Source organism: Clarias gariepinus, chromosome 4, assembly GCF_024256425.1.
Source record: "Clarias gariepinus isolate MV-2021 ecotype Netherlands chromosome 4, CGAR_prim_01v2, whole genome shotgun sequence".
Classification (NCBI taxonomy): Eukaryota; Metazoa; Chordata; class Actinopteri; order Siluriformes; family Clariidae; genus Clarias; species Clarias gariepinus.
In genome coordinates this window covers 25,407,285-25,479,143 of record NC_071103.1, presented here as the reverse complement: position 1 = coordinate 25,479,143, position 71,859 = coordinate 25,407,285, and the positions used below count along the sequence as shown (strand labels likewise).

The following is a 71,859-nucleotide window of genomic DNA, read 5'->3' as shown; positions in this document are numbered from 1 at the left end:
TTACACCAGTCCGTTAGCCTCTGCGCTTCCTCTCTGTACGCTGACTCGTCATTCTTGCTAATGAGACCCACCACAGTCGTGTCATCAGCGAACTTAATGATGTGGTTCGAACTGTGTGTTGCTACACAGTCGTGAGTCAGCAGTGTGAACAGCAGGGGACTGAGCACACAGCCTTGTGGGTCCCCAGTGCTCAGTGTGGTGGTGCTAGAGGTGCAGTCCCAATCCGTACTGACTGAGGCCTACCGGTCAGAAAGTCCAGGATCCAGTTGCAGAGGGAGGTGTTCAGGCCCAACAGGTTCAGCTTCCCAATCAGTTGTTGGGGGATGACAGTGTTGAATGCTGAGCTGAAATCTATGTACAGCATTCGAACATATGTGTCCTTCTGTGCCCCCATATGTGTGAGGGCAAGATGTAGTGTAGTTGAGATGGCGTCGTCTGTTGAGCGGTTAGGACGGTACGCAAATTGCAGTGGGTCCAGTGAGGAGGGCAGCAGGGTCTTAATGTGTCTCATGACGAGCCGCTCAAAGCACTTCATGATGGTGGGTGTGAGTGCAACGGGACGGTAGTCATTGAGACAGGACACAGTAGACTTCTTGGGCACGGGAACGATGGTGGTGGCCTTAAAGCACGTGGGAACGACGGCGCTGCAAGATGTTGAAGATGTCCGTGAGAACATCTGCCAGCTGTTCAGCACATTCTCTGAGCACTCTGCCTGGGATGTTGTCTGGTCCAGCAGCTTTACGTGGGTTGACTCTGCGTAGAGTTTTCCTCACCTCAGCTGTAGTGAGACACAGCACCTGGTCATTCGGAGGAGGGGTGGTCTTTCTCGCCGCCACGTCATTCTGCCTGTCAAACCGAGCGTAGAAGTTGTTTAGCGCATCTGGGAGGGAGCCGTCACTGTCACAGGCAGGTGATGTCATCCTGTAGTTTGTGATGGCTTGTAAGCCCTGCCACATGCGCTGTGTGTCTCCGCTGTCCCTGAAGTGATTGTGGATTCTCTGGACGTGTGCGTGCGTCGCCTCTCTGATGGCCCGAGAAAGTTTGGCCCTTGCTGTTCTGAGGGTCACTTTGTCTCTCGCTTTGAAGGCAGAGTCTCTGGTCCTCAGAAGTGCACGCACTTCCGCAGTAATCCACGGTTTCTGGTTGGGTCGTGAGATGATGCTCTTGGAGACAGTGACGTCATTGGTGCACTTGTTAATGTAGCTGGTCACTGATGACGTCTACTCCTCCAAGTCAGTGAAGTCGCCGTAAGTTGCAGCCTCCCTAAACATGTTCCAGTCAGTGCTCTCGAAACAGTCTTGAAGAGCCATGTCTCTGTGAAAACAAAGACACAGCAGTCTCTAACCTCTCGCTGTGTAGCCTGCTCGAGTCAGACGTAGTCCAGTTTATTGTCCAGGGAGCAGACGTTAGATAAGATGATGGACGGGAGAGCCGGCCGGCTAGGGTTTGTTTTTAGCCTAGCATAAACTCCCGCTTCCGATGACCCTTCCTCCGGCCTCCAGCATCAGGCAACGCCGAGGCTTCGAGGCCTGGTTCACAAAGCAAGCCGAGGTCGCATAGCTTTTCCCGCAGCTCACCGTGGATATCATTGACCGGGTTATTTAGGTTGAAAAGTGTCTGGCTGTTGTATGTACGGACACCAGTTGCGACGATATCCATACACATAATAAAATAAACGCGCTACACACAAAATGTAAAAAACATAGCACCATTTTGGCTCCGGAGCGACCGCTGCGTGCTACTGCCGCGCCGCCATCTTGGATCCAACTTGGATTGACTTATCAGAGAGAAAAAGACCCGATAGACACAACCCTCACTGGCTGAGGAGCAACATTATTTTAAGGTGGCACAAAGAGCCTCAGTGTAAAAGTAGAACACATAAACCATCACTATATGTCCTCTCTCATATGACCTCCCTATGATCTTCCTCTTAACCTCCTACCTGGCAGTTCCAACCTCAGCATCCTTCTATATTCAGAATCTCTCCTCTAAACATGTTCAAACCACCTCAATCTGGCCTCTTTGACTTTATCTCCAAAACATCTAATGTAGGTTGTCCCTCTGATGGACCCATTGACTCTATTCTTCCTGTCTTTTCTTCAGTGCCACTGCAACACTATATACTATATAATGAGCAACAGACAAAAAAAAAAACAGTTGCCCAACTCATAGTACCTAACGTTATTTGTAAGAGCCTTGTCATAATACCAAATTCACTACTATGCTAGTCCGAGTAAAGCTTAAAATCAAGCTACAGTAAAAATGAGAAGTGAAACATTCTACACTGCATTTATTTATTCTAAAATGCTCAGGAGTTATGTGTTTAAACAGCTATGTTACGTTGTTTTAAGACTTTATTCTAGGCTTGTCTCATTCATTGTATAACCAATGTTTGTTGTTGTTGTTTTAAAAAATGCAGTATTTCCTTTAAGCAGTTATAGATGGCACTTTGATAAATAAAGAAGGCAAAGACATCCATAAGGTGCATTTAAGACTTTTGTTAAAGCAAAATCCCCTTCCCAAAATGGTGATATTGTTTTTTCCCTATTTTTATTATTTTTTCCAATCTTAAAAAATATTTGCAATTAAACAGTTTGGTGTGCGAAACAAATATAAATGAAAATTTTTTCCTTGTTCCAAAAACTTAACGATTATATGATTACAAAAAAATTCATCAATACATAAATTTCCATCCATTTTAATTAAACTTTACCCAACATGTTAATATTATTTGTTTATTTATATTTCCAAAAACATAACTACATGCTCCTATATTAATTTTGAAAAACTGTGGGAGGTACATATAGAGCATTTTGCAAATTGCTATAAAAATCACACTGATCTAACCCAAATAATATTTTGGCATTTGTGACTCACCCTTAAGTATATCAACCTTAAATCCCATCATATAGGTCAGCGCTGAAATGGTAAGATCAAAAAGAGACAGTGAGATTACCTCATCAAGTAAGAGGTCAAATCCAAGTATGCTGCATGTCTTGTATAAATAGTATGGTTATCGAACAGTGTTATCTCCTGAGGAAAAAAGTTAGTGTACTGTGTGGCCTTTTTTGATCTTAACTGAGGGCCCTCTGGAGCAGTGGGCTGACGCTATGGTCTGTAGTCTAGATATCAAAAGCAAAAACGGGCTGCTCTGTTGTCCCTATCTAAGTAAAAGGGCAACTGATAAACCATGGAACTGGAGCACCCTCCTCATTTAAACATTCAATTTTATTTGGGGGTTCTTGCATAAGGACTGTATTGGAAACTTTGATAGAATTCAAAATCAGACCTATTTAGAAAACAAAACAGGCCATTTTATATGCTACTCTCTCAGGCTTAAAGACTTAATACATGTGTTTTTAAATAGACAGTATTTTGGTAAATAAAAGGCAACTGTTTATCAAAAATGTTTACCTAATGACTGCAGTTGCATATAAATTTATATATTAAATATCTTTAAAAGCTAATAACTATATTTCTGTTTTAGGTGGCTTGCCACCTACACAGAGTTTCTCTGTCACAAACATCCAATGTCAGTTATGCTTCTTATGCCATTTACCAAATAAACAGACCAAGTGCAGAGACATCCAAACCTTATGACAGCCCATTGTCTGTCTTTAAAAGGATAGAAGTTGTTTGTTTTGGCCATCGCACAGACAGACCTATGTCTGCCAGCTTCTCTAAGCAAGCGTTTTGGAAAAGCTCAGGAAATCACAACTGCGGGTGAGGAATCATTTTTGTGTTCCATTCTAGATTAGTACTGGGTTTCCAAGAAACCCTCACCGCACAGATTTTTCTTATCAAAAGGTAATTATTTTATTATAACTTTAAACACAACTGAATAGTTTGCATACTTGCCTTCTATGATTCGTTTTATTTGACATGCCAGGGCGTAAGAAACAGATGGGTACATTTAGTACTGGGAAACCTTTGAATTGATGCCCTGTAACTGTAGTGACCTTCAAAATTGTCTCTCTTTGTTGGTTCGGCAAATAGTTTCTTTTTGAATTGTTTTGTTCCATATTTTATTTAGCCAAAAGGCCAAGAAGAGACAACATAGCTAGATATACTATATTATATACCATGTGCACTATATACTATAAACTACATAACTTTATCTACATTTACGTAGTTTGTTTAAATTGCAAACAAATTTTATAGTATATTATACAGTACAAAGATAGTCTAAATAAAAACAAAATGTTTTGTTTTCATAAAGGAAAAAGCTATCCAAACCTACATGACCCTGTGTAAACAAGAGATTGCCCTAAACTAAATAACTTGTGCCAGCCTTGGCGCAATCAAGCGTTTGCTATAATTGGCAATGAGTCTTTCACATCGCTGTGGAGGAATTTTGGCCTCTTCTGTTTTAATTCAGCCATATTGGAGGGTTTTCAGGCATGAATGCCTGTTTAAAGTCATCTCAATCGAATTTTACTTTTTTTTTTGTATTTTGGACCATCCACATTCCATCCGGCGCATCACTGCCCACCCTGGAAATATATATCTGATTTCTGTGGCAGTGATTTAAGGGGTTGAGTTGCCAGCTTGATGCCTAATTGTCATTCACACACTGCAGGCAAACTGGGAATGCCAATTGGCCTAACCTGCATGTCTTTGGGCTGTGGGAGTAAGTTTGAGGTCACAACATGCTGGACATTCTCTTTCAAGAGTTTCTGGTACAGCACAGAATTCATGGCTTCATCAATTATGGCAGGTCATTCAGATCCTTAAGCTGCAAAGCAGCCCCAGACCATCACTACCATGTTTGACTGTTGGTATGATGTTCTTTTGTTGAAATGCTGTTTTAATATTGCATCAGGTTTCCTAGGATGCGCATATTCCAAAAAGTTCAAGTTCAACTTGTCTTATTAGTCCAAAGAATATTTGCCCAAAAGTCTTGAGGATAATCGAGATGTTTTTTGGCAAATGTGAGACAGGCCTTTGTGTTCTTTTTGGTCAGTGGTGGCTTTCGCCTTGGAACTCCCTCATGGATTACATTTTTGCCCAAGCTCTTTGGTATTGTTGAATTATGAACACTGACCTTAACTGAGGCAAGTAAGGCCCGCAGTTCTTTATATTTCGTTTTGGGTTCTTTTATTAGCCTCTGGATGAGTCATCGTTTGTGCTCTTGAAATAATTTTGGTAAGACAACCACTGCTGGGAAGGGTTACAATTTTGCCAGACGGAGACATGTCAATTACTCTGTTCCTCATCTGTTCTTGAATTTATTTATTTTTTTTTTTTTTTTAAATCAGATATACATTTACTCTTGCACAGAATATTACAATTCACCCTTCAAAGAAATATAGTGTAAGTACCACAAGAAGCAAATCAATTATGAACAGTAAGAATCAAAAGTACAAACTGTAATTTTAAAAGAATTATCTAAGTGAACCCCAAAACTTCTGAAACCAAAATTAACCTGTACCAAAGTGTGGAAAAAGATAATCTGCTCTTGATGCAAGACATATAAGCTCATAGCGCTTATAAGCTCAAAATAGTTTCATGGGTTGAACTTGCATGATTACTTCTGAAACAGGCTCTTTATTCATGAACCCATGATGGTCGCAGGAAAAGGACATTTGAAGTCTATAGAAACATTCTATCTGCCAATTTAAAAGAGAAATACATCCAATCTAACTGGGAGGAACTTCATCATGCAGTAAGATAATGACCTAAAACACACTGCCAACACAATGTAGAACATGATCAGGGGAAAAAGCTGGTGAGATTAAAAACAAGTGACCAAGTCAATCTCCAGACCTTAGCACAACTGAGCATGAGTATTTGTCCCACTTGAGAAAAAACTGAAACAAGGCAGTCCTCTCAGCAAACAACTGAAAAAACCTGCAGTGCGTGCAGAACGCACGCGCGTGCACCCTGTCCCAGCAAAACGGCTGGTTCTTTCTCGTGAGCCCGTGCAGCGGGCTGGCGATCGTGGAAAAATCCTTCATGAACCCACAATGGTACGAGGCTAACCTAAGAAAGGTGCGTAGCTGTGACACATTTAATGGTTCAGGCCAATTCTGTACCGCAGCAATTTTGGCTGAATCGGTGGAAATCCCTTGAGCGCTAATTACGTGGCCCAGAAATACGGTCTCTTGCCGCAACAGCTGGCACTTTTTGGGATTGAGCCGCAAATTCACCCGCTGGATAGCTAGAAATACCTCCCGTAGGTTAGCTAGCGCGACCTTAAATTCTTTGCCGTGCACCAGTAAATCGTCTAAATAGACGACACAACGGTTGCGAGGAATATCTGCCAACACTTTCTCCATCAACCGTTCAAACATAGCTGCAGCCACGCCGAGCCCGCAACGTGTTCCAGCGCATCATCTATTCGCGGTAACGGATAAGAATTTTTGCGCGTCACCTCGTTTAACCGCCGGTAGTCAACACAAAACCGCCATGATTTGTCCTTTTTACGCACAAGCACAACCGGTGAAGACCACGGTGGCTCGGAGGCACGCCGCTCGCGGGTCGCTAGCTCTTCGCATGCGACCTCCTTGCGGTCCCCCGCGCCGAACCGGAAGTGGAGCGACTCCCGCAACTTCACCCAGTCCTTCCGCTCATCAGCCCGGAGGTCTTCCAACGCCCGGAGCGCGTCGCCCTACAGCGAGAGGGCCACCCGGATGGGGGTTTCCGCAGTGAACCAGCCCGCGAAGTCGGCAGCTGGCTCCACTTGGGCGAGGAACGCGTGGGGCTCGACGGCACCGTTGTAGGAAGGCAGGCGCAGCTGCAGGTCGCCTCGCCGGCTCATGACGCACGGAGCTGTAGCTTGCTCCGGTGCCTGCACTGCGTCACCGTAGGAATTCCCCCCGAGTTCCAGTGTCGGAATCTCAAACGCGCCGCTCCGCTCCGGTTGCGCTCTTTGCTCGCGCTGGCCCCGTCAGGGAGGTCAGGGAGCCTACTTGAATTTTTCGGATGTTCTTTCGGGGTGCGCTCTAACCCGTAACTCTCCATCCCACTTCTGACACCAAATGTAGCGTTTTTCACCACTAAGAAGGAACTTGGAGAGACGATTGAGCTACGTTGCTGCCCAATGCAAATGGCTGGGAGTAATTTATTCAGCAATGGTACGAAATAGCACAAACAGCACATTCCACAGTCAATAACACACCTCTAACACATACACACACAACCTGGCCGAAGCCACTAACCCAAACACCTTTCCCCAACAGGGTGAACACATAACAACCCCTCCCGCACAGCATGATGGTTGCTAATCAAACCCCGCCCACGCCACAATATATTAAGAAGCTATTAAGGTAATTATTAAAAAGGTAAACTTCTGTTCTATTGTGTCATATTCTTCATTGAATTTTCTAACCATAATGTCCTCAGAGTATTATTTTACTTAGTCATCCATATTTTACAGCACTTATCCTGTGTCAAGGGTCTGGACCCTATCCCAGGAGACTTAGGGCAAAGGGCAGGGTAGTCCCTAAACAGAGTGCTAATCTATTTCACCCTTGCTAAATACTTTTACTTTTAGCAATGTCTTTACACACACATATATGTATGTATGTATGTATCAAGGTGATTTTATACATTTACAATGTAAATTTGTGTGTGTGTGTGTGTGTGTGTGTGTGTGTGTGTGTGTGTATAAAATCACTTTGACAAGAACAATATCGATCACCAACTATATGATGACAGGTTCATGGACGCCAAAGACTCACTCATGCCATGAGGCCCAGCTTCCCCATCTTGTCTGATCCTACAAAAAAGGCAGTGCAAAACATTTGGCAAACTTCAATGGTGGTCACAACAGAAAGAAATCAAAATCACCCAGTCTACCACAGCTCACTGCACAAGGGGCCTGGCAGACAAAGAGTTCAAAGTTGTCGAACCATCTTCCAAATTCACCAGATCTCGGTTTATTTAAGCAACCAGGGAAAGTGCCAGGTAAACATTTCTGATCCATAGAGGTCTCGCAACCCACAACACCCAAAGAATCAGCTGCCAAAGTTTAATGTTGATCAGTGCACTTTCACTATTCTTGAACTTTTTAATATCTTGGAGTTGGAAATTCACTTAATTGGAATTGTCCATTTGATTTACACAATATGACTAACATCTGAATGTGCAAAATAGCTCACGACTTTTTTATAAACCTCTTTTCTTTTTTTTAGTGCTGCAGGGCTGTGGTTACAAGTAATTAGTTTTTCTTTTCTGAGCTGTGGCTCTCTCTAGATCTCTTGGTTGCCTCATTGACTAATACTCTCCTTATCTGGATATAGAAATATGCAACTACATTAATTTTTAGGATTTTACTGCTTAAACTCTGCACTGCTATGATGGATTTCTGCCATGTTACATCTAAATACAAAACAATGGTAAAGACTTTTTTTTTCTCTGTTTGTGTAATCTGTGCAGGTGCAATCTGTGGGTTTTTTCACACTTGCTGCATAAATCTAAATCTATAAATCAACTGTAAAAAATCAGCACAGCCTCACTTCATCCTTACTACAAGTCTGTGTTTATTTTGTATGGCTATCAGGCACTGTTTACTCTCATGATGGCTATTTATTAGATGACCAAGTTTATTGTAGTCCCAAACTTAGTTTTAGCCAAAAATAATAGTAATTTATGTGGTGAAATATATGGCTGCATTGATCACAGACACATGCAAGTCCAGAAAGAGTAGGTGGTTTGCTCAGACTTAAAAGAGTTCTATGAGAGTGTTATGCAAACTAATAGAAATGTTGCACTGGTGAAAATTAATTAGAGTGAAAAACGCTTATTCTTCTTTAGAGGCACAGGGATCACCCCAGTGGTATATAAGTTCTGTTATTGCCTTTTCAGTTTGTAGCGTCAACTGTCCTGGCTTTCCTTGGCTACATTATCAGAGAAAGTTCAAGCCATCAGCAATTTGTCTCCTTTTGTTTTGTCATACCAGTTAAAGCCTGCACTCTTTCACCATGTTGGCGATCCATGTCTGACTCAAAACAGAGCCACAACTAATGAGCGGAGCTGAAATATTATCCACAATCCCACACATGCAATTATTAAGCAAGGCACTTCCATTTGACGTGGTTGTACACTGCAATGGAATATCTAACACCAGGCCTGTTTTGATTATTCCCCAGGATGTGTGTCAATTGAAAAAAGGCACATACCTTCTCATCCTGAAGCAAACCCTGGATCTGGCATTTGTCTAAAAGGAGGGGGTATTTCACATGTTTTTAACAAAAAGAAAATGTTTATAATTTCTGCCAAAGCATATTAGGGCCATAAATAACAGTAAAAGAGTATTGGTCTAATTGCCCTGTTATGACAAATCAGTGATTTTGGATATTGTCGTTTAAAATTGAAGTCTAATTTTAATCAGTCATTTATCAGGATTACTTTCTTTCAATTTCAGTAGTTTTCAATATTTTCAAGTTTTTTATGTGGTCTATATTTATTAATGCAGAAAATTAACTTATTTGGCTTTTTTTTCTCCTTTTTTAGGATGACTGATATATTAAATGAAAAGTCTCCAGACCACCTACAATCAATACACATACTGTACAGTCAACAAAATACATACCTGTATTTATAAAGCGCATAACATTTCAAACTATGATTCATAAACAATGAAACTGATGTCTCACTTCCTATAACACATCTGGTTAATCTAATTCTCTTTAAATGAAAAATTTTCAAAACAGGTCTAGCATTTACAAAAAACATCCAGCAAAGCTTTTTGGTTGCCCCAACATTGGAACAATACTGTGGCAACAGTAAATAATTTAGCACACTATTGGTATTAGGTTGTAGGGAAGCGTTCACATGGTTTATGTTCTTTGTTCTTGGACACACTTGCGTATTTGCAAACGTTGCCTGAGACCATCTCTTCAAGTGGACTTGGGCACAGTTTCCAAGCTTGTAATAATTCTGACTGATAAAAATTAACTAGACTTGGGTTTAAGTGCCATAATGTGAAAACGCCCATACGTAAGTCAAAAGCAGAAGGAGAGGATAGTGATTACAGGGTGTGTTACGCCGCCCCCAACGGTGCATGAGCAAGCAGTTTGAAAAGATGAGGTCGGCTGGCATCACATAGTTTGGAGGAAACATGTGAGAGTCTTCGGCCCTCCCCACTGAGTGGTAGTAGTAGCTTTAATGTGGGAGCTAGTGACAAGTGGGAATTGGAATATTGCTTAATAAAACAATAAGCACCACAAAATAACAAAAACTAAAATAGAGTAATATTTATATTATAATATTATATATATTCAAGTTAAAGATCATGCTCTGCAGTGTGTGTGTGTGTGTGTGTGTGTGTGTGTGTTTATATATCTGTGTGTAGCAGATATTTTAGTTAAAAAGTTAAAAGCATTGTTACAGTTTATGCCTATTTGCATGGATTCATAATAGTTCCAGACACATGACAGATTCAGAGTTTGCTTTTCAAATTTTTTTCTGGAATTTCTTTTTCCAAATATTTTTGTTTCACAGTGGCTTGAGCCAACCCAATATGGCAGACAACTGTACAAGACAACTGCAATGTACCAAAGCAGTAAATCTGGAAGCAGTCAAAAGAAAAGAAAAAAAGAGGTTTGCAAAAGGAGGATGTGCATTTCAAGAATGTATTTAATTGAGAAATAAATAAATGTTGATATTAATCAAAACTTTAAAACAACCTAATACCATTGCTGATCTACAACATTACAACCTAAACCCAACTCTATGACAATTTCATACAACATTAGGGGGTCCACTGGGCACAGATTAAAAACTTGACCCTGATCATGTCTGCTGTCAAAATTTAGGCGAGATTATTGGAAAGGTTTGTGCTTTTTCATTTTTTACCACTTTTATTTCCAGGCAATGCAGAATCATGTACAGATCTTTACCACTAATGTTCTGTTTCCTTATGCAAAGCAGCTGTACTATGCTACACTAAGCTATAAACTACTGTCTTTCAATGCAGTAAAAGTGATTACTCATCTCTTTATAGGGGGCAAAGCAGTTGAACTTGCTGGCTGTTTCTGTTCCTGCTGTAATAACCCTGTAAAGGAGCTTATTTTCTTTATTCCTAACAAAAGTCTGAAGCTATGCTGCCTATTTCACCCCCTGCTGCAATAACACACACTGAGTTATATCCTGCAGTTAGGCCAATGCTGCACAGGAGCTTGTTAGTAACAAAAAGTTGATGCCATTCTGCCCCGAAATGCAACAGATTAATTCTTGAAAGTTTAGGGGAGGGGGAATGTAATAAGATAGAATCTCTTTCTCCATAAAGTAGCATTTAAAATCAATTTGTCAAAGAAGTTGCAGAACTCATGGTTTTCTTTTGTAGTTTTCTGGTGTTTTCAAGTGAATATGAAGTGAACTACAAAGAAAACTTTTGCTGTTGCTTTTCACGCTCTTTCGTGCTTCTATGCTTAGCATGGTCATTATTTTTTTCATCATTATTATAACTGTCTTCCAGTAAAATGAAAATACATGAAGCAGAACTTTTTTAGCAAAGTGATATTACTAGCCACATATAAACAAGATTGGTCTGAACATTTTTCAGCCATTGTTTGCAGTGGGTTTGTCCCCTTAAAATCATCAAAGATAAAATGTAAAAATGATGCACACTAATATTCCTACTACTAAAGGCATTCAGCATGAAAGTTTTGTCTTGCCTTTTTTTGCACTTCATGTTTCTTCCTTAATTTTATTGCATGTTGTAGATTGAAAAGACATTGTCTTATTTTTTAATAACTGGGGCGAGATTTATTTTAAGGTCTTTTATCTTAAATTGAAAAATTCTGTTCAATTTTCTTGGCAAAGCATGCAGTTGTCATGAATGTGATTTGTGTATTGGACAGCTGCAATTTTTTACTGAACCTGATGCTGTCAGTTTCATCACTGTCAATGTGAAATTGAACGAAAAGTATTCCATTGGTCTGAACTTCGGAAAACTCAACTAAAGATGCTAAAAGCTGAACACTGCCTGTTGTGTTCCAATTACAGGGATTACAGTCCTGTTACAGTCCTGAGTAGTTTACTTCTTTACCAAAGGGTTTGTAATATTAAAATACTAAAGCTCGGTCATTTAAGTCACCTGGTTCTGGCTGTTGTTGGGGAGTGTTGCAGATGTCTTATACTAGACCCCAGTGCAAAGAAGCCACAGTGGGTTTCCATGTGAGCAGGTAAAGTTTGTGTATAATTTGGACTGTTACTTTAAGGAAGGTGTTTCGTAAAAAGAATCACATTAGTGACAAGACATGGATTTATCACTACAAGCCTGAGAGTAAGAGTAATCACAGAGTATGGAACATAAACATCCTCAATCACCGACCAATCAAAAGGACAAAAGTCAATTATCAGCTGAAAAATTGATGCTTACAGTTTTCTGAGATTCTCAAGGGCCAGTACTGAAACATTATCAGAAAAAAAGGTTTTAAATTACACTAAACTAAAACAGATTTTATCCATGGGCGTTTTGATCTTATATGACAATACATGTCTGCACACTTCTGCCCTCACTGTCGCCACTCTCCAAAAACTACATTTTTACTACTACTTCTCTCTAGTCATGATCTCCCTCCATCAGACTGTTTACTTCTGTTTGCTCCTCTGAAAGCAGCACTAAGAGGATGAAGATTCACTTCTAATGATTCACTTCAGTGCATTCCAGGCTTGCAGCTCAGCCTAAAACATTTTTAATGAGGGAATATGAAAGCTTGATGATAGATGGACAAAAGCAAGAGGGTTATGCTGGAAAAAAATATATTATTGAAAAAATTATTATTATTGAAAAAATAATTATTATTTGTCTTTTCTAAAGGATAATTAAAATAAATTCTACAGAGAGAGGTTTTTTTAACTCACCCTTGTGTGCGCGCGTGTGTGAGTGTGTGTGCATGTGTGTAAATATGATTAACTAATTATGCAACAAAGAGAGAGAGAGAGTGCATGAGAGAGGGAGAGGGGTCACTAGTTACTAATTACCGATATTTAACTGGTAGTTTTATATATAATGTGGTATTATATGCACTATACACAGTATATACATACTCATCGGCCACTTCATTAATTACAACTTGCTAGTACTGGGTTTGATCCTGAATTCTTTATGGCATTGAGTCAGCAAGGTGTTACAAACATTCTTTAAAGATTTTGGTCCATATTAATGTGACAGGATCATACAGCTCCTGCAGATTTGTCAGCTGTACATCCCTGATAAAAATATTCTGTTCCACTACATCCCAAAGGTGCTTTGTCATGTTTCCTGTAGCACTATACTACACATTTACGCTCAATTTTTTTTTTTGCCGACGCACCGAATGGCGTAGAGCCGTGCAATTAATCCCTCCCTACTGAGAGAGCTCGGCCAATTTAGCTTTTTCGAGGCCTCCGGCTGTGAGAGGTTACAGCATCACCCGGGAACCGAACCAGCGATCTCCGGATGATAGGGCGAGCACTTTACCACTGCGCTCCTTGGATATATTTGATTTTCATGAAAAGTTAAATGGAAAATTGGTAATTAAATGGCAATTATTTTATTAATGTAGGCTGGCCCTTTCAGGATTTGCTTATCAGTACAACATTGACACGGTGCATGCTGCCCATGCTGCCCTCTGGTGGCATGGTATTGAATTGTCTATAACCTGTGTGAGACCCTGAGAGATTATTGTGGACACCGTATATGTTGGCACTCATTTGATATCCAGTGGTTCAGATCTAAAGATGTATTTATTTTTATGGCATTTGTTAGACACATTTATCCAGAGTAAATTACATTTATCTCATCTAAATCACTGAAGGGTCAACAATGGCAACTTGGTATTGCTAGGGTTTAAACCCATGACCTTCTAATCAGTAGTCCAAAATCTTAACCTTTGAGTTACCACTGCCTCTGGTTCTGGGTAACTAAAACAAATTGTTTTAACAGGAATACTTTAAACATGGACAAACTTTTAATCTACATGATGCTTGATTCTTTTGACATGATTTAAAAAAGAAAAAAAGGAAACTTAAGGTAGTTAAGGTAGTTTATGTCTTAAGTCCTTGTAGATAGCCGGCCTCTGTCTGCATGCTGTTTTTGTCCACAAATGTTTCTTTGTAGTTTCACATGTGCAGTTTACCAGGTTTGTTCACATTTCTTTCATTTATTGACAACATCAGAAGGTTCTCCAGACAAGAAGAAAGAGGAGGTAGGAGGATAACCAGAGAGGCACCAAAAGGGGTAAGATAACATGTGGAAGAGTAAAGTTTGGAGTTCTGCCTGTACAAATTCATCCACAGGAAGTATTGACTTCAGTTAAGGTGATTTGTTGCACAGTAGGTCAGATCTCCAGTTAAGACGAGTTGGACAATGGACCATGGTCTTTGTGGGATGGGCAGTGGCAGGAACCTGGGCACATATTTTTTTGGGACCAAGATCTACAGTATATCTCAATAACAACAACAACAAAAAGCACTTAAAGACCTAGATGACCATTGATAAAAAAAAATATATCATATTTTTAATAAAAAAATTTGATCAAAATTATTTTAAGATCCAATGATCTCTTGTCAGTGACTTTAGCCATATTGCTAGTTTTTCCAGTGCAGGTTAAAGGTAAGCAGTTTGTGCTTAGTTTCTTCAAAAAGAGGGTCTATTGATGCAAGTTGCCATGGTGTTAAGACATGATTAGCCCCACAACATATTTCAAATGTGTCAATCTCCAATATAAAAGGCAGCAAAGATGCTGGGTGATAAAGAATGGGAGCAGTAGTAAAAATTTCTTTTAGGTTCCAGCTATAGAAGTAATGCCAGAGGTTCTGCTACAAAGCTTAATCCCTGGAAAAGTTGAATATAGAAATATTTAAACACTAGGAATCTTTGAGGTTCATTGGTGGTTTATGATTCATCTTCACAACCCACTCACATCCAGGGTATTGCCCAGTAACCCGAGGGTTGCTAAATAAAAAAAAACGGTTTAAATGCTAATTTGGTCCTCCATGGCTCCATCCTGGTTGTATTTTCTGCACATGTCAGTTTAAACACAGAGTTCAATTCCTCTTGTACGTCATTAGAAACTTTTGACTTTTAAATGTTTCTGCATATGGATTTAGATGCTTTCTCATGGATCACTTATGATATGTGTTTTAATGTATGTCATCAAAATCCACACCCACTGTCATCATGACTGCCATCTTCAGCTGAGCAATGAGGCGGAGAGTTGTCTGGAGTGGACCAGAGAGATGAAGTGACATCCTCTGCTGAGAGAACGACAGAGCAACACCCTCAACAGGGCACGGTGGGGGGAGCAAAAATGTTCTTGCCACAGTCAGAGACCAGGGCTAGTTGGACTCCTGGATGCCACTTATTAGGCTGCCCTTATGGTCTCTGGCTTGAGCTGCACTACAGAGGCATTGTCAGTTAACAGATACATAGACCTAGCTGACATATCCTCCCCATCAAGAGCCAGGCATAATTTGGTCCAGATACACCTTGAAGTAGTCTGCTTCTGGTTCACCAAGATGAGCTCATTCTGGACATATAAAACAAAACTGCTTGGCTGCATCTTTTTTTAGGTATTGCTTTCTGACAGGGATTTAAGGCAAAGCAGCAGCAAATACAGATCTACTGTTATAACAAACAGTACCAATAAATGATACAAAATACAGGCAGCAATAGGAAACATGAACTATGATATGAATCACAAATATAAGATGCCATGCAATACTTAGGGACACATACAGGGTTACAAAGCATGGTATGCATGATGAAATTTAAACCCCAAGACACAGGAAGCTGAAATATATAGGAGTTATTAAGACTCTGGTAAACATGATCAGAGGCCTGTGACATGCCCGGTCTGATGTGACATGTATATATACTACTATGACATCCACATTATAGCAAATTTGAAAGAATGACAGAAGAAAATATGTAAAATATGGGAAATCAAAAAACAAGATAGGTCAACATACAACACTGTGCTAAAGTCTGGAGCCACCCTACACCTGCTTTTTGGAGAGTTTTTGGCTCTCATTTTCAGTCCAGTGCCTGTACCCGACCAGTTTCAGAGACGAGTTCTGGTTTATTAAGTCACACAATTAGTTATGAATCATTTGAACACAGACTTGTATCTTTAGGCACTTGGTAGTCATTTTCCTATTTATTTAGTCTAATCTACAAGTTTCATTTTATGTCATCTGAATAGTTGCAGAGAGCCTTAGGGGTAGCTCAGTGGTTAAGGCATTGGACTATGGTAATGAAAATCCCAGGTTCAAATCCCATGACCACCAAGTTGTCCCTGTTAGGCCCTTGAGGAACGTTCTCAAATGTATAATGAGATAACAAGGTAAGTCATTCTGAATAAGGATGTATACCTAAATGTTAACTTTTTATAGTACTGCACAATCTCACCATCATAATTTTCCCTTTAAAGTCAGTACACTAAAAGGGTTATGCTCAGATTTCAGGCTACATATTAATTTTGCAGATGATTTATATAGCATAGCATAAGGCTTAATAGATGTGCATTTATGTCTATATTAAGGTACCCTAGTAAGATATTAAGAATTAGTTTAAAATAACTTTAATAATAACCTATAGTGTCTTTAGCCGCAGAGCACAGGTGATTCTCAAATCTGCAGTCTACTGCTGAAGGTTAATGAAGACCAAGTACCTTCCTTCTTGACCAACTCTTCCCTTGGAGTGAGAAGGGTAATGTAAAAAGGTAATGTTGATCCACAAGAGCACAATCATGCATACTACAGCTTCATACTGCACGCCCTGCAAAGTTTGGCGATTGCTTGGAATCTTTTAAAGACCACTGTCACCAGTTTCACTGTAACATATAAGTAATAGACAGAGCTTACATAGTAGTTCTGGCATCCTATACTTTGCTTTACCCATTTATGTATGACTGTTGATAGAGGTCATGATCGGCAACAACATTCTGTACATTATTAATCTTATATAATCTTACACTTAATATCTATAAAGTCCTTACATTAGGTAGGTGTTGGTGTGTGTTGGTCTAAATTACAGTAATGTGTATTATATATTGTGAAGTCATGTTTGACTGTATACAGAGTATGATGGATGTGTAGTGCAAACAACAATGTATGTCACATATGGAAATTAGATGATATGAGACTGTTTGAACAATAAAGTATTTGTGAGTGTGAAGCAGAGTTTAACAAGTTTGTAAAGAGCATGTTTTGACAGCAGATTGCAGGTGATCCTAGACAGCATCGATTTCATAGTCAATTATGTTCTCAGACAGGATCCTGCCCAGATACTGTCCAAAACAATTTACTTAATGATTGATGGCATAGGCAGGTTTCTTGGTTTTTTGTATCACCACTGGCAATTTACTACTGTCCGAGTGGTGTTGACAGACAATTCCATCCTGCTAAAGGCTCTGTGGTGGATGAAAGAGCAGATCAAGAAAAATAAATAAATAAATAAATAAATAAAGTGCTGTGAAAAAGTAGCCCCTTTAACATTTTTTTCCTTTTTCTTTATTTTGCATATTTGTCACACTTAAAATATTGAGATCATGGAACACATTTAAATATTACACAAAGATAACCCAGATAAATAAAAAATGCAGTTTTTAGATTATAATTTTATTTACTATGGTAAAAAAGCTGTCCAAACCTGGACAGCTGGTAAAATGTCATCCTTAGGAGAGTTCCAAGGCGAAAGCCACTGCTGACCAAAAAAAGCACACACAAAAACATTTTGATTATTCCCAAGATTTTAGGGCAAATATTCTGTGGACTAAAAATACGAAAGTTTAACTTTTTGGAACATGTGCGTCCCAGCATCTGGCATAAAACTAACACAGCCTTTCATTTAAAAAAAAAAATAATAATAAATCATACCAAGAGTCGAACATGGTGGTGGTAATGTGATGGTCTGAGGCTGCTTTGCATTGTACCAGAAAAGAATGTCTGGCCATCAGTTCGTGACCTCAAGCTCAAGATTAAGGGTTATGCAGCAGTGATGACAATGATCTGAAACACACCAGCAGGTCCGCCTCTGAATGGCTCAAAAAAACTTAAATCTGATTAAGATCCTTAACCAACATTTATGTTTAAAGGGCCTGAGTGTGGCAGAATTAATATAATTCTGCAAGAAGAGTGATCCAAAATTCTGCCACAGCGATGTGAAAGACATATTTCCAGTTATCACAAATGCTTGATTGTAGATGCTGCTGCCAAGGGTGCCACAACCAGTTTTTAAAGGGCAATTACTTTTTTACATAAGGCTGGGGCACTGGTAGCTCAGTGGTAGGTGTTTCGCCTGCCATGCGGAAAGCCCAGGTTCAATTCACAGCCAGTGCCCAAACCCCAGCAGTGCCGGTCCCAAGCCCGGATTAAATGGGAGGGTTGCGTCAGGAAGGGCATCTGGCGTAAAAACCTGTGCCAAGTTGTAGTGCGGCCTGGGTATTCTGCTGTGGCGACCCCTTGCCGGGAGCAGCCGAAAGAACAACAAACTTTTTTACATAAGGCCAGGTAGGTTTTTGCCCTTAATAAATGAAATCTTCATTTAAAAACTTAATTTAATACTTACTCATGTTATCTTTGTAGAATAATGTGTGCAATCATTTAAGTATAATAAATATGCAAAAAAAAATCAGGAAGGGGCAAATGTCTTTTTAATGGTACTATAAATAAATGAAACGCAAATAATAGCATGCATGCAACTTATTTGTCTTCTAACTTTGCTAAGTCTGACTAAAAATTAATGTCTAAGTCTGAACAAAATTAATGCTTTTGGTTTGTTTGTTCTTTGGTATGGTTTGCTCTCTCTCTCTCCCTGCATGTATTCAATGAACCAAAAAGCTAATAAACACATTTATAAAACTCTATTCGTTGGTCAGATGTATGACATTTACAAAAGTGAAAAAACCCTTGCCAATTGTACATTGGACTCATCATTGGAATCATAATAAAATCCCCTTAGCAAATAGAGCACAGAAGCATTTTTAATATATAGTCAGCCAAAAAAATCTATACACACTTTTAAAAAAGAAAAACTTGTAAAAATATTTTAAGACTAAATGTATTGCTATATGTTATATATAGATGTACAGTATATGATAACATTATGATAATATTATTAAAATTATATTAATATACATAATACAATCATAAAAAAATTTCCATAAGTGTGTAGAATTCTTTTGGTTAAATCTGTATATTACTAGATAATAATAGTTTTTTAACTTCATGAAATTATTTTATGTAACACCTCCATTATTTATTTTCTAAATAGAGCTTGTGTGATTTGTGATTTGTTTGTCAATCAAAATCTCTCAAACACATCACAATTTCACAGCTGTCTTTAAAAAAAAAATCATTTCTACTTGGCCTAATTTCATCATTTTAATCTATATGATGCCTGTAACCCAAAACATGATGTTTCATTTACTCTCCTTATGTGGGTCAATCCAGGATCAAATTATGTTTTTGCTGTAATCAAACTGTTTTAGAGTCAAATCAGTTGATTTGATCCACACATTCGAATATGATTGCTGAGTCCTCATTTGCAGAAAAAAAAAAACATGGTGACTAAAACTACAAATGTGAAATCATCCTTAATTTATCATGCAGCTGCACCATGAATATCAGTGATTATAAAAATCACCCAAAGGTAGGAGTATTTATTGTTCATATTCAAATTTCTGTGTTTACAAATGCAAAAACAAAGGAGTAATATAGGGAAATATTTTCCTTAAGCTCTGTGTTGCAACTTCAATCTATACATGTCAATTATATTTTTGCCATTTAGTTTCTCCTGTTCTGTAAAGATGCCATCAGTGCCTGGGGGACAGTCTTGCTGACTGTCAACAAAGGTTGCTGCCTGTTCATGGTTGTTAAGGGCTGAGTGCTCTGGTAGACCATCATACTCAGTCCACCTTAAAAGCTCCTCATTTTGGTCCATTAATTGCTGGGACAATTTTAGGGTAAAATACTGTATGTGTGTTATAGGTTTACAGGAGCCTCTGCTTATTTTGCCACTTCCTTAGAGTGTTTAGCATTTCCCTGTGAGCTACTGTATGTGCCATTATCATGTTTAGGTGCACGGTTGCTGCTTTGTGTGCATTGTGCATGTTATTCATCATGCTTTTAATGAATTCCAGATTTCCTTTAAAGCAAACCATAAGTTGTCTATAACCATGAACAATGATTTGAGTTGCAGCCTCATAAAGTGAAGAGTTGTTAGAAGTCCAGATCTGACCCATCTTTCATAGTGTGGCGTGGGCGGGGCGGCGGCTGATGACCAGCATGCCTTGCGGGGATGTCGGTGTGTTCACCATGATGGGGAAGGGTGTTTGGGTTAGTGGCCTCGGCCCCGTTTTGTGTGTGTGGGGGTGGGTGACGTGTGAAATGTGCTCTGGTTCAGGCTGAAGCTGAATTGGATGTAGGTTCCTGAGTGAAGGTGCTGCTCATGCCATACCTGCTGTGTGCCTAATAAAGTACTCCCAGCCATTGCATTGGGCAGCAAATAAGCTCACTCGTCTCTCCAGCATTCTTTCCGGCGATAAAACGCTACATTGGTGTCAGAAGTGGGATGGAGAGTAACGGGTTGGAGCGCACTACGGAGGACCTACTCAAAATCCAAGCGGGCCGCCGAGTAGCAGAGCAACTACTCCGAAAGAAGCGCTTTCCTGACGGCGCTAAAGCGAGCACACCACGGCAACCAACGCGGAGCGGCGAGGTGAAAATCCTGGCGCTGGATCTCGGGGCGGAGGCAGGCGCTGCGCAAACGCCGGAGCAAGATACAGCTCCGTGCATCGTTAGCCGGCAAGGCGACCTGCCGCTGCGCGAGGCCGAGCGCGCTGAGCCCATATTGGCTTAAGGAAAGTTTGACCAAAACTCCATCAACACATTCAGTTCAACACACGAGGAGAGCGGCTGCTCGACCACTGTTACACTTCCTTCCGGAATGCGTACAAAGCCCTCCCCCGCGCCCCTTTCGGCCAATCAGATCATCGCTCTATTCTGCTTCTGCCTGCCTATAGGCAGAAGCTGAAACAGGAAGCTCCAACCCTAAGGGCGGTGCACTGTTGGTCGGACCAATCAGATTCGATGTTACAGGACTGTTTTGATCACGTGGACTGGGAAATGTTTCGAATGGCTGCAGACAGCATTGATGAATACGCAGACTCAGTCCGTGGATTAATCAGGAAATGTGTAGATGACGTTGTTCCATCCAAAACAGTAAAAATTTATCCAAACCAGAAACCATGGATAAACAGTGATGTTCGCATGGCACTGGCAGCACGGAACTCTGCCTTTGCCTCTGCTAACACATTGGAATATAAACACGCCACCTATCAACTTCGGAAGACTATTAAGTCTGCGAAACGCGAGTACAGGGACAAAGTGGAACAACAATTTGATGATCCTAGAATAATGTGGCAGGGACTGAATACAATTATGGACTTCAGAGAGAAAACCAGCACACCGCAGACCACGGCCTCTATGTGTGAGGATCTAAACGTATTTTACGCTAGATTCGACACAGGAAACAACACGAGACTGCCCAGCGAACGCATCATGGATGACGTCAGTGCGCACAGGGTGTCTGAAGAGGATGTAAGGAAGTGCTTCAGACAGGTAAAAGCACGCAAAGCCGCTGGTCCTGACGGAATTCCCGGCCGTGTCCTTAAATCATGCGCGGCTCAGCTGGCTGGAGTGTTAATGAACATCTTCAACCTCTCCCTCTCTCTGTCTGTAGTCCCAGCCTGCTTCAAGATGGCCACCATCGTCCCTGTACCCAAATCCTCCACCATCACATCCCTGAACGACTGGCGACCAGTAGCCCTGACCCCCATCGTGAGCAAATGCTTCAAAAGGCTGGTCAGGAACTTCATCTGCTCTGCGCTGCCGGACTCACTGGACCCTCTACAATTTGCATACCGCCACAACAGGTCCACTGATGACGCCATAGCCCTGACTCTACATACTGCCCTCACCCACCTGGAGAAGAAAGATACGTATGTGAGAATGCTGCTAGTAGATTATAGCTCTGCATTCAACACCATCGTTCCCTCAAAGCTAGACAGGAAACTACAAGATCTAGGATTGAGCAGATCTCTCTGCAGCTGGGTTCTCAACTTCCTGTCCGACAGACGCCAGATGGTCAGACTGGGCAGTATCACCTCATCCCCCGTCACAATGAACACGGGTGCTCCACAAGGGTGTGTACTGAGCCCTCTACTGTACTCACTCTACACATACGACTGCACGGCCACTAGCAGCTCCAACATCGTTGTAAAGTTTGCGGACGACACAACAGTGGTGGGTCTTATCACCAACGGTGATGAGACGGCATACATGGATGAGGTCAGTGCCCTGACACATTGGTGCCAGGAGAATCATCTCTCCCTCAATGTCGGAAAGACCAAAGAGTTGATAGTGGACTTCCGGAGGTGTAGGGGTGCACATTCCCCCATCATCATCAACGGCGCTGCTGTGGAGAGAGTGAGCAGCTTCCGCTTCCTGGGTGTCCAAATAGCAGAGGATCTCACATGGTCAGTTCATACTGACAAAACAGTAAAGAAGGCGCAGCAGCGACTCTTCTTTCTCAGGAGACTAAAAAGATTTGGCATGAGCCCCGCATACTTAGGTCCTTCTACCGCTGTGCCATCGAGAGCATCCTCACTGGATCCATCACGACCTGGTACGGCAACAGCACCGCCTACAACCGCAAAGCTCTGCAGAGAGTGGTGCGGTGTTCCGAAAGGATAATTGGAGGTGAGCTTCCCTCCCTCCAGGACATCTACAGGAAGCGGTGCCTGAGGAAAGCGAGGAGGATCATCAAAGACTCCAGTCACCCCAGTAACCACCTATTTAAACTGCTCCCGTCAGGCAGGAGGTATGGAAGCATCCGGTCCCGAACCAGCAGGCTGAGGGACAGCTTCTATCATCAGGCCATCAGACTACTGAACACTGACCAATAGGTCTCCACTTGTCACTTTACAGTCACTAAGCCACTTTATGCACTCCACACTGCACATAATTGCCTTTTTGCACAACATTCATTGCGGACATTCCTTATACATTATACACAAGTAAACACTCCCACAATCGTGTGTGTATGTGTATATACATGTATGCATATGTGTGTATGTGCATATGTAGATATATGTATATATATGTATGTGTATATATATACATAGACGTGTATATGTGTGTATATTCTGTATGTGTATATGTGTATACTTATGCTGACTTTTTTTTTTTTTTTGTTCTGGTGCTCTGTAGCATCAACCCAACGGCAAAAGTTTAAAGAGAAGGTGACTTGAGTGTGAGGGGTCCAAAGTGATATTCTGAGCCCTTTTCTTCACTGGATATATACAGTTCTTGCAGCGTGGGCAGGGGAGTGCCAATTCTTTCAGCAGTCCGAACCGTCCTTTGTAGTCTTCTGATGTCTGCTCTTGTAGCTAAGCCAAACCAGACAGTTATTGAAGTGCACAGGACAGATTCAATGATGGCGAGTAGAACTGTGTAAGCAGCTACTGTGGCAGGTTGAACTTTTTCAGCTGGCGAAGCAAATACAACCTCTGACGGGCCTTTTTAACAATGGAGTCAATATGAATTGTCCACTTCAAGTCCTGAGAGATGCCCAGGAACCGGAATTACTCCACTGCTATCACAGTGCTGCTCATGATGGTGAGTGGGGGAAGTGCAGATGGGTTTCTCCTGAAGTCCCAGATCATCTCCACTGTTTTGAGCATGTTTAGCTCCACGTTGTTTTGATTGCACCAGACAGCCAGCTGCTCAACCCCGCCTTTTGTATGCAGACTCATCACCGTCCTTGATGAGGCCGATGATTGTAGTGTCATCTGCAAATTTCAGGAGCTTGGGGTCTTTTGAGGTGCAGTCATTGGTATAGAGAGAGAAGAGCAGTGGGGAGAGAACGCATCCCTGAGGGTCTCCAGTATTGGTGGTGTGGCTTTTGGACATGAATTTCCCCAGTCTCACAAGCTGCTGCCTGTCTGTCAGAAAGCTGGTAATCCAGTGACAGATAGAGCTAGGAATAGAGAGCTAGGTTAGGTTGGTCTAAAGCAGTGCTGGGATGATCGTATTAAATGCAGATGAAAAGTCTATGAACGAGGCCCTTGCATAGGCCCCTGGTTTGTCTAGATGATGAAGGATAAAGTGCAGTCCCATACTGACTGCATCATCAGACCTGTTTGCTCTATAAGCAAACTGCAGGGGGTCCAGTAAGGGTCCATTGAGGTCCTTCAGATAGGCCAATACCAGTCTTTTAAATGACTTCATGACCACAGATGTTAGGGCAACTCGTCTGTGGTCATTAGGTCCTGTAATTTTAGTTTGGGGGGGATAATTGTGGAACGTTTAAAGCACGATGGGACTTTACATTAGTTCAGTGATCTGTCGAGGAAGTTCCCTCCAACCAGTGTCTCCACTCCTTTAGAGCAAGCTTTACCGCCAGCAGCTCCCAATCTCCTATGTCATAATTTTCTTATCTTGTATCAACCATCATTCAAGGATGATAAGCTACACCCCTGTTCTTACTTCTCCCATCATCTTACCCTCGCAGAAAGAAATTATGACCTAGGAGGTTGGGAGCTGTTGGCGGTAAAGCTTGCTCTAGAGGGGTGAAGACACTGGTTGGAGGGACCTACTTCCCCACTCTTATTCTGGAATGACCACAAAACTTAGAGTAGCTCAAATCATCGAAGAGGCTCAACGCTTGTCAGGCAAGGTGGAGTCCACTCTTCTCACGTTTTAACGTCACGCTCTCGTATCGTCCTGGCTCCAGAAACGCCAAACCTGACGCCCTGTCCAGACAGTTCTCCACACCTCAACAACCGACGCTGATTAAGTTAATCCTGCCTTGTAGCAGCCGCACTCCTGGATGTCGAAAGGCAGGTTAGGAGGGCATTCATTAATAAACCAGGCCATAGCAACGCTTCCCCCGATTGTCTCTTCATTCCGGCCTTTGTCATCAAGTGTTGAAATAGGGACATAGCTCTCGGGTTGCCTGCAACCCTGGGGAAGCCCGCACCCTATACCTACTCCAGCAACGATTCTGGCAACCTTTTATAAAAAAAAAATGTTCTGGGGTTTGTGGCAGCCTGTGACACCTGTGCTAGGAGTAAGTCCAGCAATAAACCCCCTGCAGGCCTTCTGCGACCGTTTCCTGTTCCCCGGCCTTGGTCACATATTGCCCTGGATTTTGTTACTGGCCTCCTCAACTCTGACAGCAACACTTGCATCGTGACCGTAGTAGATCGCTTCTCTGCCCATGTCAACCCCTTGCCTAATCTTCCGTCAGCCAAAGAAACGGCTGAATTGATGATCATCCACGTGTTCCATGTGCTATGGGCTTCCGTATGGGTTCTCAGCTTCTGTTTCTTCTGTTTTGCCGCCTCATTCATTCATGCTCGAGCACACCTTCGCCTCATCTCATTCAACACTCTTCTCTATATAACTCTCCCTCAAACAGCCAGTTCTCGCCAAATTATTGTGTGCTCATAGCCCAGTGTCTCGTGCACTTTTGCCCAAGTAAGATTTCTGTTTTTCACGTTGTCAAACCTTTTTGCCTTCAAGGATTATGTTCGCCTCTCGGAATAAACTTGTTTGCTACACTGACTGATGTACCGGCTTTGATCTTCTGCTTCCGTTTTCAACCTGTCTAAATCCCCAGGATTATATTCATTTGGACTACAGGTGTTTGCTTTCAAAGTTTGATCGTCAGTGCCTCTGTTTACAACCTGACTTCCTTTCGCGGCTGCTCTCATTCTGTGTGTTGGAAACTGCTAACACTCTGTGCTTTTTGATCTTGCGCTCTGTACTCGGATCTGCATAACCTCTGCCCACAGCCGCTTTCAATCTGCTTTGCCGTCCATTCGTAACTTTATCTTGATTATTCTGTATTTTGCTCAATTTCTTCTTTTTTTTTGCTTCCAGCAAAAACATTAAACTCAATCTGATCTGTTGTGTCTGTTTTTGGGTGCCCAACACAGGAAACCTCGTGACAAATAGTCTGAAACAGAATCTGTGTATGCTTAATCAATATTCAGTAGTGTTTGTCTGTCACATAAGATTGCACATATAAATTAAACAAGCATGAAGGAGATTTGTACATAAATGTCTAACAAAATTTTATCAAATTAAAAATGGTGGTGGTATTTTCTTACTTTTTCTAACTAACTAGAAGTTATATAGGGCTGCTATATTTCACATACTGACTCCAAAATCCATTGTTATAAACGATTTTTACATTTATTATAGAGGTGAACCGTTTGATCACTGTTTAATTGGCAGTGATATAAATGATTTTCATCCAAGCACAGATGCTTCCAATTGACACAACATAAAAACATTTTTGTGAATTTACATTAACTAAAAGTCCGCACATTAAAAGCCACCAATCTGCCATGTTTCTCTAAAATCTGTGAGTAAATTAATCTTATACCACGCATTATACATGCTTACACAAGTTTAAAAGTCTGTGAGTGCAAATTAGTTGAAAATAGCATGCATTAGAAGCCCTGTGTGTCTCACATGCCTGTATGCTCGCAGCCACTCAACCCACACGCTCTAGTGATGTGTCGTTCATGAATGATTTGTTCTTTTTGAACGAATCTTTAACGTGACTTAGAAGAACGAGTAGTCTTGGATGGTGATTCGTTCATGTTCTACTTGATTACAAATCAAGATGGTGCCGGTGAGGTCGGCTCCGACCACCTTTTCTTAGTTTTTGTTTTTTAAGTTAGTTTTCAGCGTTTTTAAATTGGCAAAATCACCACCATTGAGTGCATTAGGTATGATAGAGACACTCTTGTTTCTATTGGTATACAATGTACTCACAATTCGACGTTTTTAATTCCGGATCCGAGCTGGCCGAGTGAGATCCTGAGGGAGAACAATGGACGCAACGTGAAGTGGCAGCATCGAGGGAAACGAGCCGGCGTCAGGAACAGGCTGAGAGCCCGTGCACACCGCACGCCGCTGCCTAGCATCCTGCTCGCCAACGTCCAATTACTGGAAAACAAGCATGGCGACCTTGGGGCCAGAATAAATTTCCAAAGAGACATTCAGGACTGCAATCTCCTCTGCTTCACTGAGACATGGCTGAACCCAGCGGTGCCGGACCACACCATCCAGCCGGCCGAGTTCTTCTCGGTTTACCGCATGGACAGGATACGGGAGTCGGGAAAGTCAAGGGGAGGCGGCGTGTGTTTAATGGTGAACAGCTGGTGCAACAGTGCGAGCGTTGTTCCTCTCACACGCTCCTGCACACCAAATCTGGAACTACTGTCCATCATGTGTCGTCCTTTTTATCTACCTCGGGAGTTCTCACACGCTCCTCTCACACGCTCCTGCACACCAAATCTGGAACTACTGTCCATCATGTGTCGTCCTTTTTATCTATCATCGGGAGTTCACAACCTTCCTGAAGGAGATTGGGAATCTGGAGAACTGGTGCCAGAGGAAAAATCTCCTCCTGAAGTCAGCAAGAAAAAGGAGCTGATAGTGGACTTCAGCACTAAGCAGGAGAGGAACTACAAGACCCCCATCATCAACAAGAGATCCAGAAAATATGATTATATAACCCCAATATTATCATCCCTGCACTGGCTACCTGTTCAGTTTAGAATTAATAACAAAATAGTATTACTTACTTACAAGGCTTTAAATGGTTTAGCTACCACATACCTAACCAGTCTTCTGATACGCTATAATCCACCACGCTCCTTAAGATCACAAAACTCTGGACTTCTTGTAATTCCCAGAATTTCAAAATCTACAAAAGGGGGTAGGGCTTTTTCATATTTAGCTCCAAAACTTTGGAATAGCCTTCCAGACAGTGTTCGGGGCTCAGACGCAGTTTCCCAGTTTAAAAGTAGACTCAAGACGCATCTCTTTAATCTAGCATACGCGTAACTCATCCCATAACTTCATACTTCAGTACATCTATCCTGAATGGCAACTACGCTAATTCTCTCCATCTGTTCTGTACTTTTCTACCCATCCCGAGGCATCTGGAGATTGTACCAGCTTCAGTAGACAAAGGCCAACCCTGCGAGGATCCTGAGGCATCCAGAGAAGGACCACCTCCCTCTGGATTCTGCCTTATTATGGTTGGAGCTACACATCCTGCTCCTGTGCTCCCAGTGATCCAGATCCCATCTGCCCTCTGCACCTACTGACTCATCCCTATGTTGAACTGGACTTCATGTTAATTTAAAGAATTTCTGTTATATTGTACTTTCAGCTGCATAACACACATGGTGTTATATCATTTCTATCTGTTATCACCCAAATGAGGATGGGTTCCCTGTTGAGTCTGGTTCCTCTCAAGGTTTCTTCCTATTGCCATTTCAGGGAGTTTTTCCTTGCCACTGTCGCCGTCACCCTTGTCTTGCTCATCAGAGAAATTTCATTCATTCATCTCATTATTATCTAGACACATTTTTCTCACACATACACAATTTATTATTATTATTATTATTATTATTATTATTATTATTTTATTATATATATATATATATTTTTTTTTTATTATTATTATTATTAACTATTATTTTTTAATGAATTTCTTTAATTTTTGTGAAGCTGCTTTGAGACAATGACCATTGTTAAAAGCGCTATATAAATAAAATTGAATTGAAAAATTGAATTGAGACAGTGGAGAACTTCAAATACCTCGGTGTTCACATCACACAGGACCTGTCATGGTCCTGTCACATCAACACCGTTGTGAAAAAGGCCCGACAGCGTCTTTACCACCTCAGACGCTTGAGAGACTTCTGACTGCCCTCCAAGGTGCTCAGGAACTTTTACTCCTGCACCATAGAGAGCATCCTGACAGGAAACATCTCAACCTGGTTCGGGAACAGCACCATGCAGGACAGACGAGCTCTACAGAGGGTGGTGCGATCAGCTGAGCGCATCATCCGCACCGAGCTCCCTGACCTGTACTCAATCTACAGCAAGCTGTGCTGGAACAAGGCCAGGAAGATTGTGAAGGACCTCAGCCACCCCAGCAATGGACTGTTCTCTCTGTTGAGGTCAGCAAAGCGATTCCGCTCCCTGAAGACCAACTCAGAGAGACTGAGGAGGAGCTTCTTCCCGCAGGCGATACGGTCTCTTAATCAGTACACCACACAGTACTGATCCATTTTGCACATTCACACACATTGTTTTTGCACTCACTGTGGACATTCTGGACATTCACTTACACTGATGGCCACTGCACAACTACACATTCGTGGACATTAGTTAAGTTAAATTATCACAAGTCACTTATAAATATGTTACTTCAAGTATATTTGCACACCCCCTGGACACTAATTTTTCTTAGTTAAATTTACCTTCTGTTTTCCTTTTCATATTTATTTTTCTATTTCATAGTCTTTTATTTTAAGGTCACGGGCAGTTGTCTAAAGCATTTCACTGCATATCGTACTTTGTATGACTGTGTATGTGACAAATAAAATTTTAATTTGAACTTGAATTTAATGGACGCACATGCGCAAATCATCGCAAAACCTGGGTTTTGTACAGGAAACAGAATTAAGCGGGGCTTCCTCAATGACTATTCTAGTCCAAGTCGTTCGTTCTTTTGTCACATGACTCCCATAGACACTATGCAGTGCAGTAGACAGGAAACATAGTTGAACAATTGCTTCTCAATGACTCTTCTATCCCGAGTCGTTCGTTCTTTTGTCACGTGACCTACATAGAAGCTATGCAGTGCAATAGATTCAATTCAATTCAATTTTATTTATATAGTGCTTTTAATATATGACTGTGCGGAGACAATGGTCATTGTCTCAAAGCAGCTTCACAAAAATGAAAGAAAATTTTTTTATTAAAATATATATATATTATTTATAATATATTTATATATATATATATATATATATATATATATAATTATAATTATAATATTAAATTGTGTATGTGTGAGAAAAATGTGTCTAGATAATATTGAGATGAATGAATGAATGAATGATGAATGAAATGTCTCTGATGAGCAAGGGTGACTGCGACAATGGCAAAGAAAAACTCCCTGAGATGGCAATAGGAAGAAACCTTGAGAGGAACCAGACTCAACATCCTCATCTGGGTGATAACAGATAGAGATTATATAACATCATGTGAGTTATGCAGCTGAAAGTTCAATATAACAGAAATACTTTAAATCAACATGAAGACCAAACCCTACGAGGATCCTGAGGCACCCAGAGAAGGACCAGCTCCAGATGGATTCTGCTTCATGATGGTTGGAGCTACACATAGCCTACTGCTCCTGTGCTTCCAGTGATCCAGACCCCATCTGCCCTTTGCACCTGCTGACTCGTCCCTGTGCTGAACTGGACTTCATGTTAATTTAAAAGATTCAAAAAAATGAACAACTCAGACTGGAAGATATGAGAGGTGAGCTACTCATTCTGTTTAGTATAATATGTCCTTAGCTGCATTGTAATATTTTAATTACTGGAACTATAGCCAATCTTTGTGTATGTAGACGTATTGGGGGTCTGTTTATTATTAATGCAAATTTTTCTTTATTATTTCTGATTAAAAGAACGAAATGAACTAAATGATTTTAAAAAAGATTCATTAATTTTTATGAACGAGATTCAAAGAACTGAGGAACTAAAATAATTTAAACTTCCAATCACTAGCATGCACTGTCAAGTTGAGCTTTGAGACTTTGGAGCCGCTTGAGGTGGTACATTCTGAACTATATAAACACTGTCATTCCTTGTGGTAGGAGTAAATTATTTGTTATGGCAGAAAACAGTTATATATGCTGCTCAGTAAAAAATAAGTTTGTATTTGTTAACTGCTGCACTTAGTTTTTAACCAATGTTAGGCTATATTTAATTAATCATTTTTAAAGGTTTATTTTTGTGTATATATATATATATAGTATTATGTATAAAATCTATGGTGAAATAAACTTTATTGTTTAAACAAGAGGATCTGGAAGTCAACACTGACATTCACATACCCAAAAAAACTCAATCAGAAACAGGAAGCAGGGGAATATATATAACGCAACGTCATATATAACGCGGAAGTATTTGTACAAGCAGACGTCACAGAAGCAAGAGCAGTCGCCCTTACTCATAATATACTTCCGGGTCGCATTAAACTCCGCGGTAACACGTGTGTTACAACAGGGCGAAGAACTTATTAGCATATTCTTTATTTTCTCGTTACAAACACCGATTGTAAACCGCGGAGCACGATGACGAAACCAAAGTTTAAGGGAAAAAGTTCTATAAATCCATCAAATTCCAGCAGTAACCCGGGTAAGACACGCTGTCACGATGTTAGCTAGCTAATGTTAGTAAGCGTGAGCATGGGCTAAAGTTTTATATCAGTTGCTTATGTTCGTGTTTCATAGGGTACACAGTGCTGTAGGCGAACTTGTGCAGTAGATAAAAGTGCCGAAGTTCACTTCCCAGGTTGATTAGTAATCGCAAAAATGAAAATAATAAACCCAAAACGTGCTGTTTGGCTCCACCAGACACTTGCTTGTTTTCTACCCTGCTCTCATGCGAAAAGATTTCATTCCTGTGTCTTATTGCTTACCGCTATACACACACAGACGCACTCACGAATACGTGGAATAAGTAGTCCCGCTCGATCAGAAAGACAAATTTTATTCTTTTTCCTTGGATTTTCTCGTGGAAAATGGCACTTATTCGTTGTTCTTGTCTGTTGATCTGCTACATGCAAATGCTGACAGGAAAGACTAAAACTGTAAGCAGTCAGTGGAGAAGAGATCGGCAAGCTGTCAAACTTGTAGAGTGTGAATCTAATTTAACAGTCATTAACAGATGAAGACTGTAGACAAGATCTTTAACAGTAACCCTTTTAGAGTATGGTTTTTAAATAGTACCTGTCTGACAAAGTGGAGCATTTTTGTTATTCAAAAATAACATATCATCCGTGATGTGAAGATGTTTAAGAACAGATGAAAAAGGGTTACAAAGCTACTTATAAGGCTTTGGGACTTCAGTGACGGTGAGAGCTTTTATCCACGAAGAGAGAGAACTTGAAACAGTGCTAAACCTTCTCGAGAGTGGCCAGCCAACCAAATTTACTGCAAGAGCACAACAACTCGTTCAGGAGCTTATAAACAAATCCAGAACACCATCTAAAGAACTGCAAACCTTAGTTAAGGTCAGTGTTCATCGTTCAGCAATGAGGGAGACTTGAGGAAACTAACATGAGGAAGTTCCAAGGTGGAACCCACTGCTGACCAAAAAGAACACACAGGATTCTCTAACGGTTACCAAAAAACATCTTAATTATCCCCAAAACTTTGGAGCAATTATTTTGTGGACTGATGTGGGTCCCGGTACATCTGGCATAAAACAGAGCATTTCATAAAAGGTCATCATACAGAAGTCAAATATGGTGGTGGTGGTGGTGGTACTGTGTTGGTATGGGACTGCTTTGCAGCTTCAGGACCTGGACAACTTGCCAGAATTTATGGAACCATTAATTTTTTTTGTCCTCCACCAAAAAATCCTGAAGAAAAATGTCCACCCATTATTTTGTGAACTCAAACTCAAGCGAGTTCGGCCTATACAGTAGGACAATGACTCGAAATACACAAAGATGTGAAATTCTCATTGGCAGTTATCTCGCTCATTTCATTGCAGTTGATGCCCCCAAGGGTAGCACAACCAGTTATTAGGTTTAGGGAATTTTTAACAATGATCCTGGCAGATTTGTACATCTTTTATCCCTTAATAAATGTAAACATTATTTAAAAACTCCATTTTGTATTTACTTGTGGTCTTTGTGCGATATTAAAATTTGTTTAATCTAAATTGTTTAAGTGTGATAAATGTGCAAGAAAAGTGCAATTTTCACAACACTGTATACAGTCTTATTTTTTTCAATGCCTTAGTTTGGTAGCTAGTATAACAAAAACTAATACTAAAATTATCTAAAAAGTATTTTTTTTATTTCTAACAACGTAAGTTTACATAAGCTCCCTTTATGTTTAATATTTATTTAGTGTTTAAAATTATTACAATTAAAGGTTCCAGTTTAACTGGTTACCTGAATCCCGATGTCTGTGTTTCGTAAGTCGTTTAATTTTGATGTAACTTTTTTGATCTGTGGAAAGTTATTCTGGCTGCCGTAAAGAGTTTAATCTGTCATAAATATGACAAAAGGAAGTAGAAGAATAAATATTGTTATCCAGCGTTGTGGTTAGATTTGGTTGGGTTTCCATCTTTTTGGATAAATCCTGTCCTCCTTGCTGTGATTGATAACAAGAATTCAGTCTCAGCTCTGATTGGTTTCATGTTTTTTACATATGAAATAAGGAGCCAGTCAGGGCCTTCTTCTTTAGCCCTGTGGATGAATATAAATACTGGTGGGAGAGAGTTTACAGATCAGCAATAAAAGCAAATTTTCCCACCGGAAATTTCATGACACTTAATGCTACATCAACAGTTTATATTTTTTACGTTAATGTAAAATGGATCTGCTAGCTTTTGATTTCTGTTGGTTTAATTTACATTTATACTTTTAAATGAACAGACTTTCTAGGTATATTGCTAGTTTTAAAACCTTGTGCAGCTCTGAGCATCAGAGGCAAATTGGTATGATCACAATTTGACTTACCTGTGCATCATTCCATGTCAATACAAATAAATCTTTTAATATTTGATTTTTTATGCGTCACTTATATACTCTTATTTTTATAACTTTTGTCATAATTAATTTAATGTGTTTTTTTTGTTTGTTTGTTTTTTTAAAGATCGTGTTAAGGGCACTGGAGGAAACAACATGAGGGACCGTGCCACTATCAAACGTCTGAATATGTACAGACAGAAGCAGAGATGGTAAATATATGCATCCATGGGTAACATTAGGGTAGTCTGCAAATATGCTTTTGATGAACTTGTTGAAGACTTAATTCTAGGTGCGACCTTGACATAACTGAAATGCTAGAAGTGCACAAGTGTAGCAGGAGATCATATAGAGATATAAAGATGGTTTTAATCTCAAAACTGTTGTTTTTCTGCTGCACAATCAAAAGTCTAGGTTGAGCAACCAACATGTATTAAATACATTCATTTTCACTTATTTTTACTTGTTCATATGTGTATAGAGTGCAGCAAACTAGGGGAGTTGGATCATGGTATGGTCATAAACTATGCCAGTTTTTAGTCTATGGCCTAGTGAACCAGTATCAGGATGTTGCCATTACTAAGCTTTTTAACTACTACTTTTAAGTCTTGACTGTGAAAAGGCACCTTACCATGGTCCAACTTCCTTCCAATAGTTTTTTTATGCACAATGTCTTTTGTGTCAGCCAGTTTGTTGGTTAAAGTTTGTCAACATGGATGAACGATGGCGTTTGAAGCGTGGAAATAGCAAGCCTCCTCCTGCTGATGCTGGCAAAATAAATTAAACACAAAGGTTAGGCTAGCCAGTTAGTGATGTGATTTTATAGTTTTGAAATATTCAACTTTTTTTTTTCCTTTTTTTCACTCACTGAAATGCATGATGAAATGCATGATGAAATGCATTCTGTTCTTTGAATGGTGGCTAATGGTAAAAAATTTTCCAACCCTGACGGCAAATCAGCCCTGTCCCACAGTCCAAAAATGTGCCATATAGGATGACTCCAACTTGCCCATAGTGTTTAAATGTGTGTGTGTGAGTATGGGTGCTTGTGTCCTGTAATGGGTTGGAACCCTATCCAGGAAGGACCACACGTTGTCCCCGGAGGTCCCTGGGATAGTTTCCAGGACCCTTGTGACCCCACACAGGAGCAGCATAAATAATTCACATCAATGGATGGAGATGTGTAGCTGAGCTGTTTAGAAAAAGATGATTATTAGTTCATCAGACTTGGGGTTTCAAGACTTTCATTTCTGTATAATGGCATCCACTCATGTACTGCTGTAGATATATTACTTCAGTTACTGTAAAATATAAATGTAATCAATAGGGATGAGACCATATGGGTATTTTTCCAGTGATGGTAATGTGCAGAATAGTTGTCTATTCTTTCTCTTCATCTCTTTTCTGATACTGGTTTTATAGACAAGTAAGTAGACAACAAACATGTATGCAGCAAAGTGTAAATATAAGGCTTTTAAAAACATGAAATATGTTTTGTTGTTATGGTTGATCTCTGTAGCTTTGTGTGTAGATGTATGGTTTTAGTCGTAAATTCTTCACCACTGAACTTTCTTATCCCCACAGTGATTTCTTTAACCTGGATTGAATTAGTGGGGAACCATTTCCTTCCAGCATAGTTATTACTGGGAGAAAATGTAGTCGTGTATGTGTGCACATGTACACGGCTACATGACATGTGAAACACACAGTTACCTTCCTCCATTCTCTGACTAGATAGTTTTGTTAGATCACCTGGTGTCAGTGGAAATAAGCATGAGTTGAAATGTTGAGTGTGTTCAAATGAGAGTCATGAATATAGTGAAATTTTATTACCTGTTTGTTTTATGGTATAAGCACTGGTGTCTTGTACACATGTTTGGCAAGGTCTGCAAATTGTAGTGTTTCATGTCCACAAGACACTTAGTCATTTTACAGTAATTTTAATTGCAAAAACGGTTGCTGGTGTAAGGAGAATATGCAATACAAATCATAAAATCAATTGATCCATATTGTGGCATTTTCTTTTATTTTTCATTCCAATATATTTTGAATTTCATTTGTTTTTTTAAATATTTCAAATCGAAATTGTCATTAAATAGAAAATGTGGTTTCTTGTTTTTCTTCAGTAACAATCGGGGTAAGGTCATTAAGCCTTTGCAGTTTCAGTCTACTGTTGCACCTGGGACTGTGGCTAGAGTTGAGCCCAACATCAAGTGGTTTGGTAAGTATATCTATCTCTGTGATATTTTAAGAGAAATAAACATCAACTATTGAAGTAACAGTATTGATACAATTGTGCTAGGTCAAGTACACTCTCACAGTGTCATTAGCTACGCTACCAGATGTGAAAGATAACATGTTTCCACTCTACCTTTTTTGTTTTTCGAGACTGGAAATGCAGTTGAGCAACAAGAGGAAAAAAATACTTAGAACAGAACTAGAACATTTGGCTTTGCTTAAAATCATTTCATAATAAGTGCTGTCCCACCCCCCTTTTCAATGCATTCACACTGGCCATAATAATTGGATTGCTTATGTCTATCTTCCCTTGGGATTTGTGCAGCCAATACACGGGTCATCAAGCAGTCATCACTACAGAAGTTTCAGGAGGAGATGGATGCAGTAAAGAAAGATCCATACAGAGTGGTGATGAGGCAAAGCAAGCTTCCCATGTCTCTGCTGCATGACCGAAACAAAGCACATGTACGTATGACCAATTAAAAACAGGCTTTATTAAGCCTTCCTAGCCAGAATAATCATTCGAAGCTCATGTAACACTGAGAGAGCACTCCATAGTGATTTGTATTTTATTAGCTAAAATCTGCTGAAACTAATGGCACAGTGTTTGTATTCTGCATTCTGACAGTCTTATTGTGCATCTAACACATTGCCCAACAGACACAAAGGGCCATTATACTGAGCATTAGTGTGGGACTTCTACCACCTGTGTTCTTTTTAATTAAGTGAGATTAGAAAGATAGGCTGTTGCCTTTTTTGGCACTTCTGAACTTTGCATTTGCCAAGACCAAAGAACAGAGATTAAAACATGCTTGAAATAACACTTAACATTTTGCCCAGTTCCTCATGTTCCAGGAGCAAATGTTGTCTTCGAAAACGTTTTTCCTAAAATAGTTCCAGGTGTTAGTAGGACCATTTAAACACTTAAAAAGAGTCAGGTGAATAATATCTGTCCCTGTAGCTCTCTTTCCTATCACTCTTATTATTCATGGAACGTCTTATTTGAAATGTTGATGCATTAAGTTGTTGATAAGATTCATATAGTATATTGGGTGTTTTTTATTATTATTATTATTTCCTGGGTCAGTTTGGTTGTGGTGAGCCTCTGCAAGCTTGGGCCAGAAGTTAAACAAGTATGTTTAGTACTGTACGAAAGTGTGTGTACAAAGCAGTCAGCTCCACATAATCTCTATTCTTTTGTTTTGGCTTCTTTGAAGACACGCATGAAAAACACATTTAACTTTTAATTCTTATTAGAAATTTAAAAGAAACTGCCTTTATTAATGATGACGTTTTATTGATGTTCTCTGTGTTACAACACTTTTTGTTTTGTTTAAAAAATTTTCCAGTTTAGGTAAGATTGAGTCTCACATTAGCTTTGCACATAAAACTGCTGCTTTAATAAATCGTGTAGTTTTGTTGGATACTTCTATGTTGTAAAGATTTTTCTTCTAATATGAGACTGGACATGAGTGCTTGTCTGTCACAATAAAAGTGCAAATTAAAACAATAAAATTACATTACAGATCTTGTGATCTAAATATACAAATGGCGCAAAGGATTTGAGAACTACTAAAAACATAACCAGTATAAATCTGCTACTTGGACTGCCAATATCAACCACGGTTTAGTTTACTACTTTTTGTCCAAGTACACCAGCACATCCAGGATTTGAAAGGAATCAGAGATTGAGATTAGAATAATAAATGTCCATTTTTTTTATTTGATTAAATTTATTTTGATCAGTTTAATTGTGCAATAACCTCCAGATTCTAGTCTGGCCTGTTTGCATGAGGTCATGTTAGGGTTTGTTGTGGCACTTTGACATGTCCATCCTGAAATGTTTAGGGGTTGCTACATCCCTTTTGTGCATGCCATACTATATCTGTCAAAAGTATGGACACAGTTACTTTTCAGTCACTTAACAAGGGGTTTTCTTTGTTTGCTAATTTCTGAATTGTAGAATGCTGAAGATATCAAAACTATAAAATGGCATGCAAGGGGCTATGTGGTAAACTAAATGTTAAATGAAAAAAATGTTTTAAATGCTTTGAAGTACACACTGTTGTATAGTCAATAGTCTACTGTCCATATCAATTACATTTTACTTACTATTTTCTTATGATGAAAGATTTTCTCTCTCCATCATGTGAAAGCTATAAATTGTATGCAGCCCTCCCATTCCTACCCAGGCGTGCTTTGGAGCCTTCTTGCTTTCAGTCTAGGAATGATTTGATTTTAGAAGTCATAGACCTCAGTCTTTGTGTTCAGTGAAGGCTGAGACTGTGATGGACTGAGGCAGGGGAAATGAGGACACAGTAAAATAGGGGAAAAACACATTGTTTTCTTCTCTACTATGTTTTTCACAGGAGCATGAGGGAAACATCCTCTGTCATGTCATAAAAGATCTTATTCAGTTGACCGTGCATCTTTAACTCATACCTTTCAGAACTCCAAGGTACACATTTTGGACACAGAAACTTTTGAGACCACATTTGGACCTAAGGCTCAAAGGAAGAGGCCTAATCTGGCGGTGGGGGAACTGAAAGAGCTAGCAGAACAGGCTGAAGCTTCTGCTCAGGGTTACATTGCAGAAAAGGACCGCGACCTTGTGACTGAAGACAGTGGGGTCAGGTAAGGAGATTCTGAAAATCTGATTTACAACTCCCTATTTCTAGTAAACATGTGTACAGGTTGTTATTTACTTACGAACGAGTTCCAAGAGCATGTTTGTAAGTCAGTCTTGTACGCCTTTGAAACAAATAAAAAAATGCACCTAAGGAAATGACTCGTACACACTAAGACATCACAGTGTTGCCTCTGCACCTTTATATTGTAAGGGGAATCCCAGTTGCCATTTTGTCAGCTTTTTTTACAATGTATTGGACTGTGAATTCTGTTTTGTTGAGGATTTTTACGAAATTACGAACTACTACTCTTCAAAAGTGGTTTAAGAATGGTTTGTGGAAAACAACGAGGAGTTTGAGGTGTTGACTTAGCCTCCACATTATTCAGATCTCAGATCAATTGAGCTTCTGTGGTGTGTGCTGACAAAACAAGTCCGATCTATGAAGACCTCATCTCTCAGCTTACAGGACTTAAAAAAATTTGCTACTGAAGGCTTGGTGTCAAATACCACACTACACCTTCAGAGGTCTAGTGAAGTCCTGTGGGGACTAATGTATATAGTCTTAACTATTGTTAGTCATGCAGTGGTAGGAAAATAACCAGCCACACCTATACTTTCACACGTCCAACTGTTTTTGTGTCTGATTATAATAAATGATTAAACTTTTGCTGTAGAGATGAAGTTCGTGAGGAAATCTTTAAAAAGGGCCAGTCAAAAAGAATCTGGGGAGAACTTTATAAGGTACTTTATTCATGCTTCTAGAAGAGTTTTTTTATATATATATATACTAGTACGTATTTTCATTATGAACTGCACAGCCTGACCACTAGCATGTGTCTTCAGGTGATCGACTCTTCAGATGTCATCATCCAGGTGCTGGACGCTCGGGACCCTGTGGGCACACGATCCCAGAACATTGAGACCTACCTGAAAAAGGAAAAACCCTGGAAACACCTTATCTTTGTGCTTAACAAATGTGACCTTGTTCCTACATGGGTGACAGTGAGTCCACTTCTATACACATCTAATGTGTTAAAACTTTGTATCTGATGGATATGCCCAATGTACCTTTTAACTTCCAGGCCTCAGTACAATATGCAATAAGTTCCGGTACTACAAGCAAGATGGTCTGTATTTGACCAGGATTTTAGCCTTACGTCATTATTTTCTTGTCAGAAGAATTAGGCAAAATTTATGCTTGGTGAAATTCAAAACAGTCTAGTAAATTTTATAACAGCTGTTAATTTTAAGTGGCTTTCATTTTATAGCTTCTGAGGTCTTGGATAAATTAATGAGTTTTTTTGCTTCTAGCAATCCTGTTTAAAATTTGTCGTTCTTGTTGTTGCTTTTAAGTGTCCACTTGGAGAACAATAAAGCTTGACAGATATTGGTCTCGTATTATGTTGAATGACATTGATGGTTATTAATGATTCCAATTTAAGGAATATAAAGCTGCTTGATAATATGTTTTACTTTGTTTGCAGGCATCATTGACCACAGATACCAGCATTTCATTCTCTTAAGTACCTGACCTTTTAGGGATATGTTTTTCCTGTGTGTTTTACAGAAACGCTGGGTTGCGGTGCTGTCTCAAGAATACCCTACATTGGCTTTTCATGCCAGCCTTACCAACTCCTTTGGGAAAGGGTCTCTTATTCAGCTTCTCCGTCAGTTTGGCAAGGTTAGAGCTGCTATTAGAGTTGGAACTATATTGGCCGTTTTGGGTATTCGCAATTATTCCACTGAATTAAATTGTTGGAAGCATGAGAATGACATATAAAATGCAGTTGCATTCACCTGATGGCTGTTAAGGTATCTGCTTTATGATGTCATTTATGTTTTGAGCACAACATCATCCATACCCAACTCCTGTTCCCACCTTTACAGTACTGGGCTCGACTTCTATTTCCACATCTGTTTCTGCGCTATTTTGAGAGAATAACCATAAACAACGATTTGGAAGCACATTAAAGGAGTGCAGAGTTAAAATATAAATCCAGCTGAAAGTTATGACAGAGGCAGTTTCATAGGCTTAGGAAAACAACAGACATCAAGGTGACCCCAAGTTGGTTATAAACACAATAATCTAATAACTTTAAAAGGTCTTCCCTGAAGTGTGTATCAAAGTTTTTTTATTTCTTTTTGTTCCACCATTTTAGAGACACACAGCATGGGAATTTTTAAATTTTTAACCTTTTTTTAGAAAGTCTTTCAGGTGCTGTTTAGAGTCTGCCTTTTTTTTTTAAATCTATTTTGGCTGACACAAAAACAAAAATTATGAACTGTATTTGACCATTTGCTTGTGTATGGCACTAGATCATGCAGTTGATTTTTACCTCAACTTTGTTTTGATGTTCACTCACTTGTGTCTTTTTTTTTTTTTTAATGGTATGTGCTTTTAATTTAAAAACTTGATGATCTGCTAGACTTATTTACACAAACATAATGATCTACACATCAGAGACAGTTGACATAGATTTCTCTATATTAAATTGAATTGTTTATCCCCCTCTCTTCTCCAGCTCCACACAGACAAGAAGCAGATCAGTGTGGGATTCATTGGCTATCCCAATGTAGGGAAGAGCTCCGTCATCAACACACTCCGTTCCAAAAAGGTCTGCAATGTGGCGCCTATCGCTGGTGAGACCAAGGTAAGCACAGAAAGAAACAAACTTTTATTACAACACGATGTGCTTTAGTTTACAGACTTTGATCCAGCATCGCATGTTTTTTGCTTAGTGATAAATTCATCCCTGACGTGCATTATTAATCATCATTAACCAGACTAAGCAATCTTGCAAAAAAATTTGAATACATAAAATTCAACAACTTTTGGTTTGTTTATAACAAAGTATACTGGCGATCAAAAGATTACATGCAAACAAGACACTGTACCAGTTCTTGACATATGTTAACATTTTAGATGTCTTTAAGTTTCCAACAGTTTGATTTTAGCTTCAACATGGTTGCATTTATGCCTGTGTGAAAATGGGTTGTTTACCCCGTCCTCATCTTGTCAAACTTTTCTTCTCACTGTACAAACAGGGGGCTGAATAATGGTTTTCAGAGAATTAGAGAGAGATTAGAGACCAGGTTCTAATTGAAAACAGGCAGCTTTCACAAAGCTGTATTTTTCATTCTTCTTCAGAACAAGATTGTTTCAGATTTCTTTGAATTCTTGAGACTACAGTGTTCTACTTTGCATGTATTTTTTTTTGTTATTTAAGAAATATTTGATGTTTTTATAGGGTTTGGTATAAATTAAAGATAACACTCAGGTCCCAAAGTATACATACATAAATTAGGATCGCTTTATTGGGATTTTTCTGTCCAATCATGGTTAGCCAATCATGTAGCAGCAGCATTATGCTTCTCGCCATGCAGATGCAGGCCGAGCTTCAGCTAATATTCATGTCAAACATCAAATCAGGAAAAGGAGTGATCTCTGTGATTGTGACCATGACTTGGTTGTTCGTGCCAGATGGGCTTAGTATTTCATAACCATGATTTTCGCACACAACCGTCTCTGGGATTTACACAGAACAATGCTGGTTAGTAGCAGTTCTCCTGCATTGTGTCAACAGTTCAGTCTACTGATTGTGATGTAATGGTCTGGGGAATGTTGTTTTTGTTTTATTTTGTTTTATTTTCTAAAGCATCTAAGGATTTTGATGACCATGTGTATCCTTTTATGGCCACAATTTACTCGTTATGTAATGTCTACTTCCAGCAATATAATGCACCAATCACAAAACCTCTCAAACTGGTTCCATGATCATGGCAAATCGATCAATGTTCTTCAGTGGCCTCCCTGGTTACCAGATTTGAATCCAAAAGGCAACTTTGGGCTATGCTAGAATGTTCTGGCTGCAAGATGAATGTGCAGCTGATAAAGCTGCAGCAATTATGTGATGCAATCATGTCAACATGAAACAGACTTTCAAAGGAATGTTTCCAGCACATGGTGGCCACGTAATGAAGGATAGAAGCTGTTTTGACAGCGGCCGTCTAACCAATATTAATGTGGTGTCCTTAATGATTAGTACATATGCATACATAATATTTTCACACATGTTCATACATTTACACACCTATGCATATACACCCTTACAAAATTGTGTTCTGAAGTTTTATACAAATTGTATACAAAAATGTGTTCTGAAGTTAAAAATGGACATTTTCAGATACACTGAACAACAACAAAACAAGTTAATATTTTGTTGGGCTGCCAATAATTTTGGTTACGAAGCATCTTATTGATAAAACTTGCCATTGGCTCCTGGAATATAGCAATGCCATCAGGGAAGAAAAAAATTCATTGGGATAACTCATTGATTGACTTATTCACTCAGTACATTTAAGTAGTCAGCTGACTTTTTCTTGACACATAATGTTTTTGAACTTCAACCTGACCAGTTGAAGTAACCATGAAAGACATCTGACACGATTGTTAAAGAGAGAAGCAGCTACACACTTTGTCAGTTAGGACCAAATTTTATTTTTTATTTTTTTACCAGAATTTACCACACTGTCAAGGGCATTTAAGTGTTTACTTACTGAAATCCAAATGGTTATCAAATCCAAATGTATTATTTTTTTAAATTTTATTTATTTATTTTTGGCCATGCAGGTTATATGGCATAAAATTATGTTATTATACAAGAGATTTTATCTTTGTTATACGGTCATGTTGGTTTATAGCTACTAACTACAGTATTTTCCAATGTCTATAACTATAGCTAGTTAGTAACAACGGGCCCTGCAAAACCGTTTAAAAGTTTCAAAACATTATTCAAAAGTTTTACTAAAGGCAGGTCAAAAGGCCATACCTTTTGAAGTTAATGTGCTTGCCGTGGGGTACAGTTGTAGTTTTCAGCCCTATTTTCATTTATTTGTACATTTTCCACAGTTTATAAAAGCACCACAGGGCAGCTTTATTGTCCTTTAAGGAAATGAGATGCTTAGGGTTTCCTTCAAAACATAATCAGCATGACGGACCGAGCCCCCAGTCTGTTACTTCAGAAGGCCAGAGTTGGGGTACACTGACGGCCTAATAGTTATTCATTTATTCGCCTTTAGGTATGGCAGTACATCACACTCATGAGACGCATATTCCTGATTGACTGCCCTGGAGTTGTGTACCCCTCTGAGGACAGCGAGAGTGACATTGTGCTGAAAGGAGTGGTAGGTTTGTCACTTTCAGTATTCTATCTGTGTACTGCTCTTTGAAACCCTGCCTTTGTGATTTATTTTGTATTACATCCATCATACCTCATCCCTAGGTCCAGGTGGAGAAGATCCGTAACCCAGAGGATCACATTGGCGCCGTTTTGGAGAGAGCAAAAGCCGAATACATTCAAAAAACCTACCACATCCCATCCTGGAGCTCTGCTGAGGATTTCTTGGAAAAACTGGCTTTTCGCACGGGAAAACTGCTCAAGGTGTGTCTTCTGATTGTGGTCGAGCGCACAGCACGCTAAAGTACAGTTCCAACTTGGAATTTGTTTACTCTGTTTCCCCCAGTAAACAAGCCCAAAGCTCTCATACTCTTATCCATGCCAGTGGAAGAAGTAGAACACACACCAGAGCTGGAATCTGTTTGAGCGGATATGTGGGTTTTTACCCTCGATTGTTAAGGAAAAATATTTTTAACTATGCAAATGTTTTCCCTTAATAAACACGGGTTAAATGCTAAATAAAAAATAATTCCAGTTCACTTTGTGGCCCCTGCTGCTTTTTTGGCTTGTGCAGATTTGTTAAGCAGTACAGGCATCTGTATTTGGAAAGAAAGAACCTTGATGCACAGCACTGATGGTAACAAAGTTCACGACATACAAATATGTGAAGTCTCTTGTCCGTCATACTCGAGATGAAATCTTAAAAAAAAAAAAATTAAAAATGAAGTATAGTTTAATAGAAAGCTTATAAATCTATTTCAAAAGAGGAAATTTTCTTTTAAATTTATTTTTATTGTGAAGATTGATGCCTTCTTATTATAGAGCTAAATATTTTTATCTTTTTGAGTCTTTAACCATTCCATGCTTTTGTCCAAATTTAACAGCTGCTTTTTTCTTTTTTTTTAAATAATGTAGGATTTTCTTAATTATGGACACTAAAGTTCTTTGTTGCTTTTACAATACAGGGAGGAGAACCTGATATGCCCACTGTCTCCAAAATGGTATTAAATGACTGGCAAAGGGGACGAATCCCCTTTTTTGTCAAACCTCCTGGACCAGACACAGATGATGAGGTAAGATGCTTGTTGTTGATGTATATTTTTTAGTCCTTACTTTAGATTGGATCAATGTGCAAAAATATAAAAGTATAATACATTACAAAAAACAAATCTTAACATGTGATATTGGAAATATTTAAAGAGACATGGTCAGTAGCTCTCTTGCTGAACATGTAATTTGTTAAGAACCCAATAAGCAGTTGTCTGATTTTTAATCAAATGATTAGTTTTTTTGTTTTAAATGATTAAATGGTTGCACCTTCCAATATCGTTTATAAAATGAAGGTATTGTTTATCTCTCTCTAAACATAAACATATGTTAATGTAAATAAGGCAAGTGAAGACACTCTTGAACCTATATTACATTAGCAATGGTTCAATTGTTGCATTCTTTTTTTAAGTACTGTTCCTACCATAATGATTTGACCCAGAGTACTGCTTATACTGGAAATATTACCGTCTGGCCTGAGGAAAATAAATGGTTGGCATAGTGAATAACAAAATAAAATAGATTTAGAATCTGACTGACATTTAAACGGGGGGAAAAAACAACCTCAGATTGCTTAAATCTCCTAGTTGTAAGAGGTCATTGTGGGCTATCCAAAATATTCAGTTGCCTCACACAGTGAACCTGCAAAGGCTTCAGTAACATATTTTCCATATCAAATATTAGTTACAACATATCTTTTTAATATTACTATACATTTTTGGTAAGTTAATTTGATTACCACTTTGTTTACTTTCACAGGGTATTTTAAAACAAGTGACTTTGTTTGAATTAACTTTATAATTCCAATGGGTCAAACATTTGTTAACTGTCTCTTCTAAGTCTAGAAGAGAAAACTGATCCTTGACTTTAACAAGCTTTTAATTAGCCAATTATAATAATGAGTTAATGGACAGGTGGATGTCTATCACAAGTTATAAAAAAAAAAAGTATGTAGAAATGTGTGTGTAAACTTATGACCTTTTAAAATTGATAGATATTGTTTTAAAATGACCTCTTATGGAAAGACATATGTAAATGAATCCTAACTGTGAAACGTTTAAAGGTCTTTATCTGAGGTGTGTGGTAAAAATCCTGGGAAAATATGGACAAGTAATTCATTCACTGGGTAAGAGAAAAGTAACAAAGGTTTATTGAAACTTCTGCAGAAGGACTCGTCACATACAGAAAACTGTTGCAGCATAGAGAAAGGTGATTTCTTTCTCCCAGCCGTTCCTTTTTATGCAACTTCTCTGCCAAAAAAAACCTACGCCCCCGTACACCATGTTCTCACATACAAGGAGTTGATTTCCCTATCTGTCTCAAAACAGATGTCTTTACCTTATCATCCAGTAGGGGCTACAATCAGTTCTTTCCTAATCTATCTTGTTTTGGTCTCATAGGCCTTGTCCTTCTACCTCCAGCAAGGAAGCTCAGTGCTTATATAGTCTGCTGGGCACATTTCACACACAATTATAATTTTTCTATTACAGGAGTATGCAAACTTTTGGCTTTAAATGACACTCATGACCCAATAAATTAAAATGGTACACATTTTACTTTTTCCTCATAGGCTACAGCACAGCTGCCAATGGAGGTGAGTGCATCAGATGCAGTTTATGAAGACAACCCAGAGCAGCAGCATACCAAGATAGCTGAAGCCGCGGAGTTTGGTGCACCGCTGCAGCAGAGACCGGAGCACGAACATGTGCAAAGGATCGTTGCTGGTGTCAAGCAGAACTTTGGAAAGATTAATGTAGCCCCTGAGTTCAGCGAGGAAGATCTTGTTCCAGTGGAGATGCCTGATCTGACAGACTCTTTTGGATCAGATGAGGAAGAAGAAGAGGCAAGTGAGGAGGAGGAGGAAGAAGAGGAAGATATGGAGGAAAATGTAAATGCAGAAGAGGAGCATGGAGAAGCAGAGGAAAAAAACAATTTGCATGTTGCTGGCCATTCTGATAGAGCACCGGCCAAGAGTACACGCGAGGTGAACAAAGAGTTGGATGAGAAGATAGCCAAATTGAAACATTTCCTGGACAGTGCCAAGTCCAAACGTTTCTCCACTATTAGGTCTGTATAAATCTCTTTTTTTTTTCACTTCCTCTATATTTTCATGTCTGCTTCCTTTTCTTCTAACAGGGTCATGTGAGGCTATGCAGACAGGGTTGTGTAAGGTGAACTCTTGTGCTCTTTTCACCTCAGGACTCCTTTTCTGTTTGCTCTTGCAGGGGCCCTCGACTTGCCAAATGATTTATGACATATTTTTTAATGTTTTGTGACATTGCATTGTTGTTTTTCTGGGTTTCGGGATGTGAATAAATCTTGGAAGCTCTGACCATTATAATAAGATGGGTGGCCTGTAAATAATAAGCCGTCTGCTTTTGTTTTCAACAGAATTCCTAAAGGCCTTTCAGAGAAGGTTTTTGTTTCAGGTGAAACAAGAACAGAACAGAAGAACATAAAGAAGACACAGATGAAAGGTGAATTGAATTTAGTATTGAACCAAGAATGTATTTATGACTATGTCAACCATGTATATGACCTAGATAAATTAATGTTTAGACTGCATTTTCACAATAAAAAATATTTTGAGGCTCTTTTTAACTTTTCCTGGAAAAAAAAAATATGCACACAAAGGGAGTAGCTGACAACATAGAGGTGATATCTGGATATAAAACAAACCAGAAAACGCAAGCACACTGATTCCCATCCATTTGTCAAGCCTTTCCTGAGCAGGCTGACAGGAGGACTGAATATTTAGACCAATAACCTTCCCTTTGTTCTTTAGCTGGGGTCAGCAGGAAAAGAGAGGCTTTCGACAACGAGGAGCCAATGAAGCAGAATAAGCTCACATCTAAACAGGTGCGTACTGTTCTCCCGGCACCTCTCTGATGTCAGGCATTCTCATTTGTCTACACAGACATCTCAAATTGATGTGGGCTCGTATTATTGTATATATACAAAGAATGTTTCTGGCCTTCATCAAAACAAATCATAACCATAAATATTCTCTCCCTCTCTTGCTTGTCTTTTGCTTTCAAACTCCACAGAAAAGAAGGATCGAGCGTGCACAGAAGGTAAAGAAGGTTGGAGTCCGTTATTACGACACGCACAATGTTAAGAACAAAAATAAGAACAGAAGCACACGCTCTGAAGGCAAAAAGGGCAAAAGAGCTAAAGAGCGATAAAACAATTTTCACAACTGTATTTCTCTGGACTTGTCTGGATTGGGACTGGTGATGTGAAAGATGGAGATGTATGTGAGGAGCATTTACTCTGAGGATCTGGAATTGAATCAGAACTTCTCAAATGCACTTATTTAATGCACCATCTGCCCACATAACAATGTGTTCCACTACACCATTTTTCTCTCTAAATCACAGGACAGTAACTCACTATTTTTAATTTAATAATCTCCCTGTTCCACTGAAAATGTCTTTTATGAGAAAACTCATCAATAAAATGGACTTGGCAGAACAAAGTTGTGATAGTGAAAGTTAGTTAGTTGAAGGTTTTATTTGTGAAACCCTTTGAAGCCTGACCCCTTTTATTTTTTGTTTGGGGCAATGATTGCATCCAACTGGGCCTAAAAAGAAGGGAAAAAATATGTAAATACATGAATCCAAGCCATTTGTCTCAATGGTAATGAAGGATTCATAGAATGTGGACCTTCAGTTGCTGGTTGGTGCGCTTGAGAAACTGGATCTCCTCGTTGTGCTTCTTCTCTTCGACCTGACGCCGTTCATTTTCTTGTCTTTCAGTTGCTTCACATTTAGACTTCTGCTCATTAACCTTTCTTTCCAGTTCCCTCTTATCATTCTCTAAGTCTGCAATCTGCCCGAGTTATAATGTCAAATAAAAATATATGCAAATACCATAATATGGTTTTGAAAAGTTGGTAAGTAGTTAACTACCTTCTTCTCCATGTCTGACTTTCCTTGCTCAGCCTGCAGAGCCTTCCTCAGGCCGAACGCCACACTGCTCTCGTATAGGGTCTGGTAGGCAGCGATAGTCATACGAATCTCATCTCTCACTCGTAAAAGCAGCAGTCCTCTCTCAGCACAGTTGATGGTAACTTGTCTGATTAGCTCATCTAAAAGATATTTTTGTATTGTTATATTTTAGGATAAAATATGTTTAAATATTGGTTTTGTACCAAATGTACAAGATGTTGCTGGGTCCCCCCCAATAACCGGGAGGTATTTTAAGATGATGCAGACAGATGTCTGAGACAGCCATTCACGCATATCATTTTTTTTGTTGATTATGTATTGTATACTGTTTATTATGAATAGCTAACCAACAATGCAGATTATGTGATCTTGTTTATTGACCCGTTACTTTAACCAACCAAAGCACTGTGTGTAGAGCTCTCTGCGGACAGGGCAGATGCCCGTATCTCTAGCCTGTCTCTGCTGCAGTTTGAGATCCAATTCCTCCTGGAGATGAATGACGTCTGTCCGAGTGCATGGTTTGCTGGACACATGCTGTACCCACAGCTGATTGTTCTCCATCCATTCCCTACAAGAAGTTTACACATAAGCACTCTAGTGTCGCAATTTAGGACAAATAAGAAAGAGCATGACATCCTTACCTTGGTGGAAGGATGGCATTAAGAATCTCCTCAGTTTGCTGTTTAATAGCATCAGATGAAGGACTTTTGGGTTTGGGTGGAGGGGGGACTGGACCAGACATGGCAGGCTGCTGGGAGCTCACAATCAGAGGCCGACCCTTGGGTCGATACAAGGAAATTTTTGGAGTAACATGTCAAAGATTACTTTCTAATTTCAGGTAAGTTACAAGTGTGTAAGCAAAAGAAATATATAATTAAAAAATTTATATATATATATATCCATTGCAGTGTAAATACAGCTATTATAAAGTTGGTCTATGTTTGAATTTTAACTACTGCATTTATGTCTAGTTTTAATGCTGCATAATTAGGTAGGATTGCAGATAAGTTACCTTTGGTGACTTCCTCTCGGTGTTTTTGGTCACCAGCACCGGGGTGTCATACTTAAGCAGAGACTCAGTAGAAGGAATCATGATCAGGTTTAGGTGTTTTTTGTTGTTGTTGCCTTTATTTTTTTTTTCTTTAAATAAAAAAAAAGTTAAATAGTATAAAAGTCATAAGAAACTAACCCACTAGCTAGCTTAACCTTCCGACTAGCAAAGCTCGCGCGCTTGCTGTTTGCTGTTGCTATGGCAGCCTGTAGAGGAGGCGCGCTGAATCTACATGCTAATCTATCAGGCTGGTCCAATAAACCCTCAGGGTACTGCAGGGCAACTCCTCATCATTAAGTCTAAGCAATACGAAGTAATGCTGATGCCAGAATTCTTTACAGAACAATACTTTATATTTTACATTTCATAAATAAAACGACATGAATTAAAATTAAATTCTACGAGGTAAAATATTCCGTTCTTTGGTTGGGGTTTTATTCTTCCTGCAAATTCAGCACAAAGTCAGCACTTATCTCTAATAATAGACACAAACATCTGCATCCCTGTTAACTTGTACCACATCATTTAATTATAATATGCCTCATACTAAGATAATGGTAAACATGTTTGTGTTTTTTTTTATTTATACATAAAACTAAAATCTCAAACAGAAGAACACTTGGGCAGCTCCATGCTTAAAGATCCTGTTTCTTTGTATTCTAAAGAAAACAACACGACAGTAAGGCTATATAGGTCAATTAAGTTAAGTTACAAAACAATTTGTAAATTAAACATCTCGCATTCACCAGGTATGTTAGTTTCACCGGGGGGGTATTCCAGAAAGCAGGTTATGTGACATACCCGGATAAGTTTGAGGGTAAGTTAGTGGATAACCTCAACTTTCGGTTCCAAAAACCGAGGTAACTTTCTGGGAATGTATGTAACCATAGCAACTTACTCTCTGAAGATAACTTGCTCGGTAGAAGGTTATGTTCCAGGGTAAGTTTGTTTCAGAAGGTTATTTAGCATGGCGCTCACTTTTGATAAGGATCCTGTGGACGTGGTGCCACAAATTATACGAGTTTTTTTTTTTTTCGCCGGGACAGAGTTATAAGACCGCGTATTGATGTTTTTTCATTTCCTAATGATTATTTGAAAAGCGTTATTGGTTTTCAATGGAATCGTTAATTTACTTAACACCTCTTAAAACCGCATATTGCAAATGTCACAAACCGCGGGTCTGTTCATTCTGTACATAGCACTTCGTTTTTTGGCGTCAGGGCATTTTTTGTACAACGTGGGCGATGCAGAGCATGTGGGAAAGGTAACTGTATGTCTGGCACTTAAACACTTCTTACACACATGTGTACAGTTCCCTGGCCATAAACCTCTGTGTGGTATTAAAGAAGAATTCCATGAAGTGGCAGGTTTGTCCTTTGTAGTAAAATCGATGACGCATATTTAATATTAACATGTATTCATCCTGCACACACACACACACACACTTAATCCTTCCATATATGACTTTCTACTTCAGGGTTTCCAAATGTAACTGGGTGCATTGATGGCACCCACATTCCTATTAAAGCCCCTACAATAAATGAGGGAGGCTATGTTAATAGGAAATTTATTCATAGTAGCAATGTACAGGTAACAACCTAATTTTGTGTGCTTAATTTTTTTTTGCCTTGTTAAAATCATTAAACTCATTACTTTTTTTAATATGTGAGGCAACTCACATCATTACTAATAATGATGCAAAATGGCCAGGATCTGTGTATGATGCCAGAATTAAAATTCTGGCTCCGGGTCAGTCCAGAGAGGGCATGCAACATCATAGTGGCTTGTGTTGTGCTTCACAACATTGCCACTATAAGAGGAGAGAGCCACCTTCCTTGTATTGAAGAAGATGGCCCAGAGGAACCTCTACAGATTTTTGCACACAACATGGAAGTGATGGAAGACAGGATTTGTCAATTACTTTTATTAAATTGTTTGCACTGGTCTGCTGCTCAGTTCATTTCTTTATTTCCTGAAAAACAATGAAAGTAAAATGAAATAAAATGTGTTTTTTTAATGACATTGCTTTATATACACAACACTTTTAACATGCAACAGATTAATATACGCACAAGTTCTCACCCTCTAGGGTCACGCTCCAGTAATTCAATTTCTAGTGTTGCTTTTTTTAATGGATAGCCTTTTCTCTTCCATTTTAGGTCCATCTCCATGTCACTTTTTCTTATTTGTTTTTGAAGAAGGACCTTACACAGCTCCTTTGCTGGCAACAAGGAAGGAAACTAGGATTTATTATTGAAAATAATTAAATAAATAAAATTCTGTCAGACAATAAAATTTAAATATGGACAACTGCACACAAATTCTGACATTGATTAGATTGTGCATTGAGGTTAAAGGGTCTTCATCCGTGGGTAAACCCCCAAGTATGTACTGTAAAAGCACAATGACAGTTTGTTCCTCTAATGTAAAAAGGGGGCATGCATTATAATAGTATGCATCCTACCTTAGTGGATCTACCATCATTGTCCACATCTGTCACAGCAGATGTGGTCTCTACATCCTTATCCTTCAGTAAAAATATGCAAGTATACGTTATCTGGCAAAAAATAAAATAAAAGCAACTAAAGGTACCTGACAACAAAACACTTACAACTGTGACAGACTGTTCTTTCTGTAGCATCCAATAATACAATCCCTCTATTAGTATCTATAAGAAAATACAACCCATAGAATTCTCAATATTATCAAAGAAAAAAAACAATAATGCAGGAAAAAAACATAACAAAGTAATACAACTAAGATCACAGTAGCCTATACATGATTTGCAATTAAATTAAGTAAGCCTGCATAAAAACATAAAGCATGTTTAAAACCCTTTAAGTGACAGCGATAGTAATTTATTAAGTCGTATAATGAAAATAAATTATAATGGTTACTGTCACTGGTGGCCCTTTATAAAGGGACAGAGCCAGCTCCTCAGGTGGGGTGAGGGGAGGTGGTGGTCGGCCCCGGTCAGTTAGATGGGCTTCAACCTTCTTTCTATTAGCTACATGACAGAAAGAATATACTAAATCATGTTAAATAAATAGTTCAGTGATCGTGTAATCAAATATTACCTTTTTGCAGAACGTTTTTGTGTTTCATTTTCACTTGGCTTCTGCCTCCAGAAGGATTACACCTTATTGAATAAGCAACCATAAAATTCCTAGTCAATATACATTGGTATTTTAACCTAAAGAAATGAATGGCAGGAAAAGTAAATGCTTTCATTTAACAGCCAAAAGGATGCAGAAGGGATGTTTAATTTTTTTGTATTATAATAAAAGGGAAGGCGATGTTAAATTTGCAATTTAATACACTCACGCATTTACTCTGTCTTTTATTTTTTGCCATGCCGGCTCTCTTTCATTGGCCACTGCAGCCGTATTGCTTTTTTTCATTATTATTGGCTTGAATTCCTCATATGCGTGCATTAAAACCTCTGTGAGGTACGCCGCTTCTTCAAAAAATCTTTTTTGTTAGGCTAATTTGCGTTCTCGAATTACTTGTGTGTGTGCGCGCGCCCTGCGATGAATTGGCACCTCAGTCCAGAGTAAACCTCGCCTCGTGTCAAAGTCTCTTGGGATCTTCATAAGCCGTCATCTACAATTCTTACCTCCACCACTAGATGGCGACAGATTTAGACAAATCGGAACTAAAGACCCGCTTAGGGGCTGAGGGAACCATTTTGCGGACGTACACGACATAACCGGAAGTGTGCAGCAATGTATTTCAGCATGTTGCAACTATAGCGTAAGTTCTTTGAGCTGTAAGTGATAAGTTCATTATACGATCTAGCTTGTTGTTCATGTTTGGTCGTTGATCGTGATGGATTACAAGAGAAGAGACAAAAGGTCTCCTGTTCGCGATGGCGAAGTTAAAATTAAACAGGAAAAGCTCAGTCCTGCTAGGCCTCGGAAATCCCGCCGCTCGAGTTCGGGCTCAGACCGCAGCAGTACGAGTCCTCCGCCTAGGAGACGCGAGCACAGGTGCGTGAATAGCGACTGTCTTCGTTCTTAGTTAACATATTCTGAATTGTTTATTAATACAGTCGAGTCACAACAGCTGGAGAAGTTATGTCACATGTGGTAACAACGTTGACATGAAGTCCTGCTGTTTTATAGATCACCCGTCAGGGAGAAGGACAGGTCTCCTGGGAGAAGAGAGCGCTTGTCGGGTCGGCATGTGGACAGATCAGCCCGGGACAGGAGGAGTCGGAGTCCACCACACGGAGCTGAGAACAGGATAAACAGGGTCAATCTAACTACAGTTCAATTAATATATTATTCTATTCCGGGTCGAGGGTTCGATTCCCACCCTGGCCCTGTGGGTATGGAGTTTGTACTCTGGACTAAGGGTTTCCTCACTCAGTGCGAAGACATGCAGATTAGGTTGATTGGAATTCCCAAATTGACCATTGCGTGTGTGTTTGTGTGTACTGTGATGTAATGGCACACTGACCAGGGTGTACCCTGCCTCATGCCCCAAATCTCTGGAGTGGGCTCCAGGCATCTCCGCAATAAGCAGGATAGAAGATAAATGATAAATATCAAACGCTTTGTTTGTTTCAATACTTGTGTAAGTGCTCCAAGGCAGGATGTTTACCATCGAAGCCCTAATTTAGACTCAAATCATAAGCATGTGAACAAAACTGCTGTACCTCTCGATAATGATTCTTCTCTATAATATTTTTTTTTTGTAAATTGGCTTATGAAGTATTTACTTTGTTACCCAGGAACAAGAGGACCATAATGGAAGAGGAAATAAGTTAGATGAGCGACGTGTGAAAAGGGAAGAGCAGCGGCTTCACCAACGAGACCGTGAAAGAGGCAAGGAGAGGCACAGAGACAGGTCTCGAGAACGCGACTCGCGTCTGTACCAGCAGCAGCAAGCGGAACGGGAGCAGCACAACGAGCATCGCAGAGAAAACCGTCAGAGGCAGGAGGCGAGAGATGGAAGCGAGACACGTTCCTTTGGTGGTCAAAATGAAGAGGAGGAAGCTCCTGCTGCTGAGAAAGAGATGCCCAACTTTGAACTCTCAGGTGCTCTGGTGGAAGATACCAACACGTACAAAGGGGTGGTGATTAAATATAATGAGCCTCCCGAGGCCAGAATTCCTAAAAGGAGGTGGCGATTGTATCCCTTCAAAAATGATGAGCCACTTCCTGTGATGTACATCCACAGGCAGAGTGCTTATCTGCTTGGAAGGCAAAGGAAGATAGCTGACATACCTATTGATCATCCATCCTGTTCCAAACAGCATGCTGTATTTCAATACAGGTGAGGAGAATAAAATAATAGGCCGTAACATTAAAACCATCTGCTTAATATTGTGTAGGTCTCCCTTGTGCTGCTACAACGGCTCTGTCTGGTCGAGGCATGGAATCCATTAGACCTCTAAAGGGATGTTGTGGTATCTGTTACTAAGATATGAGATGATGTCACAAAAGTAAAAAGTGACTTATCAGTCTAGGCCACCTTCATTAATTGTTGTTTAATTGTAATCCTCGTGTCCATTGTGGGCACTCACAGCAGTGAACAGGTCAGCATGGGCAGTCTGATCGGTCTGTGATAGATTGTGTTTTGTGACACCTTTCAGTCATAATGCTCATCACATGTTTCCAGCAATTTGTGAACCTAGAAGTCAAAAAGGAAAAAGAAATTTCAGAGAAAAAAAAAGCCGATTGTTAATTAGTGTTGGGGTGCACTGTCTCAGACAAATAGCAAGAAATCTTGAAATTTTCCTTTCTGTGGTAACAGAATTACATTTCAAAAGAGAAGAGTAAAACATCAGCAGTGCTGTGACCTGGTTGACCTTGGTCTTCTGGAAGATGTCTTTGTTTCAAGATCTGTTGAGAGTTACCCTCTCATTCTGTGCTTAAGCGAGTTGTTGCTCCAAATGCCACAAAAAGGAAAATCAAGAAAGCATTAATAATGTATTAATAGCTAGACCTTACATGCTGTGTAATTTTGCATCCGTTTATTAAAAAGTTAAATGTCTTTTTACTTTTTGCATTTCTGTTTAGTGTAAAGGAACAACAGAAATAACCACTGTGCTAAAAACTACTTATTTGCGTAATCCAATTCTGTCTTTGTCATCTTCAGATTAGCAGAGTTCACCCGAGCAGATGGTACCACTGGCAGGAGAGTGAAACCCTACATCATCGACCTTGCTTCTGGTAACGGCACATATCTGAACAATCAGCGTATAGAACCGCAGCGCTACTATGAACTCAAGGAGAAGGATGTGCTGAAATTTGGCTTCAGTAGCCGCGAGTATGTTCTCCTGCATGAGTTTTCCGATACAGCAGAGGTCGACGCTAAGAAGGACGAGGATGATGAGGACGAAGGCCTTGATGAATAGTCATTGCACAGTATACCAAAGTACTTTTGTTTAAATGGACCTTTACAAAGAGCTCCGACTGTACAGACTCCATCGCTGTGATAGACCCTGATGTTGATGGGTTTTTATGGTTTTGATGTGACCATTATTTTGAAAATGAGATTTATCAAGAGAAACAGTGATGGCCTTTGGCCTGGCGGCTTCTGTGTATAGATCTATTCTCAGATGGACAGCATAAGCATTCTATCAGACATCTTTGTGTTGTCTGGTACTGCCCATTGTAGTCCCTTTATCCCAAGTGCTCAATGCGAGAACAAATATATATTTTGGATAATTTTTTGCCAATTAATGTCTAGATTCTGTAAATATCCTGGATGTCGTCCTTGTTTATTTTAGTTTATAAGTTTTAATAATTATAAAAATAGATATTTCTAGTTTGCAGACATAATAGCGACATTGTTTATTATTGTTCTACTTTAAGGTAATGACACTTTTTCTTTCAAGTAATAAGTTGTGTAATATTCTGCGTTTTAGATGTTTTGTATTGTAAAATAAAAAACAGGAAGTTATCTGGCTATTTATGTATGTACTTATTTATGCCCATGTGATATTCAAAGGGCGATGAGGACTACTGGGGCACCAACAACTATTATTGGTAGCACTTAAGATTTTTGACCCCTTGCTGTGGAGTTATGGGAGCAGCCTGAACACTAATTCAACTTACTTGCACTTTACATTGACTTAACTTTGATGAATTTTGGTTTGAAAGTTTGTGAGTCAATAGAAAACAAGAAAGTCTTTTAACTTGTTTGGGGCATATCTAGGAGAAAATAATTAATCATACATTAATACACAATACAAATAATATAGCTACTATCATGACATCAGTCTACATGCTACAAAGCCGTCTCTCTCTCTCTTGCTCCTTCTGGGTATGTACTGTACACTGATTGGTTATAATGTTACAATGAAACCTACTATGGCCAGTATTGTGTAAGTTCCCCTATTGCTGCCAAAACCTCCCTGCTCTCTTGAGGCATATCTCTACAAGACCCCTGAAGGAGCGCTGTGGTATCTGGCACCAGAATGGTGGCATCAGATTTGTTTTTCCAGCACATCACACAGATGCTCGATTGGGCTAAGATCTGGAAAATTTGGAGGCTATGTCAACACCTCAAACTTCTTGTGTTCCTGAAATCATTCCTAAATAGAATTTGCAGTGTGGTGTAGAGTGCATTATCCTGCTGAAAGAGCCATTGGGAAATACCATCTCCATAGGGGAAGTACTTGGTCAGCAACAATGTTTAGGTAGGTGGTTAATGTCAAAGTAAATGTCAAAAGATTTGCATCTTGGAGTAAACCATCTTATTTCTATTCACAAAGGTATCCTTTGAATGTAGACATTGACGTGATACATTGACCTTCCAATATGCCGACTGTCTTTTTAAGAATGTATCCATGTTTTTTTTATTTGCCCACTACTGACATTTTTGCAGTCTCTAAGGTATGTCTCTTTTGTCAACAGCTCTTTGACCCACATATTGAGAATTCCTATAAAATGCAATTACAGTATAGCACATGAAATTAACTCCAAAATTTTTAATTCAACCATTTGACATGAAATACCTAAGAAACAGGTCATACTTTGCCACGAAACTGCTCATGATGCAATTGTCTGTTTACTTTTTAACCAGTGAAAGTAAAGGTGTTATGTAAAAAATAATGTATAGAGGCAAAACTATGGAAATTGTGTCGCTGTTCAAATACTTATGGACATAAAACATAAACTCTGAGCATGGAGCCTTCACACCCAGTGCATGTGGTTTCTCAGTTACAGTTTTCAGTGGGATTTTCCAATTCTAAATGTTTGCACCCCTATGTTAGGATTTTGCATTAGTACACTACACTGTACAAAGACAAAGATAAAATAGACAGAAGGGTCCAATTATTGTATGTGTCTAACAGATTATTTAAAAACCATAAAAACTTCAACTACGTGGCAGAACTGTAGTCAGAAAAAACGCCATGAATGGAGGTTAAACACTTAAATACATATAAAGCAAGGTGCATAGTAAAGAAACTGACAGTAGAAATCACAGCTATGTTAATAGTGAAAGTAACCGCATTTCTACATGAACAATGTGACAAGAACTCACAGGATTGTGACTCAACAGCTGTGTTGCCATAAGAAAACCACTTGTTAGTGAGATTAATATAAATAATTATTAATATATATTATAATGGGTCTTATTAGCAACAATGATGAGACTAACTACAGGAGTGAGGTGAGCCGCCTGGCCGGGTGGTGCACAGACAACAATCTCTCCCTGAACGTGGAAAAGACAAAGGAGATTGTGGTCGATTACAGGAGAACATACACCCAACACTCTCCGCTGTCCATCAATGGTGCGATCGTGGAGAGAGTAAGGAGCACCAAGTTCCTGGGTGTGCACATTACGGAAGATCTCTCCTGGTCCACCAACACTGCAGCACTGGCCAAGAAGGCACAACAGCATCTCTACTTTCTCCGAAAGCTGAGAAGAACCAGAGCCCCGACACCCATCATGCGCACCTTCTACAGAGGCACCATTGAGAGCATCCTGACCAGCTGCATCACTGTGTGGTTCGGTGCCTGCAATGCGTCCTGCCGGAAACACTCCAGCGCATAGTGAGAGCAGCTGAGAAGATCGTTGGTGTCTCTCTCTCCCCTCCCTCCTGGACATTTACAACACACGCCTCACACGAAAAGCTCTCAACATCGCCCGTGACCCTACCCACCCGACTCAGAGCTTCTTTAGTCTGCTACCATCAGGGAGGAGACTAAGAAGTCTCCAAGCCAGGACAAGCAGACTGAAGGACAGCTTCATCCATCAGGCGATCAAGTAGCTCAACTCCCTTCCAGCTCTGCCTCTCCCACCATCATACACTGACTCCTCTATTTCACACACACGGACACACTCATACAGACACACACAACACTCACACACACTCACACATACACTCAATCAAACTCTTGCACCTGCCACTTTGTGCTCCATGCACAATTGGTACCTTCACTACCTCAACCCAGGAAATAACATAAAAAAAAGAAAAGTAAATGGTTTATATTGCTCATTATAATGTCACTTGTCACTTTAATCACCTAAAATAAGCACACTTGCACTGTTCCGTTTCTCTCCAATTACCTCACCTCTGTGTTGTTAACTGTCCCTTTTTGCAGGACATTAACTAAATTACCTCACCTCTGTCGGTTTTCTAAGTTTGTGTTATTTAAGGTTTCCCCTCGCCCCCCCTTCAGTGTTATTTGTATCGAGGATGAGAGAAACGTAATTTCGATTTTCTATATGTATGCACTGTACATGTAGCAGAATTGACAATAAAGTTGACTTTGACTTTGATAATCAATGTTGTTCTTCTGCTTCTTTTTATGATTATTATTGGCACCCTGGTGGCGTAGTGATTAGTTAGCGCTCGCACCTCCAGGTCAAGGGGTTTAATTTTCCCCTTGGGTTTAAGCACGAGTTTACATGTTCTCCTCATGCTTGGTCGATTTGATCCGGGTGCTTCGGTTTCCTCCCACAATCTAACATGTAACATTTGTAAATATACATTCTCATTATACATTATTTGACTGTGACCATACCTAACTGCTATCTCTCCTCTTCTGCTCTCCCCTCTCCTGTTCCCTCTCTCTGTCGAGCTACACATGTCGTTCCTGAACTGCCAGACTCCCTCTGCCCTTTGGACCTGTCTGACTCATCCTGGTGCCCCGCTTCTGGTTGGAGATCTCGTCGCATGGATGCCCTGTGTGTCTCTTTGGGATGTGTCTGGTGTCTGGGGATAGTTTCACTCTAACTAGAAGACGGTTCTGGCCTTGACTGGTGTTGACAGCTGTTTCTCTGAGGACTTGACTTGGCTGCAGTTGCTCGATAGTTCAGGACTGGAATTTCCTACAAGTCTACCTGAGTCTCTAATAACTACCTGGACTCGATATTAACATCAATTAACATCAACTGTTATCGCTGAACTGGCTAACACACAGTATGAATGCAGATCAATTCCTGCTTTCTGTTTCACTCAAATGAGGATGGGTTCCCTGTTGAGTCTGGTTCATCTCAAGATTTCTTCCTATTACCATCCCAGGGAGTTTTTCCTTGCCACTGTCACCCTCGCCTTGCTCATCTGGGACTATCTGACCATCTTGATTAATGCGCACTCTCATTCCATACCAACTTAAATAATTCTTTTGATTGTGTAAAAATGCTTTGCGACAATGACAATTGTTAAAAGGCTATACAAATAAAATTGAATTGAATTGAATTAACCCTGTATACAGGATAAGTACGGTGGCCCTGAACTGCAAAACAAATTAACAAAACTGAAAACAAAATAACAAAACCCAAAACAAAATAACAAATTCAAAACCAATTTAACAAAACGGAAAACAAATTAACTAATATCTGACTGGCCGAGAAGTGCAATACAAATTAACAAAACGGAAAACAAATTCAAACGAAAAAACGAATCTGCGCCCCCCCCCCCCTTCAAAAAAATATAGTTTGGGTTTTGTTATTTGGTTTTTAATTTGTTTTCCGTTTTGTTAATTTGGTTTGAATTTGTTATTTTGTTTTGGGTTTTGTTATTTTGTTTTCAGTTTTGTTAATTTGTTTTGCACTTCAGGGCCACCATAGATAAGTGGTATAGAAGATGAATAAATTATTATTATCATTCAGAATCTGTATTTTGCAGCTGGTCAAATTAAGCTGAATTTGTGAGCAGGAACGTCAGTATCACTGCTATTCTACTAAGAATGATCCACCAGGTCTGCTTTCCATTGATGGTCTTCTCATAAACTGTTAATAGCAAGAGTACCATCAGTATTTATATATCTAGTATAGTATTTATATTTATATTATAATGGTTGGTTTATCTGCTAACACGGCAACTTTGTCCTTACATTTTTTTAAAATTATTTCAACAATTTATAAAACAATTAATACAAAAAGAAAACAAAACTTTGTTCATAATCCCAACGCATCGCACGGGTTGATACTTTTATTTTGAATTTGAGCGGAATGACCCGGATGTGATATTGACTGTCTCTGTTTCTTCATGTTGTCTAGTCATTTTTTAAATGCTTTATTATCGTTTTTAATTTTTCTAAGTTATCTTGCTAATGTCTAAAGATATATCTGTTCGGGTTTCAGCAGTTTTGCAGCACATATGCATGTTATGTTCTTTGTAACAGTGCTGGTTTGCTCTGTTCCTCAGTCCATGCTGTTTTAAAAGGAGGAGAGTGTGTGCGTTGTTTCTAATGAACAGTGGAGTGTACTGAGAGACAGCATTCATGTCTATACCTTAATGGTGTAAACTATTTAACAGTGCTGTTATAAACCGCATACTTTCTGTTTTCCGCATGTCAGAAATGCACCACAAGCCTCACTATCTTATTACAGGTATTAGTCAGGTGAGAGTTGATGTGTTTGTGTGTTAGACCTCATTAGTGTGTGTGTGTGTGTGTGTGTGTGTGTGTGTGTTTAAGAGCTACAGCTGTCATGAGCTCGTCCACTGGAGCTCAGCAGCCCTGTCTGCGCTTCGGTCAGGTCGTTATCGGACCACCTGGCTCAGGCAAAACGACTTACTGCCGAGGCATGCATGACTTCCTGAGTCAAGTCGGGCGCAAAGTAGTGGTGATAAACCTGGATCCTGCGAACGAGGGCCTGCCATACCCATGTGCAGTGGACATTTCAGAACTGGTCACACTTGAAGATGTGATGGAGGGACTGAAACTGGGTCCCAATGGTGGCCTTATCTACTGCATGGAGTATTTGGAGGCCAATCTGGACTGGCTAGAGGCTAAACTCAAGCAATACCATGACTGCTATTTTCTTTTTGACTGCCCCGGTCAGGTCGAGCTTTTCACTCATCACCGGTCAGTCCGAAATATATTCGCCCAGCTGTCCAAGTGGAATTTCAGAGTGAGTAACAAAATACAGCTTTGGTCATTCTTCTTATCGGTGATCGACCATAACATTATGACCATAAAAAAATTGAAACCCACCATAACAGTCATTTACTGTGTCTTCTGACAAATTTCTATTGGAACAAGCATTAACCTTTAATCAATTCTACACTAGCATTTCTATTGTATCAAGCTACACAGACCAGCCTTCACTACCCATGTTCTTCAGTGAGCCGTCCATGACCCTGTCGCCAGTTCACTGGTCCACTGCAACCTGGGAATGTCCCACAAGAGCTGCAGTTTTGGAGTTGTTCTGATCCAGTTGTATACCAATTACAATTTGGCTCTTCTCTTCACAGTTACATTTTCAGTACTAGATGCAATGGCAAAGTTACTCAAACCCAATGCTTGCCCATTTTTTCTGCTCTTAACACATCAACTTCAGGAAACAAGTTAACTTGCTGCCTGATATATCCCACCCACTTCCAACTGCCATTGTTTCGAGTACTTAAAATGTAGCTTCTTTAAAAAGGACCAAATTGTAATGGTTAACTCCAAAACTACAGCTCTTGTGGGAAGTTTCAGGTCTGCAGTGGTCAGGACCTACCAAATATAATCCAAGAAGAATAACCAGTGAACTGGCGACAGAATTATGGGTGGTCAAGGTTTACTGATAGACATGGGGATCAAAGGCTTGTCCGTGTAGCCTGATCTAATAGCACTGGTGTAGATCGAAATGATGAAAAGGTTAATGCTGTTTGTTATACAAAGGTGTCAGAACACACAGTGCATCACTGTTATGGTGGCAAAAGGGGGGAACCTACTCAATATTAGGCCGGCAGTCATAATGTTATGGTTGATTGGTGTATTTCTCTGTGTTGGACTTTGATTCATGATTCTAGTTGACTGCAGTGCACCTGGTGGACTCTCATTACTGTGCCGACCCTGCCAAGTTCATTTCTGTCCTCTGCACTTCGCTGTCCACTATGCTGCAAGTGGAACTGCCTCATGTCAATGTCCTCTCTAAGATGGATCTCATTGAACAATATGGCAAACTGGGTGAGTAGATGGTCTGTACTAGTGGTTCTTAAGAACGTGGACCAGAGGTGTGTCCATGCGTGCTTCAGCAATGGTGATTGGAATCACAATGAACCATTATATACAAATGTATTGCTTATTTAATAGCCTGGTTTTCTGCTCAGTAAATTTGGGATTAATCCAGATCACAATTGAAAAATAAGTAGACATATAGTTTGTCAATCAATTTTGACCTCTTGCTGAAAAACAAAATGAAATATTAGTGTATGTATTTAAATAACTAGGCTAGTATTTTAATAGTTAATAATAATTATTTTCCAGCATCTATGACAAGCCCTGTAAAATTATTTTATCGTTTAATGGGTAACAAGCTAAAAACAGATTTGAGAACTTCTATTTAACATGATGCGTGCACACAATATTGCAATAAAATGTTTGTGTTTCATGTCCAACAGTGCTGATTATGTAATAGAGTATTCAGAAATCTATTGCACAGATCGTTTATACTCAGGATCTTTATCGTCCCTCTTTCTTCTCTTCTTCCCTTCATTTTAAGGCAAATTAAATCAAGTGGGAAGTCACTGTGTTGTTTTAAATTGTAAATTACATTTTAAAAAAGCCGTACAATATAGGATCCAAAGGGATATCAAGGTAGAGTTCAGTTACAGAACAACATGGCTTTACTAATGCCTCAATGTTCATGTGTTAATGTCTTTCAAAGCCTTCAATCTTGATTTCTACACTGAGGTTATGGACCTGTCATACCTGGTGGAGCATTTAGCCACTGACCCATTCTTTAAGAAGTTCCACCACCTGAATGAGAAGTTGGCTGAAGTAATTCAGGACTACAGCCTTGTGTCCTTTGTCCCTCTGAATGTGCAGGTTAGTTATTTCTCTCTTTCTCTCTCTCTCTTTTAAATTCCATTCAACATGCTTTATTGGCATGACCATATGCATACAGTATTGCCAAAGCATCTTAAAAGGGAAGAACAGTTAAATATAATATCAAGACATTTATATACAGATATTGGTAACTTTAAAGTAGTATAAAATTAAGTACTTATAATAATAACTAACACAAAAAAGGTAAAGAAAAATAGGTCAAACGTCAGTTAATCAGGGCTGTGTCCTTGTGCGTCTGTGTTTTAGTGTTTGTGTATCTGTGGGTGGGTTACTTGCTGTCCCTCAGGTTGTGGCAGTCAGATACCGTACTTACCCACTAAAGCACAACTCTTCGTCCTTTTCCCGAACAGGATAGACAGTTTGTCAGGGTTGGGCAGGCTGGAGAACTTGAGGTGTGTGGATGGAATTTTGTGGGAATAGGTTTTCTTGTACATGTTTAACTTTATTCCACTCTGTTAGAAAGTGCACCTCTGTCTTCACTGTGGTTGCTGCTGCTGCACAGTGTGTGCACTCTCTGCTCTGTAGGGAGCCTTGATTTCTTACAGTGGCCCGTCATCTTGTTGGCAAGTATGTGTGTGCGCTGAGTCTGCACTTTGTCACTGTGGTTCTGTATTGGTGCTCAGTCATTGTACTCAGGTAGTCATTTGTAGTGTACAGGCAATTTAGGCCCAGATGGCACTGCATTTTGCACTGTGCTTGTGTTTGTGTGTTCGTGTTGTATCTGTAGTGTTATAATGCACTAAGGGTCCGATTGTTGTTGTGTCCGGCTGCTTATGATGTAGAACCGTTAATGAGGTTCAGGACCGGGGGGAGCTCATCTCTCAGCTCAGCTCTTAGCATTGCAGGGCTTTGTGGAGGTAGGTCTCTGGGTTGCTGTATTTGAGGTGGAGCCAATATGGATTTGTAGAATTGTGTGTGTTTTGATTGGGTGTTTATCCCGTTGTGTAACATTTTGGTTAGTAAGAAGGTTAGTAGTTAGAATTTGTTCAATTACTGATTTGAATAATTAGAGCCTGATTTGAATTTGAGTCAAATTGTTTGTTCACTGCTATACTGAAATTTCCAGTGGAACTTATTTTTACTCCTAAGTTTCACTGACATCTGGTCAATAGCTCATTAGAGGACAGCAGAACCAGGTCAGCTGCATGCAGCAAGACTTTAATCTCTGAGTCATGTAGAGTGAGACCGGGTGCTGGAGACCACTCTAAAATGGAGGTCAATTCATTAATATAATATTAAATAGTGTTGAATTATACTGAAGAATTTTATTTTTTTTCTTTTTATTCTGCACTTGTTTGTGTGCATAGATTTGATGCTTGATGCTATGTTTTACACCCTCCACCACTTTCAAGAATTTCTTAAAATAGATCTCATAAGAAATGGAATCAAATGCAAGATTGGAAATTGGGGAAAATAGCTGAGTGTATAGGGTGTAAATATGATTGCTGGTGCCATCATTTTTTTTATTCATCTAATTTGACTTTTACCTAAGAGAGTAAGTTAACTGCATAAAACCTTCTCCAGGTTACTGTTTACAAAGATGCCTAGGTAATTAGAGTGCATTGTTGGCTCAAACAGTTAAGGCTGTGGGTTACTGAGTTACTCATCGGAAGGTTGAGGAGTTCGAGCCACAAGTTGCCACTGTTGAACACTAGAGCAAGGCCCTTAAGGGGCGCTGTACCCTAGCTGACCCTTTGCTCTGACTGCCAAATAATTAAATATTATTAATTATTATGGTAGAATTTATTTCCATTTTCAAAAATGGATCTTATGAGACATTAAGTCTAGATATCTGGGAAATAACCTACACTTAGAATAATGTTAAATAATTAAAGAATAGCTAACTGGAATTTTTTTTTCACTTGTGTATTTAATCATTTCATGTAGGATGCCATCAGGTCCACTTGCTTTATTGGCTTTTAGAGTACCTAATTTGTTTAAGAGTTCCTGCTCAGTAATCATGAAGTCAAGGGTATTTAGGGAGTCTTTTATAACTAGTTCTAATCTGTTCAGTTTTTCAATTATAGTATTTTGTTCATTGTTGTTGCTATTTGGTGTATAAAGTGATTTAAAGTGGCTGACCCAAACATCACTATTTTATATGGCCAATTCAAATTTGGATGTGTTTTGATTTTTCCAGTGCTCCCAGGAACTATTAAACTTTATGGATACCTCAATTACTGTCAGTTTTGTTTATGTGTATTGGATTTCTTTTTTTTTATTCTGAGTGTACATTTATAAAGTCTTAAAGTCTCACAGTAATGAAGGGGTACATTTGCATCATCTATCTCTCTCTTTCTCATTACAAACTCTGTTATCAAGGTCTTGAAAAAAAAAATTTATATTATTTTTTACAGGACAAAGAGAGTATGATGCAGGTCCTTCGTGCAGTGGACAAGGCTAATGGCTACTGCTTTGGTGACTTGGAGGAAAGAAATCTTCAGGCTATGATGTCTGCTGCTGTTGGTGCAGATTTTCAGTTTAACTTGTATCCTTATCTAATCAGTTGTCCAATACCTATATTAGGATTTATTTATTTGCCGGATTTGCATATAAAGTGACTTGACAATTTAAGTGCCTTTTTAATTTAACCACTGACCTATCATTTCCTCACATTCCAGTTCCCTTAGCAGGTTAAATTTTAGTGAATCAATGTATTCTGTCTTTAAAATATGTATTTACATGTGGATAAAATACATTACCTTAACTTTATTGTTCCAGAACTCTTGGACTACAAGAGAGATATGTGGAAACCAACAAAAAATCTTTGGAAGAAGAGGTCATGGACTTGTAACTATAATAAAAGATTTATGTAATGTCTTGATATTTACAGAACTTTTTTTCCTGACAAAGTTTTTAAATTTTAAGATGACATGTATTATAGCATTTAAACATAAATCTGAAGATATAATGTGAACACCTGTCTTGGCATTTTCATGAGCACTGTAATCTGTAGGCAGTATTTTAGTTGTACACATTTTTTTATATATATAAATAAAAGACCTTTCTCCATAGTAAGTGTGCATTTTTATATTGTATCTGTTAAAGATCCTATCTATTTTTGCTTATTTTGTTCAATTTGCTTTTAAATTGAATAAATTTTTGGGTGAAATAGAACATTGAACTAGCTTTTACACTTGAACACTTTAATTAGCAAACATTGATTGCATTTGCAAATTGTACTGTTTCCATATATTGTTCTAATGCACTTTATGTATTACCATATATACAGTGGTCTTTTTATTAATTATCTATTCTGCAAATGAATTCTGTCCACATTTAATATTCAAAGAGATATACATTGCCCAGCCACAAAACAGTACCTGGATTAATATTTAATTCAACCACTTTTTGCTTTGATTACACTGTAGTACACAATGTGATGGCCAGTTCATGTGTGAAAATGATTTCCCTTTCTTCCAAAACAACTGTTTCACAGTTTGAGTCCTGGAATATACCCATTCCATCAGGAAAGGAAAATTTCTTTGATGGGACATTCTGGTCATTCTGTACATTTAGGTCATCAGCTGACTTCATTTTATTGCCACATAATGTTGCTGAGTCTAGACCTGACTCCCCAGATCATAACACTGCTTCGAGAAGCTTGTACAGTGGGCACAATACATGATGGGTGCATCGCTTGATGTGCTTCCTGTCTTACCTTGACGCACACGTCACTGTGGAGTATGGTTAATCTGGACTAATTAGACTCAACTTTTTCTACTGACCCAATGCCCAATTTTTATACTCCCAAATTGAGGCCTTTTCCCTAGTTACTTTATTGACAAATGGTTAAATTTTAGGCTTCATAGCTGATTAGCTTAATCCAGTGATTTCTTGTCTTGCTTTCACTATTAAAAATAGCTGTGATTTATATTGTAAATTGTCTACTATCCAAATTCACCAATTGTTTAAGTGAACTCTGCTTGCTGAAATTCATGATTTTTCCCTACCACTTTTCTTCTACGAAGGTGAAGGTTCGCAACCTTCAAGAGGGTGTAAGAATGTGTTGGACTTAACCCAATCCAAGTAATTTTACTGTTTTCTTTGCGTGATGGTGTTTCTCTGCCATTAGTGTTTGTTTGCATTTGAATTTAAGAACATTTTTGAAGCAACTTTATTATAATATTGATTCAATTTTTTTCTAAAATTTTCAAACGTATAATAACTTGGTAATGCTGGAAAAATATAACTAGGGTGTACTGAAAAACATTACTGACTACCCACCGTTCTAAGGACTGAAGTCTAATATATGTAGTTCTAATTTACCCTCTATTTCAGTAATTCATCCTCTATACATGTATACAGGGTCATAGGGGGCCTGGAACCTAACCTAGGACTCTGGGCAGGGTACATCCTGGACAGGGCACACACATACACACTAGTGGGGAAATGCCAATTAGACTAGTCTGCATATTTTTGAACTGTGGGGGAGAAAACCGATGTACCCGGAGGAATCCCAAGCACGGGGAAAACATTCCAATTCCACGAACACACAGACCTGAGGTGGGAATCGAACCCTTGACCCTGAAGGTTTGAAGCTGCACTGCTAACCACTACACCACCTTGTCGCCTAATAGTTTATACAAAGATCTTTTATTTCCCCAGGTCACTTTTCACCTCAGCCATTTTGTGTAAGTCCTATTTCTCGGTTGTTTTAAACGCTACCTTCACTAAGGTTTATGTTTAAGATGCAAAAAATGTGTAACCAGTAAAGACATAAGCATGTTTGACATACACATTGACAGTTGGGTAGACTGGGACATAAAATTAAATTAAATAAAAACCAGTAAACCCCACGGATTTAATGCTGATCTTCAATCCATTCGAAATGATATTTAAACTTCATCCACCAGAGGATGCTGTCGTAAAGAAGACCTGATAAATATTGGTCGCTTTCATGGGATGTGTGGGCCTGTACTTATTTTATACCTATAGGCGTCTTGTGCATTTTTTTAAATGTGAGGCTTGTGAATCCTGTAAAATAAAGAGTTTCAGAGATGCTGGATATATTAGGTGTTAAATTTGCAATGAGATTTGCTAACCCTGTTAGGTTGTAGTATAATATAAACATATTTTAAAATATACAATCCGAATAAGTCCCATATTAAACGTAAAGTGCGCAGCCATGGCGTTATAACGCTTGTTTGTGCGCTCGTTGGAGTGTCTCGCAGTGGGGAGAGAGAGAGAGAGAGAGAGAGACTGCTGCATGCGGGACACCTTTCCCATCATGTGCTGCCTGGACCTTGTAAAGGCCCTGTCACCCGCGGAGGAACACTGGAATGCATTGTACACGCGAGGGAGAGATGACAACTATGTTACATAGTGCCTTCTGTTTTCAAATCCAGTCTTTTCGGGACTTCATTTCCCTATTAAAAATGCGATTTTTAGATTTGGTTGAGCAAACTATGCCGCTCTGTACAATTTACGTCGCTTCACAGTTTTCTAAGGGTTTTGCGCTAATAATCACCTTAACGCATACTTGTGTGATCCGCGGAAGGACTCGTGAGACTACAGGGTTGTGCGTCGCCTCTTAGCGCACTCTGTGTGTGTGGGCGGCGCTAAAACCCGGAGCGGAGCCGCAGATCCACACACCCTCGTTCTGCTTTAGTTAAAACCCAGGCGGCTTCTTTGTGAGCAAGGAAATAACCTATATTTTAAGTGTAAAACGAAGCATTTGTCTAATCTCACAGTTTTTGACTATATGTATATGAACATCTCCACATGAATTCTCTATAAATTATTTAAAACGTACCATATAAGAAGTACATTTTGTACAAGCCTTAGTAAAACGAACTATAAATGCACAGTTTTTCAGCCTGTAAAATTTTATATTATTTTAATTGGAAATTGGCTACTTGGATGTTGTCGTTGTTCTTTTATGGTTAGTTTTGTTTAGCCCACACAGTGGATTTAAAATACAGATCATGTGTATTAAAGGAGTTAAAGGCAAATACCAATAGTTAACACTAGTTATGGCCTACTGAATAAGGAAATGTGTGAGTATTATGCCCATCTTTATGAAGAGGAAATATTTATTTTTATGTTTTAACAGTGTTTTTTTTTCTATGCTTACACAAATTATATTTTATTTTAACTTTATAGTCAAGTCAAGCTGACTTTTATTGTCATTTCAACCATATACAGTTCAATACACAGTATTGTTATAACAAGACAATGTTCCTTCAGGATAAATTAACAAAAACTAGATAAGAATTATTTAAAAATGCAACATAAAGTGTATTTTTGAAAATGTGCACACAGTAACAAACATGACACAATACAAAACACTCTGACAATGTAGAGCCAACCATTACACTAAAAGCTGAATTGAGGTAGGGCACATTATATATGGGCATTAATATATTTATAATGAATATACCTCCCTATATCATATATGTTTAAATGACTGATATAGAAAAGGAATATAAAAGTTATATGTTGCCCAAAATGATGGGTGTTTGTGCAGCCAAATCACTGCACAGGCAATTAGTGGAAGACAACACAAACCTAGTAAACTGCCTATCCTGTGTAATATCCTGTTTATACTCACCACCACTCTTATACCATACCAGAGTTGACGAATTGTGTATTGTACTTGGAATTGGTCTGTGTGCTTAGATGTCTACTTTCAAAATCAAATTTCAGCTTTATGCTGGCCAGGCTGGGAGGATCACAGACATACTTATTATTGCATTTTGCTTGTGAATCATTAAGTTGATCAACATATGCCTGAATTAACTTTATTTTTCATGCTTCATTAAGAAGAATTCACATCTTATGTTTATTCCAACATCTATTTAACATGTAACCGATGATTCTTTTGAAACCAAGTGCAGGGGCTTTGGTAGACTGGGACCAGCAATGGAAAACAGGACGCCATGAAAAAAAAACAAAAAAAAACAGTGTGAGCTACTGAGTCAGTCCTGAATCCAGTCCACACTTTAGTTCGAGCTGCATGGTAAAATCAGGAGCCAGACAGGCAGAAGGAGTTAGTGATGTGAAATTCGTTTCTGCCTTCCTAGGCTTGTGCGTGTACTAGTTTGACAAGTTGACTACCCTATATTTCTAGTTTATATTCTAGCAGACCTCTCAAATAAAATAAAAAAGTAAATAAATAAATGCCTGTATGGAACATTTCATTTTACACAAAATATAAAAATTTGACCTTTCTTCAAAAAAAAAAAAAAAAATACATTTAGGTCTATTATTCATGCTGGAACATGTGATAAACAGAATGATTCTTCACTACTTAATTTAGTACAGTACAGTCAGAAAAATACTAAATGATGATGGTCTTCTGAGGAAACAAAGGAAAATGTAGCAGATTGTTTTTAAATATTGTACAAGTAATAATAATAATTATAATAATAATAATACACAGAGGAGGCCTAAAGTGATTCCATGTCATCCTGTTGTCTCCTGGTTTGTTGTGTAGCTGTGTTCTGTGTATTAGTGCGAAGGTGGGGGTATTGGTTGTGCGAATGCACCCACATCTATGCTTTCATGCGCTGGCTTCCCAGACTGCTACTTCTTTCCTTAGCACACTTCAGAGAGCGAGTTTGTGTGTGTGACGGCTGCCCAGCAACCTGCTGGCCAAGGCCCAACTTCCCTGTGTGTGCTCTGGTTACTTTGTAGATTCCCATGTGGGGGTGTGTCTGAGAGTAAACGATTGAATGAACCACTAATTGAAAGAATGGCTCCATAGAACAATCTCCTCCCTTTTTTGCATTGACTGTTGCATATGTGATGCTTATTTTCATACTTATGCCAACAAGTTTGTCTGGTTCATTGTTTACATACAACATTTATATATTTTATGTATATTCTGTCATTCAGTGTCATGTCATGTCCTATTACACAGCTTTTAAAATGCATATAAGCGATATTAACCTTAAATATACAATAGATGTGTAGCCGGATTCTATAT

The 71,859-nt window shown here is 39.2% G+C and overlaps 4 protein-coding genes across 4 annotated transcripts; 3 read left to right on the top strand and 1 right to left on the bottom strand.

The window, feature by feature from the left end:
* The first annotated feature begins 31,069 nt into the window (after window positions 1-31,069).
* Window positions 31,070-48,160, top strand: gnl2 (guanine nucleotide binding protein-like 2 (nucleolar)). Its single transcript, XM_053494955.1, has 16 exons — window positions 31,070-31,244; window positions 33,719-33,803; window positions 35,718-35,812; window positions 36,155-36,294; window positions 38,279-38,463; window positions 39,133-39,199; window positions 39,302-39,460; window positions 40,026-40,139; window positions 40,981-41,109; window positions 43,538-43,642; window positions 43,741-43,899; window positions 44,601-44,708; window positions 46,253-46,749; window positions 47,074-47,159; window positions 47,468-47,541; window positions 47,730-48,160. The coding sequence occupies exons 1-16, from the start codon at window positions 31,181-31,183 to the stop codon at window positions 47,865-47,867; spliced, it is 2,205 nt and encodes a 734-aa protein (XP_053350930.1). The 5' UTR covers window positions 31,070-31,180; the 3' UTR covers window positions 47,868-48,160.
* dnali1 (dynein, axonemal, light intermediate chain 1) lies at window positions 48,148-49,827 on the bottom strand. The gene is made up of 6 exons (XM_053494956.1): window positions 49,645-49,827; window positions 49,274-49,410; window positions 49,031-49,200; window positions 48,594-48,772; window positions 48,349-48,513; window positions 48,148-48,265 (listed from the first exon to the last, which is right to left on the bottom strand). The coding sequence occupies exons 1-6, from the start codon at window positions 49,723-49,725 to the stop codon at window positions 48,227-48,229; spliced, it is 771 nt and encodes a 256-aa protein (XP_053350931.1). The 5' UTR covers window positions 49,726-49,827; the 3' UTR covers window positions 48,148-48,226.
* A 3,553-nt stretch (window positions 49,828-53,380) lies between these two features.
* On the top strand, window positions 53,381-56,588 carry snip1 (Smad nuclear interacting protein). Its single transcript, XM_053493810.1, has 4 exons — window positions 53,381-53,672; window positions 53,808-53,937; window positions 54,419-54,963; window positions 55,789-56,588. The coding sequence occupies exons 1-4, from the start codon at window positions 53,512-53,514 to the stop codon at window positions 56,045-56,047; spliced, it is 1,095 nt and encodes a 364-aa protein (XP_053349785.1). The 5' UTR covers window positions 53,381-53,511; the 3' UTR covers window positions 56,048-56,588.
* Window positions 56,589-61,111: 4,523 nt separating this feature from the next.
* gpn2 (GPN-loop GTPase 2) lies at window positions 61,112-66,943 on the top strand. The gene is made up of 5 exons (XM_053493869.1): window positions 61,112-62,004; window positions 62,891-63,047; window positions 63,748-63,908; window positions 66,287-66,417; window positions 66,651-66,943. Exons 1-5 carry the CDS (start codon window positions 61,582-61,584, stop codon window positions 66,721-66,723), a joined length of 945 nt encoding a protein of 314 aa, XP_053349844.1. The 5' UTR covers window positions 61,112-61,581; the 3' UTR covers window positions 66,724-66,943.
* Window positions 66,944-71,859: the final 4,916 nt, after the last annotated feature.

What these genes read in the sequence shown, in the direction of transcription:
- gnl2 (XM_053494955.1), top strand. Translation starts at nt 31,181, where the DNA reads ATGACGAAACCAAAGTTTAAGGGAAAAAGTTCTATAAATCCATCAAAT. An exon ending in TTCTCCGTCAGTTTGGCAAG is followed by an intron (nt 40,140 to 40,980) that starts GTTAGAGCTGCT and finishes TCTCTTCTCCAG; the next exon opens with CTCCACACAGACAAGAAGCA. An exon ending in AAACGTTTCTCCACTATTAG is followed by an intron (nt 46,750 to 47,073) that starts GTCTGTATAAAT and finishes TGTTTTCAACAG; the next exon opens with AATTCCTAAAGGCCTTTCAG.
- dnali1 (XM_053494956.1), bottom strand. Translation starts at nt 49,725, where the DNA reads ATGATTCCTTCTACTGAGTCTCTGCTTAAGTATGACACCCCGGTGCTG. An exon ending in CCGAGAGGAAGTCACCAAAG is followed by an intron (nt 49,411 to 49,644) that starts GTAACTTATCTG and finishes TATCGACCCAAG; the next exon opens with GGTCGGCCTCTGATTGTGAG. An exon ending in GCTCTACACACAGTGCTTTG is followed by an intron (nt 48,773 to 49,030) that starts GTTGGTTAAAGT and finishes AATATCTTTTAG; the next exon opens with ATGAGCTAATCAGACAAGTT.
- snip1 (XM_053493810.1), top strand. Translation starts at nt 53,512, where the DNA reads ATGGATTACAAGAGAAGAGACAAAAGGTCTCCTGTTCGCGATGGCGAA. An exon ending in CTGAGAACAGGATAAACAGG is followed by an intron (nt 53,938 to 54,418) that starts GTCAATCTAACT and finishes TTTGTTACCCAG; the next exon opens with GAACAAGAGGACCATAATGG. An exon ending in CATGCTGTATTTCAATACAG is followed by an intron (nt 54,964 to 55,788) that starts GTGAGGAGAATA and finishes TGTCATCTTCAG; the next exon opens with ATTAGCAGAGTTCACCCGAG.
- gpn2 (XM_053493869.1), top strand. Translation starts at nt 61,582, where the DNA reads ATGAGCTCGTCCACTGGAGCTCAGCAGCCCTGTCTGCGCTTCGGTCAG. An exon ending in TGTCCAAGTGGAATTTCAGA is followed by an intron (nt 62,005 to 62,890) that starts GTGAGTAACAAA and finishes TCATGATTCTAG; the next exon opens with TTGACTGCAGTGCACCTGGT. An exon ending in GCAGATTTTCAGTTTAACTT is followed by an intron (nt 66,418 to 66,650) that starts GTATCCTTATCT and finishes TTATTGTTCCAG; the next exon opens with AACTCTTGGACTACAAGAGA.